A 72,089-nucleotide genomic window follows, 5' to 3' on the forward strand; every position below is an offset into this window, starting at 1 on the left:
GATGGAATAGAAGTGGCTATGAATGGAAATCGCATAAGTCAGCTTACTGATAGATTGCATGAACTACATCAAATGGACGAAACTTCACTGGAACATTTTCGTATATGTGGTATCCGAGGTATGGATTACACACATTGTACCGCTGGACTTGCCAAAGCTCCGACAGTTACATTTAATTCGAGTTTTCTGGCGAATTCCGAGTTCGTCAAAGGTCGTGTTTGGGTTTCGAGTTTTCCGCTGATTCTTGGTTTTGGTTTGTAATCTCGTTATTTCGGTCCGAGGATTGTTGCTTTGTTTAGCTCGATTGATTTGCAATTTTCCACATTGTTCACCAATAAAGGTCCATTTCTCAATTTTCATTCTCATTTCATTGTTTTATGATAGCTTGGTGCGCGTGTTGGTTGATTTATGATTCTACATTGTTTGAGTAGCATGTTTTAGTTTTTCATTTAATTATTTGAATTAGTGTTTATTTCGACTGTGATGTGTGTAGTCTGGGTTCTTTAATAAATACTTTTAATCGGGTAGATGAAAAAATTGGAGTTGTTTCTTTCTTGGCAAGGAATAAGAATGGGCCATAAGATGAGTTTTGGGCCATAACGAATCTGGCCAAGTAATAGATCATGTTAGCTAGCATATTTGCTCCCTAATAAATGTCTTGTTCGTAAATTTGGTATCACAACAATCTCAAAGATTAGGAAAATAGTTAAAATGCGTAGTTGCTTTACGCGCGCTATTTAATAATTTACCTTCCTAAACTCGGGTACGTATTTATGTGGCCCAAATCCAAATCTCAACAATGTTATATAGAATATGTCGAGAGCCACGAGTGCATTTATGTGATGTGGTTCAAGACGTATTTTAAATGACGTTCTAATTTTTCCTTAAAATTAAATAAAAGCGGTTATAAAGTTAAAATTGCACCATAGGTTAAAACATGTATTAAAATCAAGTATAGGCCAATTATAACAGTTGAGCGACCGTGCTAGAACCACGGAACTCAGGAATGCCTAACACCTTCTCCCGGGTTAACAGAATTCCTTACCCGAATTTCTGTGTTTGCTGACTATAATGCAGAGTCATCTTTTCCTCGATTCGGGATCTGAACCGGTGACTTGGGACACCATAAAATTATCCCAAGTGGCGACTCTGAATTTTTAAATAAATAAATCCTGTTTCGATTATCCTTTAATTGAAAAACACTCCCTTCTATACCCCTTCCAGGGGTGTAGTGCAGAAGGGAGGTGTGACACTACTCGCAACCTATCTTCAACTTGCCTGCACTATAGATTTCTTTATGTTATTCTGGGACATCAAAAGAGACATCACATCGTCTATAACTCTTCGTTACTCTCTTAATCAGGAATTTCGATACCTAGAAACCATAGGCTAGAAGACATGTCGCTGACGATGCCGCTATAATTCCTGGATATTGAATCCCAGCGCTTTTAACTTTCTATCCGAAGTATGGACTATCCACCACCTTCTATATTTGAGTATTTTGTACGTTGTTCACCTTTACCTTACTACCTTAAAATCTTGCATTGTATATTCTATTTCTTTCATGACCCCCCTTCCACATAGGTATAATTTACGTCCATAACTTGAAATTCTATTAGAATACTTGCACCTCTAGTGAATACACAATCTGGTCAGAGCTTCATACTAACTTCTTATGAGGCTTGTACTCTTCTAACTGGCTTTATCGTAGAGCCGTTATAGAATATGGCTATTGTACTATCTCTCTTGTACCTCTGATATTTAAGAGTGATGTTGCAATGTTCTTAATCATAAGTTCTATAATTTTCTGGGTCCAATAATCAGATTCCTGATTTACTTAGTTGATGTAACTCTTTAGTTTCCTCTTCCCTCTGGTCAACCTTTATGTAGGCTTAAGCTATCTTCCGATCTGCGGCTCCTGGTATTAGTTATTACTTTAGACTTTCATGGGTGTTATGGAATATATATGATACAATCTTCTAACAACTCAATCCTTTATCTATGCCCTGGGCTCAATAGTTTCTTTTAACTTATACCGGAGTCTTCTATGTCTGTATGATTGTCAACATATATGTTGCATGTATAAAACTCCAAACTCTTAAGTGCGTTCATGACGTACTTTGGGTCATTATTCGAATAATTATTTTTGTTCCTTCTCAACTTTTTTTTAAATGTATGTAATAACTTTTCCTGGTCTTTCTGCCCCATTGTTGCGAGCATACTTAGCTTACCGTAGTGCCCACACACATTGGAATTTCATACAACTCATATGATCTTGAATATCACTTTTGATTTTACTTCCCGTTCGTTAGCCGCGGTAGGTGCCATTTTCTTATGGAGTGCATACAATGTTGTTGGCGAGACTGTTGTTATAAGACCATTTCTTCCTTAGGTTACTGAGCTTAGGTTGAAGCCTTCTTCCTTACTTACTCAGCTAGTCTTTCCATGTAGTATTTAGGGAGGATCATCTAACTTTTGTAAAGCTGTGAGCTTATTACATTGTATATTCGATGGACCTTTTGATGCCCTTGTGCTTGTAGGGTTGCTTCTGAACTGATATTTTGACTATCTTCCTAGTGACACTCTCTTTGATTCACATAATACTCATATGGTACCTTTAACTACCCCAACTCCTATCTAAATATTTCTCAAGTATTACAATGTCATAGTTGTGGGGCTGAATTCACTATATTGGGTTTTAGTATATTTATCTTGCACGACCTGCTAATTTGTATGTATCCTCTTGACTAGCTGTAACTAGGCTCTTCCTGAATCAACTACTAACTACTCGTTGGACCATTCTCATATCAATATTCCGTGTAATCTTTCTTGGGTTATTTCCTTTGTCTTAACTTACATCTTGTGCTGGCACTTTATTTTATCAAGAATATCCCGGGCCGGAACCCTTACTTCCTCTCCTAGGCATCGCGTTTGCATAATGTTCTGGAATTGTAGTATATCTATGGGATTTGAATAAGTGCAATCTCGTCCCTTTTATTTTTATCGCATTCTTCCTTTACCATTCCATAGTTACTAGAACCACTTAATTCTGGCTTAATGTCACATCCCTCTATATTCCCCCTTTTAGGGGAGTACTAACATTTAGAGCTACGACAATCTACCAATAGATATTTCACCTCTTTATCTTTGTCGTATTTTTCACATCATTGATGATCTTTACTCGCCTTGCGGTAATCTTTCTACACTAAGGATAACAAAATTCCTTACTCACGAGGATGACACTTAGTGCAACTGGCACATATAATCTCTTAAGCTTAACTTTGCTCGCATTGATTGATTTAGGGAAGCATCTTCCTGAATGACCTTTAAAGATTATTATTCTGTCGTCCATTCTATTATTGCTGGAACGCAACCTCTCAAATTCTCATGATGCTGACTATTATCAAATCACTCAATCCCTAATTCATGTTTAGTTTATCTTATTCACTAGCCCATACTGATTTCCATTACTCTGGGGTGTAACTTTTTCTTCTGATAATCACGTTAGCGTCACAAACTTATTTCTCGAAATAAGGATACGACTTTATAGACTATACTCTCTTATTGTCTCAAGGTCTATCACCTCTCGTCTCTTCCTTTACTTGACTATAGACTCTGTAATACTATCATTTTTTTATCTACTGTTGTCATCCATGTATCACATCTTACTCATAATGCTTCATTATCTCTCTTCTTAATTCCCTGCTAACATTTCTGTCTATTACTTTATTCTGAAAACTTTAACAAGACGCTCTTTTACTTTTAGCTTCCCTTGCTCCATCCACTAGCTCTTCGGATTGCTTAACGTTCTCGCTCTACTAGGGACGGGAGCCACACTTAGGTAATATTTATCCCTTCAAGGCTTCCAGTGCCTATCTTTATAGTACTCATATCTAGTTGTACTATTTTAGAGTGCGCCATCTCGGTGTCTCACAAGGAGATTTTGTTAGCACATTTACAATATCCTTCAGAAATGTTAACTAACACAAACAATCCATTCACCATTTTGGGTTACTCTAACCCCAGCCGGATCCTGATATATCGTCCTTCTCTTAAACTATATTTGTTGGCTCCCATGGAGCATAATTGAAATGGATGTGACTAACTATATATACCTCTATTACAATTAAAGGTATATCAGAATGCTTATATTTCTCTGCTCGAATTGTAAATACTGTCAATCTTCATTAATTGGGTCCCTCGTACCCTTCTTCACCTTGCTTCTTTTACTTGCTGAAACTTGTGTCTACCTTCCGATTCTCTTATTTCTTTTTACCGTAAGAGTGGATAGTCATTCTTGCCATATCCTTATCAAGAAACTTACACATCTTAGTACACAGATGATCTGTTGAATACCTCATATTTATCCATCATAAGCATGATGCAAAAATTGAGTTTCTTTTGACTCAACTCTTCCACAACTATATCTCTTACCAACCGCCTTTCTGGATGTAGGCATCATCGTATTATGAGCAAGATAGAGTTAGACATTTGAGTTCTACCACACGATCTAGAGTAAGAAGAAAGAGTGACAGTCCCAAATGCCCTATAGCCTCCTGATTATAAGTGTGGTGCACGACACACCCATAAAAAGACTCTACTAGACACAACCTGTAGACGCCCTACGACAGAACTGCTCTGATACCACTTTTGTCACAAACCTATGGGCTGCGACGGGCACCCGGTACCTTACTCAACCGAGTACCAATATAACATATCATTCTTATCGTACTTTCATTGGCAAATGGGACAAACGGGCCATCATGGGCTAACCAGAATAAATATAAGGGAATACTCAATATAAGACGAGCCAACTGGATATAAAAACTTACACATGTGACATATTGCCTATAAGGCCAACATGATCATTTATAAACTCAAAACATAGGACGACAAGGCCATACAAGTATTCGTATACATGAAATTTTTCAACAAGCCTCTAAGAGTACATAAGTATCATAAAGGTCGGGACTGAGCCCCACTAGACCAATCAATACATGTCCTAATTATACTAACCATATAAGCAACTCCGGAGCAAATGGAGCGCACTAACATCTTCCACTGAGCTGATAGCCTACTTGGAATACTCTCGACCTGTCTATGGGGACCTGCAGGCATGAAACGCAGTGTCCCCAGAAAAAGGGACGTCAGTACAAATAATGTACCGAGTATGTAAGGAATGAAAATCTGTAAATGATAGACATGAGGGAAACATGGAGTAAAATACTAGACATGTAAGTTTGAATAGCTTTGTGAATCATTTATTATTTAAAAGTCCATGCATATGTGTATAAACTTATCAGGTGGTGGTGCGTATATAACGCTGTAACCTTTTGCTATATATATATATATGCGTATATATATATATATGCGTATATATATATATATATATATGCGTATATAACACCATCTGGTCATAAGTCAATGTAAATAAATATCTCTCAGAATGTTGTAGGACCATTATGCCGTTGATTACTATCATGAAATAAACTTTATCAACTTACGTATTTTCTTGGACCCACGAACAAATGATAGAATAATATGACACATGGGAAATCAAGAACATAAGTATCTCTAGTATTTCTATGAATAGAGTCATTTAAGAAAATTGTGCATTTGCTCGTTTCGTTTGTGTCGTATAAATCATGCCAAAAGAAAGAAGGGATAGCCATAAAATACCAGAGCCGATTATCTTGATAATCCCTCCAATACACGTCAATTGAAACAACATGTAACGACGGGTCTAGGTAGGAGAAAATCTATATGATAATCTTGAGAAATATTGTACCGTACTCCCTTACAATCACAAAATCTCGGTGCTATTATGCTAAGAAGTCTCATTTGAATTTTTGTCTCAAGAAAACCACGTTACTACCATATAAATCCTCATATGAATTGGCTGAAACCTTCATTCTTCATATTGTAGAGATATTAAATCTCCTTAAGTGAATTAGAGAGAATTTTAAACCTTGGTGGGTATGGGCCCCACTTAGGTAATGACCTAGCCTCCAAACTCCCCTAACACATGCCACATAGTCTTATAATTTAAGACTCATCATCAAGGTCTCCTAGGGCTGCCACATTTGGGGGGAAGGGGTTACACATATCCAAAAATTGAAATTAATTAGCTAATCACCTACCAAAAATTACTAATTACCCAATTATTCACATAATTAAGAATTATCTCAAATTACTTGAAATACTAGTCACTTTTAACACACCTTATACACCTTACTATATTGGTCATGTGGTACCTTGTATGACACTAGTACATAAATACCAGGTATTTAGCTCGGGCCGTATTTTGTCCCAACATGTCAAACTTTGATGAAAATTCATTTTTTTATTTGCTTAGCCTTTCACCTTCACGAATTTACTCATTACTTGTTTGAAATATCATAATGCTTATAATCTAAAAATACTCTCATTCCCGAACTTACATCGATTAGCTTATGACGAAAAGTTAACGTACAGAAATGTGGAATGTATAATCTCATTTCCGAATTTATATCAATTTACTTATGGCGTACTTCCATGTACGAAAATATGGGGTGTAACATATCGACTTTTGACATTTTGGGGAAAAGTGTGGGAATTCTAAATTTATGCATTGTAATTGATTCCTTTAGCAATATTTGATATTATTGAGTCAATTGTGGCTAGATACGAGTGGTTTGGAGGAGGATTCTAGGGAAAAGGCCCGGGTAAAGCTCTAAGTTGATTTCGGCGTGAGGTAAGTGTTGAGTTTAACCTTGATTTGAGGGAATTATAAACCCTCAGACTATGTGCTATATGAATTTCATGTCTTGCGGTGCATATGCGAGGTGACGAGTGCTTATACGCCGCCGAATTACTTGTTTCCCTGATTTTCCGTTTTTCCTTAATTATCTGCTTCCATGCCTTGACTGTTATATGCTTTAAATGCCTTCCATGCTTTATTTTCTACTTGTTAATTATTGTTTCTCCTGTTAAAATGTTGGATCTTTTCCTGCTGTCATAACTCGCTGCTATTTGCGTTAATTGACTTACTTGCACCTTCTAATTGTTATTCACGGGACTTGTCTTGCCATGTAGCATGACATATATGAATTCCCAAGTTGATACAAGGTTTCTTTTTTGATTCATCTTTATATTCATCAATCATAGAGGTTCTTGTGGTTTGAATTATGGATTTAATTGTACTCAATGTATATTTGTGCTGATATGGTGGGATCGGGTTGCACGCCTCAATAGGTAAAATAAGGGTGAATTGATATAGAGGAATAAAGGTGAATTTGTACAGATATGGTAGGATCGGGTTGCACGCTACAACAGGTGGAATAAGGGTGGATTGATATGGTGGAATAAGGTTATGATACTGATTTTATCATATGGTGGGATCGGGTTGCGCGGCGCAATATGTATTTATTTGTTTATGATTATTGACATTACTACAGTGGAATAAAGGATAATTGTGATGTATGGTGGGATCGGGTTGCGCGCTACAACAACCTATGTGTTTCTATTTCCCTGTACTGTGTTGGTTCTTGGTATTTTTCATATGGAACTCTTAAGGATTGGTAATTCTGATCGAAATTGTTTTTCTTTGAGGATTTAGCTATTTTCTTCAGCTAACTATCTTATTTCGTTCTGTATTTTCTTCTCCTGTCCTTATTATATATTGCATACATGTTGTAGTCTAAGTGACATGCCTTAGCCTCGTCAGTACTTCATCGAGTTTAGGCTCAACACTTACAGAGTACATGGGGTCGGTTGTACTCATACTACACTCTGCACTTCTTATGCAGATTTTGGAGTTGTTCCCAGTGGCAGCTATTAGCGTGCACAGATTGGCCAGAAGTGTGGAGACTAGAGGTATAGCTACTTGGCATCCGCAGCTCCTAGAGTCCCTTTTCCTTTTATTTAGCTGTGTATTTTCCTTCAGACAACTTGATGTTTTATTCAGACCCTTATTTGTACTATTCTAGTAGCTCGTGCACTTGTGACACCGTGTCTAGGGTTGTATCAGATATTTTAGTTGCTATAGCTTTCGATCTTTACTTTGGATTATTACAATTATTTCAACTCTTTTTTATAATTTTACTATTGAAAATGGATAAATTATTCTAACGTTGGCTTGCTTAGCAAGTTAAATATTAGGTGTTATCACGGTCCCGAAGGTGGCAATTTCGGGTCATGACAAGTTGGCATCAGAGCACTAGATTACATAGGTCTCATGAGTCACGAGTAAGCTTACTAGAGTCTAGAGAATCCGTACAAAGGTGTATGTACTTATCTTCCAGAGGTTATGTAGTTTAGGAATAATTTCATTCTATTCTTCTCTGTCTTATGATTTAATTCTACCATTAATGATTGAACTCTTCTATTCTTGATCCCTTGCAGATGGCGAGAATACACACTGCATCTTTAGCAGGACAGTAGCCGGAGCCCCCAGCAGCAACTCCTATGAGGGGTAGAGGTCGAGGTAGAGGCAAAGCTCAACCTAAAGCTCGAATAGCAGCACCAACAGTAGAGCCTCAGGTAGATTTTGATGAGGAGGTTCCAGCTCAAATTGTACCTGTTAGACCAGCTCCGATCCCGGAGGGGTTCATCGCCACCCTAGTGGTTCAGGACGCTCTAGTCTGTTTGGCGGGACTTGTGGAGCATGTGGCCCAGGCCGGTACATTTCCTGTGGCACCAACCGTCTCTCAAGATAGGGGGAGCACATACTCCTGCTACTCACACTCTGGAGCAGATGGCTCTCTAGTATCAGACAGCAGTTGCCCCATCAGTTGGGGTAGTTCAGCCAGTTATTGCAGCACAGGCCAGTGATTGGCCCGCCATGTTTTCTGAGAGCTTATTGAGATTGGAAAAGTTTACCAAACTCTTCCTAGTTCACTTTAGTGGTGCACCTTCTGAGGACCCATAGGATTATTGTTACGGCCAAACGCACACACAAGTATATGCGGTCATCAAGTAATAAAGTGACTAAAAGTCGGACGCCGATCCCACGAGGACTTGTGATTAACTATTAACTAAATTAGACTATCCTAATTATCTAAACAAGAATTAAACGTAGAAGTATTTTATTCTAAACTAATTAATAAAGAAATATAAATAATGAACTTTGAAGAGAGGAAGAGCAGATTTTTATGTTATCAATATGATGAAAATGATCTAGGGTCATGGGATATCTAACAATCCTATTGTATTCACAATAGAATTGACTAACTAGTTTATCTAGTTTATTGGTTAATAGGGTTAATACTGCTCATAAGAATCTATCGAGTTTTTACTCGCCTATTCATACTAACCTAACGCCTATATGTCTGTGGAGTTAGAATTAACAAGAACGCATTTATATTTCCTATAAATCAAACAAGAAAGCAATTAGATATATGTCTATTCTAACCGAGAATCCGTTCCCCGATGCACATGTTCAAGAACTTGCTCTACTCAATCCTATATGCAATCTAGAATTTCCACTTTCGAGCTCAATTCTAGATTCGTAGATAGTATTCAATTGGTGATCAAGGAATAAAATAATTAAGTGCAGGATTGAATAAATAAACCAATATGATAAACTAAGAAATCAAATCAAGATTAGAATAACAATATTCATGAAAGAACCACAACCCTAGAACGTGAAGTTTAGCTCCACATAGACATGGTAGCCAACAACATATCATACAAAGAAACATAAAAATTACTAAGTTTGGCGGAAGAAAAGATAAAACTCGACCTCCACTGTGGCTCTGTGCTCTCCCTAGGTCGAATTCCTTTCATGTGTTAGATGACCTAAAAGGGGCATTTTTGGCCTATATATTGCATACAAAAGTCGTGGGCCAAAGTTCTCCTATTCCCAGTTCAACCCAGCTTCAGGGATTGATGCTGGGGTGGATGCTTCACATCCACCCTTTGTTCCTCCATCTCAGCTTTGCCAAGGTGTGGATGTTATGGGTCGACTTCACTGCTAAGGATGCACCAAGTAACCTTCTTTCGAAGCTTGGATGCAATGCATCCACCGTCTTCTCCTCTAGTTGGAGCATATTTTCTTCATCTTTTTGCACTCCAAACAACATAAATTATCACACACAACTTAATTAGTCATAAAACCAATAATTAAACAATGTTGGGCATCTTAAAGACCAAATAGCACCAAAAAGCGGTTAAAATATGGGTAAAGTAACATCAAAACATATAGAAATATTCCCAACATCAATTATCTTGACCGCTGCCATGAAGTGTTGCAGAACATGGGTATAGTTAAGACCAATGGTGTCGATTTTGTTGTATTTCAAATGACGGGTTATGCCAAGAGATGGTTGAAGGATTATGTATCTACTAGACCATCTAGATCACGTGTTGTTACTTGGGACCAGTTCTCTCAGCTATTTCTAGAGAAGTTCATTCCTATCACACTGAGGGAGGATTACTACAAGCAGTTTGAGCATATCCAATAGGCCAGTATGTCAGTCACTCAGTACGAGACTCGTTTTGTAGATCTAGCTCGTCATGCCCTTATATTTCTTCATACTGATAGGGATAGGGTGAGGAGGTTTATTGATAGACTCATTCATCCTATCAGGCTACAGATGGTCAAGGAGACCGGGGTTGAGATTTCCTTTAAGACAACTACTAATGTTGCTAGATGGATAAAGATAGTTCTTACACGGGAGAGAGAGAAGGGGTCTGATAATAGGCCTCATCATTCTGGTGGTTTTAGTGGTGCCTCATCTAGAGGCAGGAGTACTTTTGGTAGGGGACATCCTCTCAGGCCATTTTGGTTGACGCTTCAGGCATCCCATAGTGCTTTAAGGAGTCGTGGTCCTTATGTGCCTTATTTTGAGCATCCAGCCTACAGTGCACCATCAGCTCCTATTGGTATGGCTCTAATTCAGAGTTATCACTGTGGTTATCCAGCCCGTCCGGGTCAGTTTTAGTTTCAGCAGCCACGACATTAGGATGGATGTTTTGAGTGTGATAGTTTTGGGCATATCAGGAGGACTTCTCCAATATTATTGGGTGGCATGCCAAGCAGAGTTCGTGTGCCATGGTTCAGGCACCGGTTGTACCACATCCCGCTCAGCCAACTAGAAGTAGGGGTCAGGCAGCAAGAGGTGGAGGTCAGGCTGTTAGGGGTGGAGGTCAGTCCACTAGAGGTGAAGGTCAGGTAGCTAGAGGTGGAGGCCAGCCAGCTATAGGTCGTCCTAGGGATGTAGTACGAAGTGGTGGAGCCCAACCCCGATGTTATGCTTTCCCAGCCAGGCCTGAGGCTGAGTCATCTGACGCTATTATCACATATATATTGTTCCAGTTTGCCATAGAGATGCTTCAGTTTTATTTGATCAGGGCTCTACTTATTCCTACGTGTCATCCTATTTTGTTTCATATCTGGTTGTACCTCGTGATTCTTTGAGTGCTCCTTTGTATGTGTCCACACCTGTGGGAGATTTTATTATTGCAGATCGTGCCTATCATTCGTATGTGTTTACTATTGTGAGTCTCGAGACTAGCGTAGATCTCATACTTATCGATATGGTAGATTTTAATGTCATCCTCGGTATGGATTGGCTGTCACCTTATCATGCTATATTAGATTATCACGCCAAGACAGTGACCTTAGCCTTGCCGGGGTTGCCTCGATTAGAATGGATGGGGACTCCTGGCCATTTTACCACCAGGGTTATCTTTTATGTAAAGGCTCGGCATATGGTCGAGAAGGGTGTCTAGCGTATTTGGCTTATGTCTGCGATTCTGGTATGGAGGTTCCTTCCATGGATTCAGTACCAGTTATTCATGAGTTTCCAGAGGTATTTCCTACAGATCTACTAGGAATTCCACCTGATAGATATATTGACTTTTGTATTTATTTGGCTCCGGGCACTCAGCCTATTTCTATTCCGCCATACCATATGGCCCTATAAAAGTTGAAAGAATTAAAGGAGCAGTTGGAAGATTCACTTGATAAGGGCTTCATTATCCCTAGTGTCTCTCCATGGGGTGCGCCTGTGTTGTTTGTGAAGAAGAAAGATGGATTTATGAGGATGTGCCTAGATTACCAATAATTGAACAAAGACACCATAAAGAACAAGTATCCATTGTTGATGATTGATGACTTATTTGATTAGATTCAGGGTGCCAAGGTGTTTTGGAAGATAGATTTGAGGTCCGACTACCATCAGTTGTGGATCAGGGCATCTGATGTCCCTAAGACAGCTTTTCGGACTTGGTATGGGCATTATATTTTCTAGTGATGTCACTTGGGCTGACAAATGCCCTAGCAACATTTATGGATTTGATGAACTGGGTGTTCAATCCATATTTAGATTACTTTGTGATTGTGTTTATTGATGATATCTTGATGTACTATCGCAGTCGAGAGGAGCACGAGCATCATCTCCGGATTATACTTCAGACTTTGAGAGACAACCAGTTATATGCTAAGTTTTCAAAGTGCGAGTTTTGGTTGGACTCAATCTCTTTCTTGGGGCACATCGTATCGTTAGAGGGCATTCAAGTGGATCCTAAGAAGATTGAGGCTGTTCAAAACTCGCCTAGACTTACTTTAGTTACGGAGATCCGGAGTTTCTTGGGTTTGGCGGGTTATTATCGTCGGTTTGTGGAGGGGTTTTTATCTATAGTAGCCATATTGACCAGGTTGACCCGGAAAGGTTCCCCGTTCAGATGGTCAGATGAGTGTGTGGCTAGCCTTCAAAAGCTTAAGTCTGCCTTGACTACGGTGCCACTGTTGGTATTGCTCACGTGTTCTGGATCTTACACGGTGTATTATGATGCATCTTGTATTGGGTTTGGTGCAGTATTGATGTAGGATGGCAAGGTGATTGCATGTATGCTGCGGGAGTTGAAGGTTCATGAGAAGAATTACCATGTTCATGACTTAGAGTTGACATTCATTGTTCATGCACTGAAGATTTGGAGGCACTATCTTTACGGTGTGTTGTGTGAGGTATTCACAGATCATCGAAGCTTGTAGTATTTGTCCAATCAGATGTATCTCAATTTGAGGCTGAGATGGTGGCTGGAGTTATTGAAAGACTATGATGTCACCATCTTGTATCATCCCATGAAGGCCAATGTGGTGGCCCATGCCTTGCGTAGAAAGTCAATGAGTATGGGTAGCCTTGCGTACATTCCAGTCGGTGAGAGACCGCTTGAATCAGATATTCAGGCTTTGGCCAATCAATTCATGAGGTTGGATGTTTCAAAGCCCAGTCGTGTCCTAGCTTGTACAATCGCTCGGCCTTCCTTGTTTGAGCAGATCAGGGAGCGGCAGTATGATGACCCTCATTCGTTTGTCCTTAGGGACACAGTGCGGCATGGTGGTGCCAAGAAGGTTACTGTTGGAGATGAAGAAATTTTTAGGATACTACAGGATCGTATTTGTGTGCCTAATGTAGATGGACTTCGTGAGTTGATTCTTGAGGAGGCCCACAGTTCCCAGTATTCTATTCATTCGAGTGCCACCAAGATGTATCAGGACTTGCAGCAGCATTATTCGTGGAGAAGGATGAAGAAGAATATAGTGGCATATGTAGCTCGGTGTATAAATTATCAGCAAGTAAAGTATGAGTATCAGAGGCCTGGTGGTTTATTTCAAAAGTTATAGATTCTTGAGTGGAAGTAGGAGTGTATCACTATGGATTTTGTTGTCGGACTCCCATGGACTCAGAGGAAGTTCGACATAGTATGGTTCATTGTGGACAGGCTGACCAAGTGAGCGTACTTCATTTATGTGGCAGTTACCTATTCTTTAGAGCGGTTGGTTGAGATCTACATCTCTGAGTTCATCCGTCTTCACGGTGTGCCCGTGTCTATCATTTCTAATCGAGGTATGCAGTTCACCTTGCACTTTTGGAGGGCAGTACAACGTGAGTTGCGCACTCAGGTTGAGTTAAGCACAACATTTCCTCCTTAGATGGAAGGATAGTCCGAACGCACCATTCAGATAATGGAGTATATGCTTCGCGCTTATATTATAGATGGCTCCCTATGAGGCATTATACGGGAGGCGGTGCCGATTGCCAGTTGGATGGTTTAAGCTAGGGGAGGCTCAGTTGTTGGGTACAGATTTGGTACAGGATGCCTTGGATAAGGTCAAGATTATTTAGGATCAACTCCGCAAAGCTCAGTCTAGGCGGAAGAGTTATGTTGATAGTAGAGTTCGTGATGTTGCATTCATGGTCGGAGAGAGGGTATTGCTCCGGGTTTCACTCATGAAAGGAGTAATGAGGTTTGAAAATAAGGGCAAGTTGAGCCCTAGGAATATCGGACCTTTTGAGATTCTTCAGAGAATGGGAAAGGTGGCTTACAGGCTCGCATTGCCACCTAGTTTATCAGCAGTCCATCCGGTATTCCATGTTTCCATGCTCTAGAAGTATCACAATGATCCATCCCACGTGTTAGATTTCAGATCAATCCAGTTGGACAAGGATTTGACATATGAAGAGGAGCCAGTGGCTATTCTAGCCCGGCAGGTTTGACAGTTGAGTTCAAAGTGTTATCCTTCAGTTCGAGTGTAGTGGAGAGGTCAGTCGGTCGAGGCAGCTACTTGGAATTTCTAGGAATAAGTGATTTATTGTCCGATTCGTAGTTCTAGGAGTTATTTTGGTGTTTTGGTCGCGAGAGCTCATTCTAATAAGGTTTTTGGACCTGTGTGCATATTTGGTTTGGATCCCCGAGGGCTCGGGTGATATTCGGATAGGCTACGGTTGTTTGTACCTAGAAAATCTAGATTTTCTTAGCTTCAGCTATCATCTGGCTTCCTTCTTCACGATCGCGAAGAGTGAACTCGGCTGGGTGGGATTTCCTTCATCGCGAATGTGACAGCCCCTTCGCGAACGTGTCGAAGGCCTGACGCCCGGACCTTAAAATATTTCAAAATCGGGATTTCTCACATTTTTCATAACCCTTCCATTAGAGCTTGTCCTAGAGGCAATTTTGAAGAGAAAACTAAACATTAATTCATACGTTTGTAAAATTTTAACTCATCTTCTTCCATTTTTAACATCACCCATTAATTCTAGCCCTAATTTTTGTTCTTCTATGGTAGAAAACTAGGGATTTAGGAAGAATTGGGGATTTTTGAAAAATAGGAATTTGGACCTCAAATTGAGGTCAGATTCCGAAACTAATTACATAACCAGTCATGGGGGAGAATGGGTAATCAGGTTTTGGTCCGCATTTCGGGCCTGGACCAAGCAGGCCCGGGGTCGACTTTTGACTTTTTGAAGAAAAGTGTGGAAATTCTATATTTATGCATTGTAATTTATTCCTTTAGCAATATTTTATATTATTGAGTTAATTATGGTTAGATACGAGTGATTTGGAGGCGAATTCTATGAAAAAGGCCCCGGTAGAGCTCTAAGTTGACTGCAGAGTGAGGTAGTGTTAAGTTTAACCTTGATTTGAGGGAATTAGGAACCCTCAAACTATGCGTTGTGTGAATTTTATGTTTTGCAGCATATATGCAAGGTGGCGAGGTGGCAAGTGCTTATACACCACCGAATTACTTATTTCCCCAATTTTTCATTTTTCCTTAATTATCTCCTTCCCTGCGTTAATTGTTATATGCTCTAAATGCCTTCCATGCTTTATTTACTACTTGTTAATCATTGTTTCTCCTATTAAAAATGTTAGATCTTTTCTTGCCTTCATGACTTGTTGTTGTTTGCCTTAATTGACTTAATTGCACCTTCTAATTGTCATTTAATGGACTTGTCTTGCCATGTAGTATTACATATGTGAATTCCTAAGTTGGTATAAGGTTTGTTTTCTGATTTAGCTTTATATTCATCAATCATAGAGGTTCTTATGATTTGAATTATAGATTTAATTGTACTCAGTGAATATTTGTATTGATATGGTGGGATCGGGTTGCACGCCGCAACAGATAAAATAAGGGTGGATTGATATGGTGGAATAAGGGTGAATTTGTACTGATATGGTGGGATCAGGTTGCACGCCGCAACATATATTTATTTGTTTATGATTGTTAACGTTATGACGGTGTAATAAGGGAGAATTGTGATGTATGATGGGATCGGGTTGCACGTCGTAACAACCTATGTGTTTCTATTTCCCTGTACTGTGTTGGTTCTCGGTATTTTTCATACGGAACTCTAAGGATTGGTAATTTTTATCGGCATTGGTTTTCTTTGAGGATTTAGCTATTTTCTTCAGTTAATTGTCTTATTTCGTTCTGTATTATCTTCTCCAGTCTTTATTATATATTGTGTATAGGTTGTAGTGTAAGTTACCTGCCTTAGCCTCGTCATTACTTCATCGAGGTTAGGCTCGGCACTTATAGAGTATTTGGGGTCGGTTGTACTCACACTACACGGTGCACTTTTTGTGTAGATTTTGGAGTCAGTCTCAGTAGCGGCTATTAGCGTGCTCGGATTGGCCAGCTTTGCGAAGACTAAAGGTACAGTTGCTCGGCGTCCGCTGCACATAGAATCCCATTTCCTTTTATTTAGCTATGTATTTTCCTTCAGATGACTTTATATTTTATTAAGACGCTTATTTGTACTATTCTAGTAGCTCGTGCACTCGTGACACTTGGTATAGGGTTGTATCATATATTTTAGTTGTTATAGCTTCCGCACTTTACTTTGGATTATTACAGCTACTTTAGCTCTTTCTTATAATTTAATTTGAACTGTTGAAAATGGATAAATTATTCTAACATTGGCTTACCTTGAAAGTGAAATGTTAGGCGCCATCACGATCCCGACGGTGGAAATTTTGGATCGTGACAAGTTTGGACTTCAGCATAGTAAATTCATGGCCAAGAGAGTCACATTCTGTAACGGCCGAGGCAAGTTTTGGTTGTAGCTCCTCATTCAGCCGAGACCATTTGTCGGACTTTTCTTTCATCACTCACAGCTGCACTTTGGTCGATGTTAGGTCCTCTTTGGTGGCATCCCGCTCCGATTGTAGGAGATTCATTTTGCCCTTTTACTCATCTGTTGAAGCCTTGACCTCGTCCATTTCGGACCTAAGCTAGTCGATCAAGGTTATTTTATTATGGACCTGCGAGGTTGCAGCGTTAGCATTTGCATTTAACATCTCATTATTGACCTCAAGCACTCTTAGCTTTTCAACCAGGAGGGCATGGTCCTATTTTGCTTTTGAAGCCTCTATTTGGGCATTCTCTAATTCGGCTTGGAGGGAGAAGCGGTCAACCATGTCCCTAAGGACTTTATCCTTCTACTCACTGAGAGCTTTGTACATCTCTTTTTGTTGGACCTGCTCTTTGAGCTCGAACTCGAGGTGACTGACCTCCATCCTAGACCGTGAGAGCTTTCATGATAAAGCACCAAGTCCTGAGATTTAAAAAGACAATTGTTAGGAAATAATTAAGGCAACATTAACTCGTTAAGATGAAAAGGGAAAAGGATATATCCAATCCAGCTCCTGCTGAGCTTCGTTGAAGAAAGTTGGCCCATCTACGTCGTTCAAATTCACTTGGTCTTCCTTTATTACCAAGCAATGGAGATAGCTAGCCTCTCCGACTGGCCCAGACAACATGCTGGCATCCATTAGCACCGTGAATATGACCATCTTCTTTTTCTCAGGGTCCACACTCGGGGGCTAGAAACTGCTTCTCAAGCTTCGAGCTCGACCCATCTACTACCGGTTGCACGACCTTTTTTAGGATCTCCAGGTGGCCAAAGCAATCCTCTAGCATGATGAAGTCCACACCCTCGAAAAATGAGTTGAGGGCTTCAACTACAGCCAGAGATGTGCTAGTTGGTTTCTTTTCAGCACCCCAAGTTTTATTTAAAGTGGCCTCTACCCAGGGCGGCAATTCTTGAATATGGATAATGGCGTCATCTTCAAGAACGTCTGTTCTCGGGAACGGAGGGGCTTCTTCAGAAGCAGTAGCCATATGTTCCTCCTTGAGCTCCCGAGATGGGGAGGATTTAGCCTTACAAGTGCCCCCCTCTATGAAGCCACCAACTCTTGGGGTGGCGTCGATCGGTTCATGAATGACGAATTCCATGTCCTCATCATCCTCGAGGAAGTTCTTGAGCCAATGAAGAGCTTCAGAATCCGGGACCTAGACACTCGAAGCCTTTTGGTGCTCTTTCGGAACCTGAGCACGATCCTTTTCTTCTTCTAAGCCTCGGCAGGAGCGTCCTGGGAGTCGGGAGATCTTTTCTTTTCTTCTTAGGCAGACATGTGAAAAAAGAACTTACTCGTAGCCATTGTAGAATAAAAAATTCAACCAAAAAGGAAGGGATCACTAACTGTGAGAACGAGCCTCCTTTTTGACTTTAGAGATCTTGCGCCACTCACGCTCGGAATAAGTGAGTTGCTTGCATATGCCCATGACCCACTCCCTAAAATGCAGGACCGCATTGGGGACTCGGGCGACACCTACATGTCAGATTAAAACAAATAATGATAAAGAACAGTAGATGCAAAAAAAGGCACATTTACGACCAAAGAGTAAGTAAACTTACATTTTGGGTTCCATTTCTCAGGGAACAGCATGAACTCGGAAGGGATAAGGTCCTCGGTCTTTATCTAAACAAAGTTGCTCTGCCAACCTTGGTCACTGTCCTTGTCTATGCAGGAGAAGGGAGCTTTCTTTTCCCGATGGGAAAGCTTGATTAACCCCCCTCAGAAGATTCAGGGATTGTAGACTCAGAGCAGGTTGTCGACTGTGAACCGAGGCTCCTCCGTGTTGTTCGCAATGTGATGGAGAAGGGTCACAATCCTCCAAACGGATAGATGAACCTGCCCGAGGCAAATTTTATACCTCTTGCAAAACTCTAGGGATACCATATCAATTTAACCAAACGTGAAAGGATATGTGTAAACACTTAAGTACCCTTCCACGTGCATCGTAATGTCCTCTTCAGGATTGGGAACGACTATGTCCTTGCCTTCCTATTTAAATTCCTCTTGGACAGCTTCGAGCATCTCCTCGGTAATGGAGCAAACATATCTCCACGCCTCCTAACTCTGATCCCCTTGTGTGGAGGCTTTTTCGACTTCAAAGTCATTATCTATGGAGTAGCCATCAGGGACAAAATCGGTAATAGAAGGTCCTAGGCTACTACTGGAGGTGCTGCCTCGATGCCGCTAGCAAGGAAGAAGTCACTGGAGCGGTATTTTGGGGTACTAATTTCGAAGTCTTAGCCATCTCTATATGAGAATATGAAGGTCTGAACATTTGGTATGAAGATTTGAAGGTAAGGTATGAAGGTTTGAAGGTAAAATATGAAGATATGAAGGTATGAACAACAAGTTATGAAGATTTGAAGGATTGATGAACAAATGAAAAACTCGAGGGTAACTCAAGAAAGTTCAAAATCAGAAAGTAAAAAAACTAAACATAAGAAACCGGTACTTTATAGGGAAAGAGTAATGGGTGTGTGACATTTCGGATTCGGTAACTACCGGGGTTGATCAACCGATGGTTGAGGCATGTCCAAAATCATAGCAACGTGACTGATGGGACATTTCGGTTTGTCAACTTGCTAATGGTGTGAGAGGGAAGGAACTGAGGTCGATTAGTCACTTCTCATCGCTCTTATAATTTACTCTCCGAGAAGTGAGGGGACTATTTATGTACAGGTGAAATTAGGGATAGAGTTACCCCCGATTTTCCGTCAAATAAATGATGAACAATGTTATTCGTTACTAGCTCAAATGAGATCGAAGATGCCCACGGATTGGAATCAGGGGCAGACAAATGATACATCGCGAACCTAGCATGGCCGAACCTGGAAAGAATCAAGCTTGAACGAAATAAAGAATCGAGGGTAAAGGAAAGACTGTTAAAGAGGGTAAACAGAGAGTCGATATATTCGCCATCAGCCGAATATTACGGCACGAATCACGCCCGGTATTAACTAAGGATCATGTTTTCTTGGGAAAAAGGGAAGGGAAGGATTTTTACCTTATTTAGACTTGTAATAAGGTTAAAACTCCTCTACTATATAAAGAGGGAATCCTTTGCATTTTCTACTCATTGTTGGTATGCATATCAAAGCAATAAAGTTTATTTTTGGCGTATAGCAATTGTTCAAGTGTTCTTCAGTTGTTTATCTACTTGGTTGCAACCGAGCTCTACCTCGAGGGCACGATTAGAACCGGTCTTTAGCATTCAAACTTAACACTAGCCTTAGTTACTTCGTCATGTTTGGTTTGATCGTTTTATCTCCTTTTAATGCAATTATTTACTGTTCTTTGATTGTTCGTATTAAATTAAATCACTTATCCTTCAAACTGCGTGCAACTTTAATTATTTTTTATTTTAAGGGTAAATACCTTTGTTTTTGAAAACCTTAGTAACCATTATCCTCAGAGTTTAGCTTGTATACATGTATACTGTAAAATAATAATTTTTGCACTCACCATCAAGGTTTCTTCATTCTCAAGATTCAAATTTGAGACTACTAGTTAATGTTGGAGGTTTCCATCCATCCCGCCACATCTTATGATGGTACTATATGAAAGAACTTTTACACTATCTAATCATCTAAAAGAAAGAATAAGTATCTATTGATACTGTAAACAATAAATTGTGTCGAGAAAATAAAATCAAGACTGAAAATATTGCAGCAATCGTAGTATTTGATTTTAAATAAATTGAGTGTACAATCTCTATGAATCCTCTCATTCTTCTTTCCAATAGTAAATAAATTCAAGGGCTTTTGAGCTTGATCTTGAATACGTAATTGTTGCCATGAACGATGTTCTTGTTCTTGAGCTTAAGCTTGATTGCTTGAACTTGACCTTGATTTGTTCTTCGTTCTTGAACTTGAATTTGATTGCTTGAAGCTTGAAACGTTTTAAGGAATTTGCAGCGTTTGATCCACGACATCTTTCTTGCTTCTTATTATAACTTCTGGTGTCTTTTCTGAGTTATGAAGACCCTTATTTATCGTTGTGGAAGGGAGGACTTGTGATAAGAACAAACTCTTTCCGACCAATCAAATTGAAGTGTGACATGACCGCATTTGAGTGGCCAGAACATCTCAGTTGCACACGTGGCACAGTTTCATTGGCCTTCTAATGTGACTTGGCATGCCTTGTTATTTTGACACGTGGCATGATCCTATTGGCTCTTTTGTCACGTGTGGAACCAAACTAGGCCTCTAGGAAGATGATATCTTAGGCCTAATGAAATTGGCTCATTATTTGTAGCCCAATTATATTGGACTTATGTAATTAAACAAATTATACTAGCTCATAATATTTGTTGATTAGTATATTTAAAATATAGTCCAAATTATTTATTGAATTTAAATTCAATAAATTTTACATGCTTACAGACACATCTTATGATGGTATAGTATAATCTTTTTTTATACTATCAACTTATATAAATTAAATCCTTATTTTTAAACCTCAATGGGCGTCCGAAGGTGGAGTAACTACAATAATGTATTGGATGAACAAAGCAATAACTTCTCCTATTCCTTTTCAAACATGTCAAATGTGGTTGAAATCAATACATACACTTTCCCAATTTCTTTCGAAACATCTCAAATGTACTTAATCAATATGATCACAATCAATTTTTCCATTTCTTTTGAAACATATCCAATGTGTTAGACGTGAACGCATCCCTATTCCCTGGCATGAATGGATAAAGGAAGTGCCGCCTTTAAATTAAAGAATATGGCCAATAAGGTCTACAGGAAGTTGTTCCTTTCCATCTATTTAAATTTTAATGGGTAAAATTATTTAAATATTTGTTATGCTTGCGAGAAATAATAGAAATGTCATTATATGGTTAAGATAACAAGTTTTAAAAATAATTTTGATATGTATAAACAATATCCTTTCTTGCTTAGACCCTGTGTCAATCAATGATGATCATATAAAATGAATGATGGAGCACTAAAAGGATCTATAAGTATTCATAACACGCAGCGGAAGAGAAAATAAATCTTAGGTAGATTTATTGATGTTAAAATTTATTTCTCATATATCAAATATCATACTTAAGATAAACCTAGTTCAAAGTAGTCTTTGAAAAACTCTTTCAATAATATGAAGTTTGTGTATCCACACTGAAATCGAGCTCTACTATCAACATTTCATAAATGGACATCGCGAATAAAATATGGTGCTGAATTTTTATAAAAATATTTCAGCCCAAAATATACGAGTTTCACGACCTCAATCTCCCACCTATGATATCGTGATGACACCTGCTCTCTAAGACTAGGTAAGCCTAATATACATGAAGAAATAACAAAAATAATATTATAACTTCAAATTTAAACCAACCAGCTATCATAAAAGAACTCCAGAATATAGCTGACAATAACTCCTAAAATCTGGTGAGACTGAGTCATAAGCTCTACACGAGTATACTGAACATCCCTAATACATCACTATCTAAATAAAGAGTATGCAATGGAGAACAAGGATAGGTGCGACTCCGAGACCTGCAGAGGCCAGCAGTCGGCAAGTATACCTTGAAGTCTCTGATCTGGAAGCTTCACTCGTTAGTGCCTAGCCTGGTATGAGGTACCTGGATCTGCACAAAAAGATGTGTAGATGCGTAGTATGAGTATACCATAACGGTACCCAATAACTATCAAGCCTAACCTCGGTAGAGTAGTGACGAGGTCAGGTCAAGACACCTACTAGGATAAGAATAAGAAACTAAATAAGTATAACACAGTCTAGCTAAGAATGTAACAAGGAAAATGAGGCAATAAGGAAATAGAACAAGATAGGTTGCAACTGAATTTAAAGCAATAAATGCAATTAGGAAGGAACACATAATAAGAACATCGAGAAAATAATGCGGACAAATACAAGTAAGGTAAATGAGAGATAACAACAAGAATCACAATCGAGGTACCGCCTCATAATCTCATTTCACAATCGCAATCATAGTCTTTCCTTATATCACCGTGAGAGCCTTATATTTAGTTTTAAATATTATTTTTTCCAAAGTAGCTATCCACGTTTTAGTTCCCCTACTAGCAACACGCGTATCAAGCCCACTTTATCTCACTGCAGGGATATCAACCCTATCTTATACCACCGCATGCGTATCAATATAGCAACATATCACAACTCGCACCTCAAGTGCCCAAATACCACCACTTGCCCAAAGAATCAACAATATAAATATTTCACAACAAACAGCCCATGGCTCAACTAATATGTATACAAGAGTCTCAATAATAGCAAACTGAAATTGAGTAGCTCAACAAGAATGGTATTTTAACAATTAACAACTTTTCCTCAATGCGATCACGAGTTTTACAACTTCAACAACATTAACTCAATAAGAAGCTATCCCATGCAAATAACAACATCAAGTAACCAATTCAACAATTAAGGAAGTGACAGACAATGAGAAAAATAATGACTTTAACTAAAGCATATAAGAGAAATTAACAAGTAAAAGGTGGAACAAGTGTTAACATTGTCAAATAATGCATGAGAGGGTAGACTAACAATAAAATTATAACCTGCTTTGACATTTCAATTAAAGTCATGAAAGAGTCCAATAGTCTAAATCCGTCAAATACCACATACAACCCATGTACCCACTCGTCACCTTGCATACAGAGCTTTCACATATCAAAAATAGCACAATCAACCCTACTCGTAAGGGGTGATTCTCCCACACAAAGTTAGACAAGATACTTACCTCAAACGAGCTAACTCAATCCACTAGAAAGCATTTTCCGCAAATATTCAACTTCGAACATGTCACGACCCCAATTACCCGGTCGTGATGGCGCCTATCGCATTAATAGGAAAGTCAACCCAAATATTAATCACAATAAATTTCTTTTATAAAACCATTTTCTAACACGTGTTTAAATCTCAATTTTCAAAAGAAATGTATAAAATAGCTATAATGTGCGGAAATTAATAAAACGTTAAACCAACACAACCCAAACATCTGGTGTCACAAGTTTAGAGCCTCTAAATATACAAATCTGACTGTTTGATACAAAATAAGTCTAAAATACGGAAAACAAGGATAGAGGAAAAAGCAAGGATGCTGACGCCATGCAGCTACCTTGCAATCTCCGGCAAACTCTGATAATGCTGAGGACCCTCACTCTGCCACTCGGGCACCTGGATCTGCACACACGGTGCAGGGAGTAACGTGAGTGCGCCAACTCAGTAAGTAACTAAAGTAAATAAGGTCTGAAAGCAGTGACGAGCAGTTAGAATCATATAAAGGAGTAAAGAACAGAATAACAAGTCAAACTCCACAGTTTAAAACTAGTTTCGTCATAAAATCTTCAGTTTCAATTGGAATACTTGATATCATTTAATTACCAATTTTTTAGCAGAGGCTTATTTTAAAGATGAGTGAAAGCAGTAAAAATATCATAAATGGTCTCCTCGGGCAAGGTATTACTCAGAATATAGCCTCTCGGGCAGCCTCTCAGTCACTCGCGACGCAGCTCTCGTCACTCAGTACTCACACTCAGCACTCAGTCTCATTAATATCTCATAATAGTAATATTCATAGTAACCGCTGCGACGTGCAGCCCGATCCATAGTTTATATTCGACTACACTCACTGGGGTGTACAGACTTCGGAGGGGCTCCTACAGCCCAAGCGTCATATCGTTGCGGCGCGCAACCCGATCCAATATATATCACTGCGGCGTGCAGCCCGATCCATATAAGTATCGCTGTGGCATTCAACCTGATCCATAATATATACATATAATATCGCTGCGACGTGCAGCCCGATCCGTATATTTATAATCCTCACATTGGGTCCTCAACCTCTCTCAGTTATTAACCTCACAGGCACTCGGGCATAACAGTGAAAATCAAGGAACTTAGTCCAAACAGTTCTCACATTTAAGAAGTAGAGTAATAATACCAGTTTTAAGTAATAAACATGTAAAACATGACTGAGGATCTGCTTACAAACAAATAGAGTGAGGAAAAATAGTAAAATGCCCCTAAGGATCTCAACAGGTCGGCACAAGGCCCCAAACATGGCATACAACCCATAATACAGTATAAAGGTCTAAAATATGAGATAACATAAGGTTTCAAATCAAATATGCGGCTTAATAGTCGCTACGGGGCGGACCAAGTCACAATATCTACCGGTGCACGCCCACACGCTCATCACCTAGCATGTGTGTCACCTCATTTATCAAAACAATTCGAAATACCAGGGTTTTGTACCCTCGGTTCCAGATTTACAATGGTTACTTACCTCAAACCAGGTGAATTTCTACTCCGCGACGCCTTTGCCTCTCGCCTAGGCCTCAACTCGCGCCGAATCTACCCAAAGTCAGAATCATGACATTAAAATAGGCTAAAAGGACGAAGCCCATGCGAAATAAATTAAATTATAGCACAATTCCCGAAATTGACCAAAACCTGAGCCCCAGGCCCACGTCTCAAAACTCGATACAAATCACACCAACAGAATCCTTATCCTCCCACGAGTCCATACATACCAAGAACATTGAAATCGGAGTCCAAATGACCCCCTCAAATCCCGATTTTAAGGTGTCTTAATCTCAAGCTCTAATTCCCAATTTTTAGCCCTTCATTCCCTTAATTACACCTCTAATCCGTCAAATAAAACCATATAAATGAGTTTTAGGTCCAAAATCCTTACCTTAATCAAGTCTCCTTGAATTCACTCTTAAAAATCGCCCAAAACTCCAGAATTCGCGTTTAATAATGGTGAAACCCTCTAAAAATCGCGAAGGAAGAAATATATACATTCTGACCCAGGCTTTTTCGCACCTGCGGTCAATCCATTGCATCTGCGGTACCGCTTCTACGGTCACAAGCATCGCATTTGCGGTTTCCACTTACTCGACTAGTTTCGGCTTCTACGGTTAAAATACCGCACCTACGCCATCGCAGGTGCGCCTGCTTGACCGCTTCTGCGGTTTCAACTAGCCTTCAACCTAGCCGCATCTGCGGCTTCCTTTTTCGCTTCAACGAGACCGCACCTGCGGTCCCCTAGCCGCAGGTGCGGTTATGACAACAAAGGGGAAACTTCAACTGTCACAACCAACTCCAAATCTTTTCGCCAACCATCCGAAATCCTCCCGAGGCCCCCGGGAGCTCAACCAAAAGCACAAACATATCCCATAACCTTATTCAAACTCGTTCCAACCTTCGTAATGTTCAAAACAACATTAAAACACAAAAATCACAAAAAATTCAAGCCTAAGATTCCAAAATCTTCCCAATTTCGCTTTTGATCAAAAAGTCTATCAAACCACGTCCAAATGACCTGAAATTTTGCACTTACGTCCCAAATGACACAACAGACCTATTGCAACTCTCGGAATTCCATTCTGACTCCTATATCAAAATTTCACCTATTAACCGGAAAACGCCAAAACTCCAACTTTGCCAATTCAAGCCTAAATCTACTCCGGACCTCCAAAACCCATTCCGATCACGCTCCTAAGTCGCAAATCATCTCCCAAAGCTATCCGAACCATCAGAATTCACATCCGAGCCTATTTCACAGAAGTCAACATCCGGTTGGCTTTTCTAACGTAAACTCACTCAAAAGAGACTAAGTGTCTCAAACCTCACCAAAACCTTTCCTAACCCGAGCCAACAAATTCGATAACACATAATATCGATAATCAAAGAAATAAGAAGTAGAAATGGGAGAACCGGAGCGGAAACTCATGAGACGACTGGCGGGGTCGTCACATCCTCCCCCTCTTAAACAAACGTTCATCCTCGAACGAGTCAAGAATTATACCTGAAGTCTCAAATAGGTGAGGATATCTGCTCTGCATCTTGTGCTCGGTCTCTCAGGTAGCCTCCTCCATGGACCGACCTCTCCACTGCTCTTTCACTGAAGTTATATCCTTTGATCTCAACTTTCGAACTTGACGCTCCAAAATAGCTGTTGGCTCCAGAACATGAGACGGATCCCCAATATACCTCCGGAGCATAGAAACATGAAATACCGGATGCACACTCGACAAGCTGGGTGGCAAAGCAAGCTCATAAGCCACCTCCCCAATCCTCCGAAGTACCTCAAAAGGCCCAATGAACCGAGGACTGAATTTCCCTTTTTTCCCAAATCTCATAACACCCTTCATAGGTGAAACCGTCAACAAGACCTTCTCACCAGCCATATAGGACACATCCCGAACCTTTCTATCAGCATAACTCTTTTATCTCGATTGCGCTATACGAAGCCTCTCCTGAATCACCTTCATCTTGTCTAAAGCATCCTACACCAAGTCTGTACCCAATAGTCTAGCCTCACTTGGCTCAAACTAACCAACTGGAGATCTACACAGCCTCCCACACAAAGCCTTATACGGAGCCATCTGAATACTCGACTGGTAGCTATTGTTATAAGCAAACTCTGCAAGCTATAGAAACGCATCCCATGACCCTCCGAAATCAATGACACAATCACGCAACATGTCCTCCAATATCTGAATAGTGCGCTCGGACTGCCCGTCCGTCTGAGGGTGAAAAGTTGTGCTCAACTCAACCTGAGTACCCAACTCTCTCTACACGGCCCTCCAAAACCACAAATTAAACTGAGTACCTCTATCTAAAATAATGGAAACCGGAACACCATGCAAATGAACAATCTCTCTAATATAGATTCCTGCCAACCGCTTTAAAGAATAGGTATAACACACAGGAATAAAGTGCCCAGACTTGGTCAGCCATTCCACAATCACCCAAATAGCATTGAACTTCTTCAACGTCCATGGGAGTCCAACTACAAAATCCATAGTGATCCACTCCCACTAGAACTCTGGAATATCCATCTGCTAAAGCAAGCCACCCGGTCTCTGATGCTCATATTTCACATGCTGGCAATTGAGACACCGAGCCACAAATCCCACAATGTCTTTCTTCATTCTCCTCCACCAATAATGCTGTCTCAAATCATGATACATCTTCGCGGCACCCAGATGAATGGAATATCGCGAGCTATGGGCCTCCTCCAAAATCAACTCCCGAAGCCCGTCCATATTGGGCACATATATCCGTCCATGCATCCTCAACACCCCGTCATCACCAATAGTCATATCTCTGGCATCATCGTCCTGAACTCTGTTCTTAAGGACAAGCAAATGAGGATCATCATACTAGCGCTCTCTAATGCGATCAAATAAAGAAGACTACGAAATAACACAAGCCAATACCCAACTAGGCTCCGAAATATCCAACCTCACAAACCGATTGGCCAAGGCCTGAACATCAACTGCAAGAGGTCTCTCCCCAACTGGAATATATGCCAAACTCCCCAAACTCACCGCCTTTCGGTTCAAAGCATCGGCCACCACATTGGCCTTCTTTGGATGGTACAAGATAGTTATATCATAATCCTTTAGCAACTCTAACCATCTCCGCTGCCTCAAATTGAGATCATTCTGCTTGAACAAGTGTTGGAGGCTACGATGATCAGTAAACAACTCACAAGACATACCATACATGTAATGCCTCCAAATCTTCAACGCGTGAACTATGGCAGCCAACTCTAAATCATGAACAGGGTAGTTCTTCTCATAGGGCTTCAACTGACGAGAAGGATAAGCAATAACTCTACCCTCATGCATCAACACGCACCCAATACCAACTCTTGAAGCATCACAATACACTGTATATGAACCTGAAGCTGATGGCAAAACGAACACTGGAGTCGTGGTCAAAGCTATCTTGAGCTTCTAAAAGCTCTCCCCACACTCATCCGACCAAACAAATGAAGCACCCTTCTAAGTCAACTTGGTCAAGGGTGATACAATAGATGAAAATCCCTGAACAAACCGGTGATAATAACCCGCCAAACCAAGAAAGCTGCAAATCTCTATGGCTGAGGACAGTCTGGGCCAACTCTGAACCGCCTCTATCTTCTTCAGATCAACTTGAATACCATCGCTGGACACCACATGCCCCAAGAAAGCCACTGAACTGAGCCAGAACTCATACTTGGAGAACTTCGCATAAAGCCTCTCCTCCCTCAATCTCTGCAACACCACTCTCAAATGCTCTGCGTGCTCCTCCTGACTACGTGAGTACACCAGAATATCATCAATGAATGCAATCACAAACGAATCAAGATAAGTCTGAAACACGTTGTTCATCAGATGCATGAACGTTGCTGGGGCATTGGTCAGTCCGAAAGACATAACAAGGAACTCATAATGATTGTATCTGGTCCTGAAGGCTGTCTTGAGAATATCCGAGTCCCTAATATTCAACTGGTGATAACCTGAACTGAGATCAATCTTGGAGAACATTCTTACTCCTAAAATCTAGTCAAATAAATCATCAATGCGAGGCAAGGGATACTTGTTCTTCATTGTTACTTTGTTCAATTGCCTATAATCAATGCACATCCTCAGAGTGCCATCTTTCTTCTTCACAAATAGAACCGGCGCGCCCCAAGACGACACGCTAGGACGAATGAATCCCTTATCAAGGAGTTCCTGAAGCTTCTCCTTTAACTCCTTCAACTTCGCTGGTGCCATATAATATGGTGGAATAGAGATGGGCTGGGTGCCTGGCACCAGGTCAATACCAAAGTCAATATCCCTATCCGGTGGCATGCCCGACAGGTCTGCAGGAAACACATCGGGAAAATATTGCACAACTGGGATAGAATCAATACCGGGAGTCTTTGCACCGACATCCCTCACAAAGGCTAGATACGAAAGACAACCCTTCCCAACTATACGTTAGGCCTTTAAGAATGAGATTACCCTACTAGGAACATAATCAATCACACCTCGCCACTCGATCCGTGGCACACTCGGTATAGCCAATGTGATTGTCTTATCATGATATTCCAGAATGGCACGAGACGGAGATAGCCAATCCATGCCCATAATAATGTCAAAATCCACCATACACAATAATAAAAGATCCACTCGGGTCTCCAGATCACCAATAGTCACCACACATGACCGGTATACACGGTTTACAACAACAGTATAGTCCATCGGAGTAGATACATGAACTGGTGAAACAAGAGACTTACGGGGCATATCCAAATAACAGGCAAAGTATGAGGACACATAAGAAAAGGTAGAACCGAGATCAAATAATACAAAGGCATCTCAGTGGCAGACTGAAACAATACCTAAGATCATGGCATCTGAAGCAGCAGCATCTGGTCTACTTGGGAGGGCATAGAAACGAGCCTGACCACCACCTGATCGACCTCCCTCTCTAAGATGATTCCTAACTGACTGACCCCACCCCTAGCTGCCTGGGCGGGTGGTGAAGTAATTGGAGCTGAAGTCGAGGGCTGACCCCTCTGCTGGGACAGACCCTCAAGAAGACGAGGACACTGCCTCCTCATATGCCCAAACTCTTCACAGTCATAACAACTCCCCGGTTTTGGAGATGAGGACTGAAGGGAGCCCCTAGCACCAGAATGACCAGTAGAAGGACCTGACTTAGAAGAACCCTGAACTGATGGAGCACGTGGCGAACTCTGGGCTGGAAGGGCACTGAGTGATGAATGGCCCTGGTGAGAACTGTGAGAACCATGACCTGATGATGCCCCACAATAACCTGGGCGAGCTGACTGAGCCTGCCTGAATGGATGGCCTCTACCGTGCTAAAACTAACCCCTCGAAGGAGAACTACCAAAGCTACCAGATCCCACAGGCCTCTTGGCCTCCCTCTCCTCTCGCTCCTAGCAACGAACAACCTCAATCTCGTGGGCGATATTAACAACCTCCTCAAAAGTAGCACCTGTCACCCTCTTCATAGTCATGAGAATCCGTAGCTGATATTTGAGGCCATCAACGAACATCATGATCCTCTCTCGGTCTGTGGGAACCAATCAGGCCGCATGACGAGCTAACTCAGAGAACCGCATCTCATACTGTGTCACAGTCATATCTCCCTAACATAACTGCTCGAACTGCCTATGCAGCTCCTCTCCGCAAGACTGTGGCACATACCTCTTCAGAAAGAGAACAGAGAATTGTTGCCAGGTAGGGGGCGCTACTCCAACAGGCCTACGCCTCTCATAATCCTCCCACCAAGTAAAGGAAGCTCTAGAAAACTGAAAGGTAGTAAATGCTACACTACTAGTCTCTAGAATCCCCAATGTACGAAGCATCCCCTGGCAGTTATCCAAGAAACCCTTGGCATCCTCTCCCTCTGAACCGCTGAAAGTCGGAGGTTGAAGTTTACCAAACCTCTCTAATCGACGCTGCTCATTGTCCAGCATAACTGGTACCACATACTCCTGAGCTGGTGCAACCTCTCTGAAGTCCCTGCACAACCTGATCAGGTGTGCGAGCAACGGGAGTCTGGGTGACTCTCATGGCCTGAGAAGTAGTTGCGGCCGTAGTAACTAAGATCGCCTGAGCCAAACCGGTACATACTGATAAAATCTGAGCTAAAGCCTCTTGAAGGCTTGGAATCACAATAGGCATAGTTGGTGTCTGGTCTAGCGCTGTTGTAGCGTCTGCAAATGGGACCTTATCCTGAACTGGGGTAGCTGGTGGATCTGTAGGTACTGCCCTAACTGCTTTGCCCGTACCGCGGCCTTGACCGCTTCCTCGGCCTTTGGTGGCCCTAGCTGGTGGTACTAGTGGTCGTCTATCCTGCCCGGTAGCATGTGTCCTCACCATCTGTGAGATAATGGAATAACAGATGTTTAGTACTCGGATCAACAGATTTGCATGACAAGAATTTCAAGAATGTGAAGTTTTTTCCTAAAGGTTATGCAGCCTCCCGAGGATAAATACAGACGTCCCTGTACTGATCCGCAAGAATCTACTAAACCGGCTCATGACTCGCGAGACATATGTAACCTAGGGTCTTATACCAACTTGTCACGACCCCAATTACCCGGTCGTGATAGCGCCTATCACATTACTAGTCAAGCCAACCCAAACATTAATCACAGTGAATTTCATTTATAAAACCATTTTCTAACACGGATTTAAATCTCAATTTTTCATAAGAAATGTATAAAACAGCTATAATGTGCAAAAATCAATAAAACATTAAACCAACACAGTCCAAACATCTGGTGTCACGAGTCTAGAGCCACAAAACAGGTCTAAAAGGCGGAAAACAAGAATAGGGGAAGAAAGCAGGGTTGCGGACGCCATGCATCTACCTTGCAATCTCCGGCAAACTCTGATAATGCTGAGAACCCTCACTCTACCACTCGGGCACCTGGATCTGCACACATAGTGCACGGAGTAACGTGAGTACGCCAACTCAGTAAGTAACTAAAGTAAATAATGTGTAAAAGCAGTGACGAGCAGTTAGAATTATATAAAGGAGTAAACAACAAAATAACAAATCAAACTCCACAATTTAAAACCAGTTTCGTCAGAAAATCTTCAGTTTCAATTGGAATACTTGAAATCATTTAATAAGCAATTTTTCAGCAGAGACTTATTTTAAAGATGACTGAAAGCAGTAAAAATATCATAAATGGGCCCATCTAGCAAGGTATCACTCAGAATATAGCCTCTCGGGCAGCCTCTCAGTCACTCGTGACTCAGTTCTCGTCACTCAGTACTCACACTCAGCACTCAGTCTCATAAATATCTCATAATAGTAATATTCATAGTAACCGCTATAGCGTGCAGCCCAATCCATAGTTTATAGTCGACTACGCTCACTGGGGTGTAAAGACTCCGGAGGGGCTCCTACAGCCCAAGCATCATATCACTGCGGCGCACAACCCGATCCATAATATATATATAATATGGCTGCGACATGCAGCCCGATCCGTATATTTATAGTCCTCACATTGGGTCCTCAACCTCTCTCCATCATTAACCTCACAGCCACTCGGGCATAACAGTGGAAATCAGATAACTTACTCCAAACAGTTCTCACATTTAAGAAGTAGAGTAATAAAACCAATTTTAAGCAATAAACAGATAAAACATGACTGAGGATATGTTTTCAAACAAATAGAGCGAGGAAAAATTGTAAAATGCCCCTAAGGGTCTCAACAGGTCGGCACAATGCCCCAAACATGGCATACAACCCATAATACAGTATAATGTCTAAAATATGAGATAACATAAGGTTTCAAATCAAGTACGCAGCTTAATAGTCGGTACGGGACAGACCAAGTCACAATCACTACCGGTGCATGCTCATACGCTCGTCACCTAGCATGTGCGTCGCCTTATTTATCAAAACAATTCAAAATACCATGGTTTTGTACCCTCAGTTCCATATTTACAATAGTTACTTACCTCAAAACGGGTAAATTTCTACTCCGTTATGCCTTTGCCACTCGCCTCGGCCTCAACTCGTGCCGAATCTACCCAAAATCCGAATCATGAAATTATAATAGACTAAAGGGATGAAGCCCATGCAAAATAAATTAAATTATAGCATAATTCCCGAAATTGACCAAAACCCGACCCCCGGGCCCACATCTCGAAATTTGATAAAAATCGCACCAACAGAATCCTTATCCTCCCACGATTTCATACATACCAAGAACACTAAAATTGGATTTCAAATGACCCCTCAAATCCCCATTTTAAGGTCTCTTAATCTCAAGCCCTAATTCCCTATTTTTAGCCCTTCATTCCATTAATTACAGCTCTAATCCGTGAAATAATACCATAAAAATGAGTTTTAGGTCCAAAATCCTCACCTTAATTAAACCCTATGAAAATCGCGAAGGAAGAAATATATATATTCTGACCCAGGCTTTTTTGCACCTGCGGTTAATCCATCGCATCTACAGTACCGCTTCTGTGGTCCCAAGCGCCGCATCTGCGGTTTCCACTTACTCGACCAGTTTCCGCTTCTACGGTTAAAATACTGCACCTGCGCCATCGCAGGTGCCTCCTCGACCGCTTCTACCGTTTCAGCTAGCCTTCAACCTGACCGCATCTGTGGCTTCCTTTTTCGCTTCTGCGAGACCGCACCTGCGGTGCCCTAGCCGCAGGTGCGGTTATGACAGCAAATAGGAAACTTCAGTTGTTACAACCAACTCCAAATCTTTCTGTCAACCATCCGAAATCACCCCGAGGCCCCCAGACCTCAACCGAAAGCACAAACATATCCCATAACCTTATTGAAACTCGTTCCAACCTTCGGAACGCTCAAAACAACATTAAAACACCAAAATCACATCAAATTCAAGCCTAAGATTCCAAAATCTTCTGAATTCCGCTTTTGATCAAAAAATCTATAAAACCACGTCCCAATGACCTGAAATTTTGCACACATGTCCCAAATGACACGATGGACCTATTGCAACTCTTGGAATTCCATTCCTACCCTTATATCAATATTTCACCTATTAACCGGAAAACGCCAAAACTCCAACTTTGTCAATTCAAGCCTAAATCTACTCTGGACCTCCAAAACCTATTCTGATCACGCTCCTAAGTCCCAAATCATCTCCCGAAGCTATCTGACCCATCAGAATTCACATCCAAACCCTATTTCTTAGAAGTCAACATTCGGTTGACTTTTCCAACTTAAACTCACTCAAAAGAGACTAAGTGTCTCAAGTCTCACCAAAACCTTTCCGAACCCGAGCTAGCCAATCTGATAACACATAATATCGATAATCAAAGCAATAAGAAGCATAAATGGGGGAAACGAAGCGGTAAATTATGAGACGCTTGGCTGTGTCGTCACAGAATGGCTCAAATCTAGCCAAAATAATTTTATACCACAAATACAAACCATAGAAAACTATTCTGGATAATAAAGTTGCAATCTTTGAAGAAAATTAAAAAGTCAACCCCGGGATTGCATATCGGAACCCAACAAAACTTACAAAGTCTGAACACTTATTCAATAACGAGTCCAACCATACTAAAATTATTCAATTCTGACCTCAACTCGACCTTCAAATCCTCAAAATACAGCTTAGGAAGTTTTCATAAAATTTTCCAATTTTTCCAACTCAAAACACTAATTAAATATAAAAACAATGATTAAATCATATGTAATAATCAAGTCTGAGTAAAAATAACTTACCCCCGATCAACTCCTTGAAAATCACTTCAAAAATCGCTCAAAATCGAGGTCTCTAGTTCAAAAGATGGAAAAATGAAACAAAACCCTCGATTTGGAATTAAATATCTGCTGCCCAGTTATTACCTTACGCGATCGCGGAAAAACAAATGTGATCGCAGAAAACAAATTACTCCAGCTCACAAAATCCTCATACGTGATCGTGAGAATCTAGTCATAAACATGATGACACGTTATTTCCAGTCTACACGATCGCGCTCAAGGCCACGCGAACGCAATAAATAATGCGTGCCTTCCACAACCTCTCCTTCTTTCTATGCGATCGTGATTTCTTAACCATGTTCGCAGTGCACAACATTCCAACCTTCCGCGAATGCGTCCTCGTTTATGCGATCAAAAAAAGAAAATTCCCATCTGCCAACTAGGACCCTACGCGATCGCGAGTGAACCTTCACAAATGTAGTGAAGGAAACTAGAAACACAGAAAACCAGCAATCTCAATACAAGAACAAATTGTTTGAACTCAATTCGAAACACACCCGGGGACCCCGTATGAATATACCAACAAGTCCTAAAATATAAAACAAACTCGCTCGAAGCCTCAATTCATATCCAACAACACCAAAACCACAAATCACACATCGATTAAAGCCTATGAACTTATGAACTTCTAACTTCTTAAACTAATGTCGAAATATACTAAACCAACTCCAAATGACCTCAAATTTTACACACAAGTCACAAATGACACAACGGACCTATTCCAACTTCCGAAATTGAAATCCGAGCGCAATATCAATAAATTCAGCTCTCAGTCCAACTTCTCAATCTTCCAAACCTTCAATTTTCTACTTTTACAAATTCAAGCCAAAATGACCTACGGACCTCCAAATCAATATCCAAACATACACCGAAACCCAAAATCACCATACAAAGCTACCAGAACCATCAAAACTCCATTACGAAGTCGTCTACACAAAAGTCAAACTCCAGTCAACTCTTTCAACTTAAGCTTCGGTGTCCTAATTCACTCCGTAACTCACCCGAAACGAAACCAACCATCCGGCAAGTCACATAACTACAATATAATATAGAGGATGCAATAAATAGAGGAACGGGAATAAAAAAATCAAAACGACCGGCCAGGTTTTTACAAGGAGAAAGAAAAATTTATTTTTTAATTTAAGAAACTTTTTCTATCTTGGTATTTTGTTGTTATCAGATTCACACCTATCACGATCCAAGTTCTCCCTCCATGAACTGTTGTGACGGCACCTAGTCTCTATGACTAGGTAAGCCTAACAGGTTGCTGAAAATGAATTTAAGATACAAAACTAGCCAACTAACAGGTAAATATAATTAAAACATTTAAAATGTCGTTTGGCATATACAATAATAACACTCTCGAATGGAACATAGCACTCCCAAAACCCGGAATCTCATGAATCACAAGCTAAAGAAATACATAGTGTGCTAACTCCAGAAGTCTAATCGAAGAAAAATACAAGAAGTCTAAAACTGAAGGGAGAATAGAGAGGGACTTCTAGGTCTGCGAACGCGGCAGATATACCTCGAAGTCTCTGGATCGCCTCGCCTCAAGGATAGTATGGCTAAGCAGAAGAAGTACCTGGATCTACACATGAAAAAATGTGCAATAAAGGGCATGAGTACACCACAACGGTACCCAGTAAGTTCCAAGCCTAGCCTCGGTCGAGTAGTAACGAGATCAGGTCAGGGCCCTACTGGTTTTAATATGATAAAATTTAACAAAAAGGAATATTCAGTAAAGAAGTAAATACTGAGGTTTAAAACAGGAATTAAGCACAGAAAAATAATAGTTCAACACACAGTACTAGCAACAGGGATCTCCCAGGATACCATCCCGTAGACCTAAACGTAAACATGCAGGGGGAATCTCCTGGAATATCGATCTGTTGTCCTAAAGTAAATATGTAGTGCTGGGGGATCTCTCGGAATACCAATCCGTAGTCCCAGAGTAAATATGCAGTACAGGGGATCTCCCGCAATACCGATTCGTCGTTCCAAAGTAAATATGCAGCACATCCAATACAACCAACAGGTATATCAAGTAATTTGCAGTTTAAACCAAGTTTGCATTAAAGAAAAACAAGAAATTTCATTAGAACATGCTGCACAGAGTTCAAGTAGACAGTTTAACAAGTAAGCATGCTTTTTCTAACCTAAATAAGGTAAACACATATGCTCATGTAGTTCAACAAGGAAAAACCAGTTAAAATTAGTGGAATAATGGAGTTTTACAACAAGTAGCTCGTATACGCACTCGTCACCTCACGTACACGATGCTCATATATCAACAATATCAAAATCATAAGCGGATATCCCCCACACAAGGTTAGGTAAGCCACTTACCTCGAACCATGCTCAAAATCAATCTGAAATCACGCTCATGCCACGAGTATCCAACTCCGAGTGTCCCAAATATAATCAAATCAATTACATAACGTAAATATAACTACAAACAACTAATTTAACTAATGAAATCGAAGCTAAGGCAAGGAAATAGAAAAACGCCCAAAAATCCTCCCCGGGCCCACATCTCAGAATCGGGTGAAAATCACAAATTATGAACACTCATTCACTCACGAGACTAACCATACTAGTTTTTTTCACTCAAATCCGATTTCTATTCGGCATTCAAAACTCAAAAATCCATTTTATGAAGTTTCTACTATTTTGGACCAAATCACGGGATCGAATTCCAAACTATGGACCTATGGACCTATTCCAACTTCCGGAATCGAATTCCGACCCCGATATCAAAACTTTCACTCGGCCTGAAACTCCAAAAATTCGGCTTTTTGCCATTTCAAGCCTAAATAAGCTACGGACCTCCAAAACACAATCCGGTTACGCCCCTAAGCCCGAAATCTTCCAAAGGAGCTAACGAAATCGACGTTATGCCATTCCGGACCCATCTTAACACTGCTCCGAGTACAGTCTAATTTCTAAGACTTAAACTCTCCTATAGGGACTAAGTGTCCCAGAACACTCCGAAAATCACGATGAACCATCCCGGAAAATTACAATAACAGAAATAGACACAGAAAAAGTAGTTAATAGGGAATCGAGGCGTAAATTCTCAAAACGACTGGCCAAGTCGTTACAACACCTATACACACAAAGTTGCACCTCTTTTTATAGTTGTCAATGTGACTTTACACATGTCATCCATAACTCCCATTTCTCCACTAAATGGTGGAGTTACATATAACCTTCCACTAAACAGGAAATACAAAATAGGTGTAACTTATCGATCTTGTTACCCTTCTTCAGTTTTCTGAGTTGTGAAGATTATATTGCGTTAGCACTGATATAAAGGCTGAGTTTTTGACATTTTCATTACAACAAGATACATAATATTGACCTCAAATTGGTCCACTACAATATAAAAAGTAACGAATTTTAATTTATTTGTCTATATTAGGTTTGGGAAAAACTAATCACAAAACTAGAAAATTTTGAAAACCAAAAAATCTTGTACACTCATCACACGACACGACATGTTCCTGCATCAAACACCATCGTGTAAAGGTGAGACAATCATCATGGTGTAAATAAATTAATTGACTTTCACCACTTTTGAAATTCTAGGAAATTTTTAGTTTCTACAATGAAAAGGTTCACTTCTGATCATAAGGAATTTCTGTCTTGTTTTATCATTAATATTACAAAATGATTAAATATTTCTCTTCCTTAAATTTGTACTACACTTCAAATGGCTCCTCGGAGGCAAGACTCAATATGTTTAGTCCAAACTCTATATTTATATTAAAAATTTATTAATGTGTATAAAATTTAAACGAAGAATCCGATTACTATCACCTGTGGCATTATCTTAGTATTTACAATCCATAGAATTTAAATTCTGGCTCCATCTCTGCTTGGAGGTCGTTTGAAACAAATCATATATTGAATTTGCCCTTATAAAACAAATCATTGGGCCATTTTAGCCAACAACTGTTATCAGAGCTCAGCTTCAGCTGGATGAGTCTAGCGATGAAAGAACGATGTTGCGGGACTCGGTTTGCTTATCTTACGAGCTTGGAAGCGCGCACACTAAAAAGAAACTAGTTGTGGGTCAGTTTCCATAAGTACTCTAACGATGTGGGTGGCACGGTGAATCTCGAAAATTGACAAGTGAATCGTGGTAATAGACCATGTGGAACTGGATCGAGAGGTTGTTGGATGTGCGAACAAAGTTTCACATTGATAATTGAAATATTAGGAGTCTTCATATCTGGTATAAGGATCTCTTAATGGTGTGATGCCTTTTGGGAAAAACAGTGCGGCTTTGACCCAAAGTGGATAATATCACACCATGTTAAGAGAATTATTGGGCCCTTTTGGCCCAACACAACTTAACGTATAACTTTAGTCCAAATCATGTATTTGTATTAAGAAATTCATTAATATTGTACAAAATTAAATTCAGATTTGATTACTAACACATGTGTCACTTTCTTAGTATTTAGGGTGTGTTTGGTATGAAGGAAAATATTTTCAGGAAAATGTTTCTCAATTTTCTCATGTTTGGTTGGTTTAAATATTTTGTAAAATATTTTCCTTATGATATCATTTTCATCCAATTGGACGAAAATGTTTTCCTTATCCAGAGAAGTGAAAATATTTTCCAAAACTTCATCTTAATCTTCCCTACCCTATTCCACACCCTCACTAACCTACCCCACACCCTCACCAACCTAACCCACACCCACCCACCTAACCCCACCCCATGCCTTCTCTCCAAAAATATTTTTTTCGTCACCACCCACCCTACTACCCCCACCCCATAATTTTTTTTTTTTTGTATTTTTAAATTTTTGTTTTTCGTTTTTCTACACCACCCATCCCTGACACCGCCAACCTGCCTCCTCCCCTGCCCCCACACACACACACACAAAATTGTTTTTACTTTTTTTGTAATTTTCAAATTTCTATTTTTTTTTTCTACCCCCACCCCCCAAATAACTTTTTTATATATATTTTCAATTTAATTTTTTTATCTTTCGATTTACAGATTCAAAATTTTCCGAGTTTCAAAGTTATGGCTTCGGAGGTTTATGTGTTTGGAAGTTTAGGTGTTCAAAATTTTGCGGTTTTAACAGTTTAGCGGTTCGGAAGTTTATGAAATTTATGGGTTCGGAAGGTTGTTGGTTCGAAAGTTTATGGCTTCACTGTTTATTGTATCTAAATTATTTATGAATACTCTTGAGAAAATATTTTTCTTAATTTGCGTACCAAACATCGGAAAATGAATAAGATTAATAAAATATTTTTTTGAAAAACTTTTTCTGTTATACCAAACACACCCTTAGAATCCATAAAAATCAAATTCTGACTAAGGGTGTTTAACGGGTGGGCCGGGCCAGGCTAGGTTGGGATTTTTTGTACCCGTACGGGTTATCGTCCCGGCCGATTACGGTTTGGGGCTTATCGGATTTAACGGGTTCGGATTTATCCGGGTAAAAATTGAACTGTATGGGTTACGGGTTGAGGAGGTCGGGCCGGTTTAGTGTATTTTTTAATTGTTTTTTATATTTTGTATAACTATTGTAAGTTATATTAATATAAAGAATACAAGTAAGATGGAAAAAATTGCACTTATAAATTTCAAGTGCTACATTTATTTCAAAATTCAAAGTTACAAATTGAAAGGTTTACATTTAACAAGTAAATTAACCAAAAAAGAGTAAATTCAAAGGTTTTGCATTGCCTTAGTAAGTTCTTCATAATCAATATGAACTGAGTGACCTTCTTTTGGAGTGTTAAATTCGGATGGGTTACCATGTGTTAATATATCTCCAAGTTCCTCGTCTTCTGGGCTATCAACATCTTCACGTCCTTGATTTCTTCGTTCCGATCTAATCCAATCTCTGAAACATACTAAAACTTCCAAAGCATTGCTTCCCAATGAGTGACGGGTGTCTCCAAGTTGTTGTCTTGCTTGGCTAAATGCACTCTCTGATGCAACAGTTGAAATTGGCACATTCAGCACGTTCCGAGCCATAGTGATGCTTTCCATTCTCATGCCACCATCCCAACGGTGAAAATTTCTTTGTGCGAGACTCTTTTTGCTTCTGCAAGTAGAATTGAAGTTCATCAATGTTCCTGCTACTGGTTTGAGTGTTAGAAAATGTAGAAAAAATATTAAAACTATAAAGGCCTTCTTCATCATCCACAGTAGCAGAAGTGGTACAATGGATAGTGGGATTAATATTGCCTACATTAAGAGCATCATCATCAATTACATTTGCATAATAATTGTATAATTGTTGTAAATATTCATTTAGCTTGTTCATACAAGTATATAAATCTAGGATTTCAGTTGGTCCAATCTCCATATAAGTATATAAAGCATTCATTAATTGGTGACAATCATGCATCTTAATAGAATGATTTAAAATAGCACCAATTAAGTAAATTGGAAGAATTGGAAAGAAATATTTTTTGAATTTTTTTTGCATTTTTTCAACAACATCCCTATATTTTTCTTTCTTCTTAAATTCAAAGAGTAGAAAAGAAATTTCAGCTATATGTACTAAAGCCATAGTAACAGTAGGGTAATATGCTCCAGAAAACTCAACAGTAGTTGTATAAAATTTATGTAAAAATTTAACAACATCATTAATGACCTACCAAGTAGTAGTTGTTAACATACGGTTTGGATCAGTACAATGTGCATTAGCAACTTCAGCTATTGGGAATCTATATTTGTAGCAACATTTTAAAAAATATATATGTATAATTTCATCTAGTAACAATTTCGTCTGGCATGAATCTGGGTTTAAGATTATACCGGACATACTTATTCTTAAATTCCTTTATTCTAGATTGTCTATTATTTCCTTAAATAACACAAACTGCTCTTCTAACATGAGTAATCTCAGTTGAAAATAAATCAAGGCCACTTTTAACAATTAAATTATAAACATGACATGCACACCTAACATGAAAAATTTCATCAAGAGGTGGTTGCAAATGCAGTTTTAATATTGAAATTGCGGCATTATTGTTAGAAGCATTATCAAAAGATATATACAATACTTTTTGCTTGAGATTATAAAATTCAACAACTTCACAAATAGCACTACTTATAAACGCAACAGTATGACCCTGATCTTCGTCATATCTAAAAGCGATATACGTTTTTGCATACAAATAGTATCATCTATCCAATGACATGTAATTGTCAAATAATCATTTTCATTTACAGCATGACCAATATCAGAAGTTAGACAAACTCTACAAGGAAGGTGGCTAAACAAATAATGTATGTATGTTTCATATTGTCCATGAAGTCTAAAGATATCAGCTCTACAAGTACTTCTAGGGATACCTTTAAATAAAGGATTGTAAATCCTTTGAATATACATAATAAAATATGATGAAGAAGCAAAAGAAAAAGGTAGACAACCAAAAGCAATCATTTTTGCTAACTCATCACGGTCCTTCATTTTATCATATTTCACAAGACCACCAGTAGTAGGGTTTAGAGTTGATTGATTTCCATCTCCATCAGATCCCCATTCTATAGGATGCTCAATTCTCATATGTCTACTAAGTATCCCAGTCCCCCCTAATTGACCCCCAGTCTTATGTTTAAAAGTATCATTACAAAGTTTACATTTAACTCTATCAGTACCTTCTATTTCCTCAAAGAATTTCCAAACCTTACTTCTTTTTCTACGATTACTAGTCGGGGCCACATGTGGTCTACTACTAGCAACACAACTACCACCCCCTGCTAGCAGCTCCAACACTACTAGGTGTAAGTGATATCTCATCTTCCATTTCTAATTCATTATCATCTCTACCAAAATCTTCTTGCAATTGTTCATAATCTATATTATTATCAGGTAATGTTTCAGAAATATTTGGAGAGGTATTTAAATTACTACCAGATGCTGAACTTGAAGTACTACCTCTTTTTTTATTTTTCCGATTAGTAACCTTGTTACAAACTCTTTTTGCAGCATTAAACATATTGTAAAAATTTAACTACTAGCAACAAAATAAATAAATATGCAAATAAAATATTAAATAAGAGAAAGAGTTGGAGGGAGTGCACCGAATTCGGCAATAAATTGAGCACTTGATGATTTCACAACTCCAATATTACCACGAAGAAACGTCAATTGTTCCAATTTTGAAGTTCAATTGTTCAAACTTCAAAAAATAAATACTTTGATAAATTAAATTCTAAAAAAAATAGTCAAATAGTTGATTGCACTTTAATAGGTGAAGAATGAAGATTGAAGAATGAGAGAATATGAGAATTGAGAGATGAGTGAAAAAATGAGGAAGGAGGGTGGGGGGGTATTTATAGATTTTGAAAGGGGGGTTAATTTAAAAAAAAAAAACCAAAATTGGGCTATTTGTGCAATTCACCCCTGGGGCAACGGCCATTTTCTGAAATGGACCGTTGCCAACGGTCAGATCTGGCCCAAATTTTTTTTAATTTTTTTTTTACCGTTAAATCGTGCCGGTTAACCGCTTTACGAACACTCACCTAACGGGTTGGACCGGTCCGGATAACCGGTATCCCAAACGTAAATGGAGCAACTCGCGCGTCACCACTAACCCAGCCCAACCCAGCCCCCTTTAACCGGTCCGGGCCGGTTCTGGTTTTAACAGTCTGGGCCGGTCCGGAACCGGGCTGATCTGGCCCGTTTAACACCCTTAATTCTGACTCCATATCAGCTCGGAGTTCGTTTGAAACAAATCATATATTGAATCTGCCCTTATAAAAGTAGTTCAGTTCCCTCTTAGATATCACTCAAAATTCTTCGCCAGAGATAACATATTCCTCAGTCCTTTCTCTGCTTCTTAATTTGTTCAGTAAGCAAAATTCACTTCTCAATTCTCATGGCGGCAATATATAGGCAGTACTGTTTGGTAATCTGGTCTTGTTTAAATCACTCCTATTAGATTAAATTAAATACCATTATTTGTTGATATATAAAAAATGAACAATTAATATCCAATTTCTTAACATACAGTTCTCAATCTTTTTTTTTTTTTTTGGGTCAATAGTTTGTGTGTTGAGTCTTTGCCGAACAGAAGCACTCCAAACACTCCTTGTCAATCTCGCCATTCTTGAAAGTGCTGTGGAAAAAGGAGCAGGTGAAAATTATAACTTTCTTAACTTTGAAATATCTTGTAATTATATTAATTAGATAAATTAAATTTTCTTATATTATGTTATTTAAAAATTAGGTTTCTTAAGTTATCGTAGGATTTATATATATAAAAAAATACTAATTATACTTTTTATGTTACTCAAATACGTCAGTTTGCTTGGATGGAAATGCACCAGCATTCCTTTTTCACAAGGGAACTGGCGTTCAGTATTGGCTTATTCACCTTGAGGTTAATTATTGTACTAGTAATATTTTTATTTTCCAATTTTTCTACTTTAATTTTTCTCATCTCAAACTGTAAATTTTTGTTAGGGAGGTAGATGGTGTTCTACTGTTTCAGAATGCCTTGAGGTGTTCTAATGACTCAAATTGGATCTTCAAAACACATGCCTACTCAAGGTTCTTTAACTGAAGTTCTAAGCAACGACCCTGAATTGAAGCCATTGTATTGCCTCGGGGGGCGGCCTAAGGGTAAGACAAATGAAGTCATTGCCTTAGGCACCCAAAACATTAAGGGGTCGTTTGGTAGGGTGCATAAGAATAATGTTGAATATGGTGTATTAGTAATGCTGATATTAGTTATGCTTGCATTACTTATGCTGGTATTAGTTATGCTGACATATTTCTTATCCATTGTTTGGTTTGATGTATTAAAGTATTGCACAATTTCTAAAAGAATTATTTGTTTACAAAAATGCCCTCAAATCTAGTCCACACTCTAACTTTTTAAAAGAAAAATATGTCGAGAAATATTTTTATATGAAAAAGTTTTAAAAAAATTATTTTATTTGTCTACCTATGTTGTAAAATAAAATTAAATTGTTATTTATAAAAAGGAAATATGCTAAGTATTTATTTATTTACTAGGGATATAATTTTATTTCTCACTATTTGGATTATTTTGAACTTGCATTAATATACTAACTAGTATATTTTAATAAAACATAAATTTTGAAGGACAATTTTGTCTTTTCACTAAGCTAATGCATGCATTAAAATCCATTGCATTGCTAACATCATTGTTTTCTATGCATTAGTTATGCATAGGATAATACCAAATAGGATGTATAACTAATGTCTGCATAACTAATGCATAGGTTCAAAATGTCTACCAAACAATGTATTATTAATACACAAAGCTAATGCATGCATTACTTTATCTAATGCATCCTACCAAACGACCCCTAAGAGCCATAAATGTAGTGGGGCACAAGTTTCAAAAGTTGACATATAATCACTGTGCCGCCTCTATCTTCTTCCACTTAATTAATGTCATATTATTATTTATGATAGATTTTCAAACCATGACGTGTACCTAATTCATACATCACGCGTTGTACATTTACCACTAGGCCAAAGTCCTAAAGTTTGCTCTGTATCTAATTATTATATGAATTTTACAATAAAAATTTAAAGGCCTTTTAATATGTTTTGGCTTTAGGCCACAAAATCCGTTAAGCGCCCCCTGATTGCCGTTTAGAAAAATAAACAAAAATCCGACCGACTATTTATATAAAAATCTTCTTTTGTAATTTACCAATTTATTATGAAACATGCAGAAATTCTATTGCTGGTAAACCGGAGATTAAAGATCTGTACGAGAGAGTTATTGCATTGCATGTAAGAATAATCATTTAAGTAGTTTTAATTTTCAATTATTAAAATTCCATTATAGGACCTTAATTCTTGATTCTTTTGAAATTTAGGGGTCTACTAAGAACCTGCCATCATATCTTGCACCTCCAATTCCGAGTCAAGTTTGGTAAGATATTTTTTTTAATGTCTTTTGGTAAGAAAATTGGCCATTTTATCACATGATATTTTTCATATAGCAAACTCTTTGATAATAAATGTGCAGTGCTTCTTCCCTCAGTATGTAGCACGATATATTCAAACACCACTTTTCATTATTAATTCCGCCTATGATTCCTGGCAGATAATAAAAATAATATTATGTTATAAGATTTCCAACTTTAATATATACTGCTTGTTTGTCGCCCCCCCCCCCCCCACACAACCCCCAAACTTTTTTAACGCTATAAAGCATTATTAATTGTTTTATCTTTTGATTCTTGAAACTTAGGTGAATAATAGTTTTGTTCCCAAGGATGCTGACCCTCAAGGAATTTGGGATAATTGCAAGAAAAATATAACTAAATGCTCACCTAGTCAACTCAATATTATTCATGGTGAGGGGGTTCTCTTTTTAATATTTCTGATACATATAGAATATGTATTTAAAAGTTATCTATTTATTTATTTCAGATTTTAGGTTGAAGTTTTTGATGGCACTAAAGGAATTAGGAGGGAGTTCATCTATAGGATATTTTATAATCTCCTGCCATTCCCACAATATCATAGAAAGACAAGCCTATTGGTTCTACAATAACTCTCCAACATTATGTAACAAGGTCTTTTTCTATTTTATTTTATTTTCTTCCAATTTTTTCTATTTACAGTACTGTTTATATATCACTTATGAGACTAACTAACTCATTGTTGCAGCGAATTGCCACAGCTGTTGGAGAATGGTTCTTTGAGGAGAGTGTATTTCAGAACACAGATTGCCCTTACCCTTGTGGCCAAAAATTCTGCCACTAATTAGGTTGTTCTATTATATAAATTACCTTAATTTGTTGTTCAACATAAAATTTACCATATATGTTATATGAATATTATAAGTCTACTTCTCTCTTTCAGAATGCATTTCTTTTTGTAAAATACCTCTTTGCCTAGTATCACACGGTTGGTTAGACAATTCTATTGATTTCTTTTCGGTGGAAAACGTAGGGGTCTTACCCTAGGATAATCTGTAGTTGAGTGCAAAATACACCTAACTATATCACTCCGTTTTAATTTAGATGACATATCTTGCTTATCGGGAGTCAAACTGTGTGAATTTTGACCATCATTTTAATTTATTTTTTTTATCACATTAACATGAGAAAAGCTGCAACTTATAGTACTATCGTTTTGAATATCTAAAAATTAATTTTAAAATACTGAATTGAACTAATCCTGTTTAGCTTCAAAGTCTAATCAAATTGACTCTCGATAAGCGAAACCGTCATCTAAATTAAAACAGAGGGAACAGTGGGTGGATGCATATTGGAGTAAAATCTTAAAGGAAACAGTACAGAATGTATCAATACCAGTATGTAATTTTACATATTAGGAGGCTGAATTTTTTATTTTTTTTGTTAAATTGAAATACTAAGCATCAGGATCTGGTGAGCATGGATACAAAAATTCACCTCTTTTACATTTCTCCTCAATAATGCTTTGATTAAGTGTCTCTGCGTCGTAGAAATTCATAATAGTTGTCCACGCATTCTAGATAACAAGCTAATTCCCTTATTGCTTTAGGAGTTTTACAATTTATCAACTCTTTAGGAAATAATACAGAGACCAAAACGAATATTTGCAATAGCACCGTAATTCGCTTGCGACACATCTTTCTGAGTGTATTTCCTGTGGGGAAAAAAGAAGTTGCATTTAACATAAAAAGCAATTCTCAAAAGTAAACAAAAAGAATGACGTAAAAAGTATTTAATTTGAAGATGATGATGATGATGATACACAGAAGAAGATTTTCATTTACTAGCATTTGTCTCCTAAAATAAATAAAAACATTTACACATGTTGAAAAAAAATAGGGAACCTACAGAGGCAGAGCTGGTCTGTTAGATGTGGGTTCGGCTGAACTTGTCACTTTTATTTAAATATATATAAATATTTAATTCCTAACCTGATATTTAAGACGAGTAATAGGTTATATGGCAAATTCAAAACCCATAAACTTCAAATCCTGGCCATGTCTTTGAGAACCTATTAAATAGACACAGCGAGAAACTTACGAACACTTTAAAGGAAAAAGAATTTGGAAGAAAGTTTACAGTATAGTACTACGATTGACTAAAATTGACCTATGCAATGGATAGGCTCTAGTTTGTAAAGTTTAATCATATTTATGTGAAATAATTAAAGGGTTATTAAATAGATGTTAGAAATATGTAACGCATAGTCCCAGTGTATTTAACTTTTTCAGGGGTTATGTAAAGTTTGTGTTTGACTTTAATAAGTCATTTACAAAAAGAATCTAGCGGTGCGTGCGTTGAATTACCAGTGTACCATTATATTTTCTTTCTTATTTATGTACAAAAAGTCTAGTTAATTTAAGTTACTTTATTTAATTAATCTGATTTATTTAGTTTGGATGAGCATATGTGATATTCAAGGGCGGAGCTATGTGTGATCAACTGAACACGCTTCGCTGTAAAATTATACTGTGTATAGGATCGAATATAACTTGTTATTAATAATTAAAAAAAGACTTTGAACACCCTTGCATAGTCCACTAGCAAAGGTTGTTCAAAATTTTAATACCTTTATTAAATTTTCTGGCTTTACCACTGATAGTATTTCATACTTGAGTGCAGTGAAAATATTACTTTTTCAGTAGTAATTAATGGCGTTATATTAAAAAACTAAATATTTTAATCAATGCTAAGATGACTTGTACTCCTATTAGAAATGAATATTTGTTAAGAAATGTAGCTCAAAGTAACAATATAAAACAAGAAGATAAGTAATAGAATAAGAGATAACTACTTTCTTATTTATCAAGTGTTCAAGTGTGTCCTATATATCACATTTCATGACTCGATTTATACTATTACATAGAAGGTTATAAAAGGATTATCTTAAACAGGACATTAATAATTGAGATCATGGGGAAGATCATGAGGAGGAGTTAGGGAGGAGTGAGAGTTACAATCATAATAGTGATGAGTAGTGGGAGGTTATTTACATCATAGGTTAAAGTAGTGGGAGCAGTGGACATCTACATTTACTAATAGTTTTACAACACTCCCAAAAATAGATAATATATCTCATTAAAATCATTGCTATATTTTTTGCAAATAATTTTTAAAATATTTTGAATTGCTAACTATTATGACTTATACAATCAAACCTCTCTATAACACCATTCAATATAAAAGCCAAGGTTTTCTTAGAACAGATTTTTAAGTTATATTTTCTATAACAGTTTTTTACCTATAACAACATCAACCATATTTATAGTGCAACGCTCTTTGTAAAATTATCCCTCTATAACAGCTATATAAAATCTTTAAGATTACTAATAACAATTCTAAAAATATGCACACAATTTTTTCCATTGAACAAAGTTTCTATCTTGCATAAGACACAAAATTTGAAGATCTGCACATGATATATTTTTCATTGGATACCTTTTTGCTGAAAATTTCGACATGAATCTTCGTCAATTCAAGCGTTATGCCGGTAGTAAGAGAATGAAATCTACGAAACAGCTACAATTACAAAGTTCTTCCATCAATCTTGAAAGAAGTTATTTTACTAGTTGCGTTAATTTAAAATGTGTGTCTTAGAGTTTAAATCTTTGTATTTTTAGTTAATGAATTTATTATTTATTAGCTTACTTCAATATATACCTAGTGAAATATGCTTATCTTTTGAGATTTTTAAAATGGAAGAATTTTCTTATATTTTATATGTAACATTAAAAAAGAAAAATAGTTGAGTTTTGGATAAGTTTTGTCTATAATAGCAAAAAATATTTAAACGTCAAATATTGTTATAGGTATATAACAGCCATTTGTTATAAAAGTCAAAAAATCTCGAAACAAATGGCGCTGTTATAGAGAGGTTTGACTGTAGTACTTTATAGAGAGGTTTGACTGTAGTACTTTTTAGGTAATTTTTAAATATGTAACTTTTATTTCAAAATATTTAGAGAAGCTTTGTCTGAATTCACACAAAAAATTAGTCAATTATTAACTTTCCAAAAATGTTCAAACAAATTGAAACTGGAAAAGTACATTATTATACTTCATAGGATTCATTTATTCCTGAGATTATCAAGCTAACAAAACCAGAACAAAATCGTCTTTAAAGCAGTGAATCCATTATCCATATACTTCTTTCCTCAAGCATCTTTAAAATGGATTATGTTTAATCCAAAAAATTAAAGCAGTGATTTGTATGCTGATAAACAAGGTTGTATTCTTACATTTCAAAAGCATCCATACAGCTAAACTTTCTTTTTCCTGTTTCTGCAAGTCTGACTCATTAGTCGTCAAGGGACAAATACAAATTAAATTTCAACGCACCTATTAGTTTAGTCATCAAGAAATTTCAAAATTTTCACATAATTAAATTAAACTTGAAGAAAAAAAAAACAATTGCATATACAAGAAGAGAAGACTCAAGAGTAATGGGCACCATATTGGGAGAGTATGATAAACGACATTAATCCCGACACATCAAAATCATAGTCAAATAGTCAAGATCATTAAGACATACAAGATTTCAAGATAATCGTTATGCTTTTATAATAATCTGATCTTCATAAATTATATATATATTGTTCACTAAATTCAATGTTGAAATTTATGTAAAATTGGGTTAGATAGTACTTTTGAGGGAAACCTTATTTTAAGTATTTTTAATACTTTCTCAAATCTGACGACGTTGGGAGAAACAAAGAGTCACATGCATGGCCATAAATTTCTTTGGCATGCAAAGCTTAAATCTGCTCCAAAATTAGAAAGAGAGGGTCACATAGGCAAACATATTTTTAGTAACCGAGTTATGACGATTTGTCCTAAAATACCAGAAATCTGCTCCAAAGTTGTCTATTATAAGCCTATATAACTTATAAGGAAAACTCCATTAAATTATATCTGTATTAATTTGCATGCTTTACGTTCTATTATGGGGAAAAAGGGGATCAAAATGCTGCTAGAAGTTTTATCTTAAGGTATATATAGAATTAACATGCAAAACATAACGGTACCAATTTAATTTTCTGCTTCAAAATTAGAAAGCAAGGGTCACATATAAAAAACATTTTTAGTAACCAAGTTAAAGAAGATTTGCCCTATATTTCGTTTATAATTAAGCAGTTCAAATATAAAGAATGTGGGGACCAATTTAATTAATTGGCTGTGAATTTATAATTGTACTCACATGCAGCGACTAACCTAATATAGGATACCATTTAATAAAAGCTGGCAGCTAAATTTAGTTCTATTACAAAGACTTACTGGTTGATGTTATGCTCACAGTGCCTATAAAAATGCTCTAAATCTTACGCTCAAAATCATTAACAGTTCCTTTCTTCTTCATTACAACTTTTGAAGCTCTAATATATTGTTCAACTTTTTCTGCTATTGAGAGAGACAAAAACAAATATCCACATAGAGAAACTTCTTTTTTCTGTTTTTTCAAGTTTAACTCAGCGATGGCAGCCGTATATGTGGTGCTTGGTAATCTTGCTTTTTTTTTTTCCCGCACTATTTGGCTGAAAAATGCCAGTTTTTCCACTGATGTATAATATATTAATTAGTCTTTTCTTTTTTGTTATTAAAGTTCCATAGAAATTTTAAGAATGGAAAACTTGTCCTACCAAAACTTTCAAATGGACATGGCTATTACGCAAAAGATAAATGGAATTCAACGTATATATTTTAAGTATATTGACACCTTTTATAATTTTAATTTATTACTAACATTTAGACATTATCTGTGTTTTAGTTTCTTTACTGTTTATTTGGACGACAACTGAAGCGAACCTCATTGTCTATACAACGTTCCTAGAGAGTGCAATTGCAAAAGGAGCAGGTGATGAGTTTTTTTATAGAACAACTCCCTCATTTATATTTATCAATTTTCTTAACTTTTGTAGTCTGGAAGAATTATCTTAATTTGGTTAATGTTGTTTGTTTCATATAGTATGCTTAGATGGAAGTGCTCCCGCATTCAACTTTCATCCAGGAACTGGCTCGGGGGTTTATAACTGGCTTATTCAACTTCAAGTAATAAATTTATATTTTTCTATTTTGGTTAATGTTTGTATTTTTGTTAAAAAAATTTACTCATCTTCAACTTTGAATTTCTAAGGGCGGAGGGTGGTGTGACTCTGCTTCTGACTGCCAAGATCGTGCTACTAATGGGTATGGAACTTCGAAAAATATATCTAAGATTGGTTATTTTATGGGAGTTCTAAGCAACGATTCTCAACTTAACCCAGGTAGTTATATGCATAATGTAGTTACCATTTCTTTTTTACTCTTTACTTCTGTATGATATTGCGGTATTCATAACTCTTTAAGTCAACAAATATTTAGACTTCTACAACTGGAATCGGATCAAGGTTAGATATTGTGATGGGTCATCATATACCGGAGATATTGAAGAAGTTGACCCCGTAAGTTAGCTATCTTCTTATAGTACTTTGGAATTTGTATTGATGTAATTTTTCTAATTAGAAGTACCAAAAAATTTCAGGCTACTAATCTTCACTTCAGAGGTGCAAGAATATTCAAAGCAATCATGGATGAATTATTATATCATAAAGGGATGATATATGCTGAAAATGTACGTCCCATTTCCCCCTCATATATAGTCCTCTTAATTAAGTTTATGGCAAAAAATATAAGAAATTTTTAAACTTTGATGACAGGCGATTCTTAGTGGAACTTCAGCAGGAGGGTTGGGTGCAATCCTACATTGTGATAAATTCAGACTTTTTTTCTCCTTGACTGCTAGAGTCAAATGCATCTCTGATGCTGGTTTCTTTATTAATGCGTAAGTTCATGAATCAGAGAAAAATTTCAAAAGTGTGTTTCTCTTTTTGACAAATTATTGTATTGCAGAAAAACTATAACTGATGAGCCCCACATTAAAGAGTATTTCAAGAGAGTTGTTGCTTTGCATGTAAGAACCATCATTTAGTAAATTGTTTCTCTTTTATTAATATTCTTTATTGCTTTTTATAAAACATTATTGACTCTCTTTTGGGGTGTACTTTAGGGATCTGCCAAGAACCTACCACTCTCTTGCACATTCTTGAGCTTAGACCCAAGTTTGGTAAGATCAATTTTATTTATTTATTTATGGACCAACATGATCATTCTAACTAATAAGTATACAATCCAATGATGTGGCAGTGCTTCTTCCCTCAGTATGCAGCACAACATATTTGCACACCACTTTTCATCATCAATTCGGCCTATGATTCTTGGCAGGTTTGAAAATCAATTTCTATGATTAATTAATTGCTTTCATGTATGCTACTATTACTTTATTTCTTTAGCTTCCCTTCAAATTCTAAATGGTTTTGCATTTTGATTCTTGAAAATTAGATAAACAACAGTTTGGTTCCTCAAGAAGCCGACCCTCGACATGTTTGGGATTTTTGCAAGGGAAATATAAATAATTGCTCATTAAGTCAAATCCAAACTCTCCAAGGTATGTATACTGGCCAGTTTTTATTTTATTTTTTATTTTTTATTTTTTATTTTTTTAAATCCGATTCATGTGACACTCCTCTCTCTAACTTGCTTTTGAGTATTTTGTTTCAGATTTTAGGCTGACATTTTTGGAGGCATTAAACGAACTAGGACCAAGTACGTCAAGAGGATATTTCATTTCCTCTTGTCATTCCCACAAAGGCATTGAAGCACAAGCCTATTGGTCCTACAACAACTCTCCAACATTAGCTAACAAGGTCACTTTTGTTTTTCTTTTTTCTTTTTTTCCATTGTATAATTTTCAGTTTTATTTCCTGTGTTGTTATTTGACGATAACTCATTGTTACACAGACAATTGCTGAAGCTGTTGGAGACTGGTTTTTTGATAGGAGTGGGTTTCAAGAGGTTTATTGCCCTTATCCTTGTGGCAAATCTTGCCATTAGAGTTGCTCTTGCATGTTGTAATACGTAGTACTATTTCAGTATCTTAGTTGTTGTTAGCCAACTTACTCCTGTAATTGCTTAAGATTGGTCGTCCAACTTAATATATCATCTCAGTTTAGAATTAATGTTTATTTTGTTTTCACTTCAACAGATTTTAAGCCCTTATATGAATGATGAAAACGTCGAATAAAAGCCATCTCGGGCAAGAATCTGATTATGACTCAAGGAGAAATGCGAGTTAAATTCTTACGTCTGGCCACGGATGAGATTGACTCCAACTCTTGACTCTTGCAATCAACTATAAATTTGATTATGATATTTAGTGTAAGCAATTAATGTAACAAAATATTGACCCCGTTCACTTTTACTTGTTCACTTTTGACTTTGAATTCCCATTAAAAAAAGATAAATGAAGTAATTATTTTACAATTTTACCCATAATAATGATAGCATTTTTAAAAGTTTTGGAAAATGAGTAGTTATAAGGATAAAACAGAAAATTGTCTTTCTCTTAATTTAGCATAGTGGACAAGTAAAAGTGGAAATATAATTTTAGTATAGTGAAAGAACCAAACGTGATTGAACCGAGAGAATAACTCAGATAATTAAATGGGCATTGGATTACCTATACTCCCTCCGGTCCAAAATAAGTGGTTTTTTGATTTTTTTTTTTCTTATGGTCCAAAATAAGTAATTTTTTCAGATTTCAAGAATGAATTAATTATTTTTTCCCTACATTGTCCTTGAAGTAATTAATATTGGAGCATGTGTTAAGTGTATTTATGTGAATACACAATAAAGGTTAATATGGTCAATTTCATTGCTAATTAATGTTAAAGATGAATTTCTTAATATGTGTGAAAACAACCAAAAAAATCACTTATTTTGGAATGGAGGGAGTACTATACAAGCAAACTTAGGATAATACAATATTGATGAACACATTCAATGTAAGTTTGATTATTAAATGCATGTGATGAATGTTTCCACTTAGGGGTGCTCATAAAAATCCGAAAATCCGAACCAAATCGAAAACCAAACCAAACCGACCAAAAAAATCGATATTTTTTGGTTTGGTTTGGTTTTGGTTTTAATTAAAAAAATCGAACCAAACCGAATATAGGAGTAGCTATTTTAAATTTATTATTACACCTATATATATGTATACTTTTATACAAAGTTTTAATTTTTTATAGTAAATATTAATCGTTTGCACTTTTAGTACAGTTTTTTACCTTTACATTCTAATTTAATTGATAGTTTTCTTTTGTTAAGTGTAAGAATCTATTTCGTGTTAAAAATAATATATTTTTAATTGAGTCCTTAAATTATTCTTCTCTATTTGATTCAATTATCATCAATATATCTTGGTAAATAATAGATTTCTCAAAGGTCAATTGATTTGATAGTGTTACGTTGAAAATGTGGTCGCCGAAATGTGTGTTGGCAGTGTATGTCTTATATTTAAGAAAAAACCGACAAATAACCGGAAAACCCGAAAAACCGACATAAAATCGAGAAAAAAACCGACTTAATTGGTTTGGTTCTAATTTTTGAAAAACCGACTTACTTGATTTGGTTTCTCTTTAGAGAAAAACCGATCCAAACCGAACCATGAACACCCCTATTTCCACCCCTTTTCCTAATTATATTGATTGACTCGATGAAACATAGTACTAATTCTGAAACTCCCAAAAAAGAGTAAATGCATTAATTTTGACCATACGTTACAATATCAATACTTATTTATGAACATTATCAAGCAGCTTGAGCCAAGCGTACGTTGTCAAAATCGCGTAAGCAAACTTAACTATATAATTTTCTTCAAAGTGTTCCTGTACTTGTTGCTAATCTACTTATTGAGTTCTTTGTATTTAGTACATTTAACGATTTACCCTCTAAACCTTTCAATTTATTTTCACCATCTTAGCATAATACATTTATTGATGGGTAAACTGGAATTTAAAAAGAATAAAGTGAATTTCAATGAAGGACAAGGAGGAGAAAGAAATTCATCAAACTTCTTTCTTATTTTTATGATTTTATCCTGTTCCCAATAAAGACACTATCAAATTTTAAAACCTTATAGCAAGCACTTACCAAGTTACCATTGGTTTTCAATTCCTTTTCACATCCCTATGAAAAGATGGTTATCAAGAATATTTATTGATACTAACAAAAACATTATTTTGCAGGAAATATAATCCCAAAAAAAAATGTGTTCTAGACAAATTGTGGCGGTGTTGCAAATTTTTATTTTTGTCTTGGTTTTATTTCCTTTGACATTGATAAACTGTATGACTCCCGAAGAAGACAAGAAGTTATTTTGCTATCTGCAATGCCGGGATGATTATGTGGAATATGGATGGGACTTATTTAAGGATTTTACTCAAGAACAAATTAATGAAAAATGCGAAAAGGGTGAAAGTATGTTTCCATGTGAGTATGACCTAATCCACAATTTGTCCAATCGTAAATCCTCCAGCTTTCCATAGGTAGATTGGATTATGTAATATAAATTATATTAATGATGCTGAAATGTATGTACGTGCTAATTTAAAACATTTTAGTTATAACAATTTGAGATGGATTCTGGTATTGTATTCTGGGGCAGTCTGCAGATGCAATAATGAGTTTTGTAAATTTAGTAGAACGTAGTGGTTTGAGATCGAACTTCATATACGTGGAAAAAAATAAGTATATATATATGTTACGCTCCAAAACTGGGGTAGGACGTGACGGCGCGCAATCTACCTTACTCGTTTAGCAATTCATGTTCTATCTAAATGTACATGCTCGTAAGATTATTTAAACAACCCAAATATGAATAAGTCTTATATTGTCATGATCCAAAATTTATTGTGATGACACCTAACCTAACCCGTTAGGCCAGTCAATTAACCGTTAACATAATTCTGATAAGGTAAAGGCGTAGAGCCCCAATATTTTAAATAAGGACATATTGGACATTTAGCAAATAAAATATAAAATAAACCAAAAAAAAAGGATGGGAAACAAAAGGGCCGAAGCCCATTAGAAAGTAATTAACCTACCAAGGTTAAGGGTTTAGAAAGCAAAGAAGCTTTGGCTTCCGAAGGAAACCAAAAACAGCAAAGAAAAAAAAAATTACAAAAGCAGAGAAAGAAAGAAAGAAAGAGAAAAAAAAAAAAGAAGAATAAGGAAAAAAACTTTGGTCAAAGGCTTTAAGAAGAATTGGGAGTTAAAATTAAAAGTATTAAAGTTCTCCTTAGACTCAAGAGGTTAACCTTGTTCTTCACATTCATTGAATTATTTCACTATATCTATGCAATTTTATGTCGTACAAAAGAATTCCATATCAATTTTTTCTTTATAAATAAATAAATAGTTACTATAGACAATAAGGCTATAAAAGTTTGGTTTAAATACTGATAGATCTAATTTTGGAGAAATAAAGTATACAAAATAGTTTGAAATTTATAGATTTTGGACTAGTTTTATGAGTAAATATATATTCACAAATTAAAACTCAAACATGAACCCCGATGATTGGGTATTCTAAATTAGGTATGAATTAGTCTAAACAAGAAAGTTAACATAAGATCAATATTATGTAATTATAGATTGATTGGAGGAAATGAGTACTGTGAGTAGTAATTTTATCGCAATTTGTGTTTTCATAACTTGCATGATTTACACATGATTTTTAATATGAAAATATTAGCGATTATTTTGAGTTGCATCTTGGACAAGTCTTTTACTCGAGATGATACCGAAATAGTTATATGAGATGATTACCGTTGTTATAAATATTCTGTTGTCACTAGATATGTTTTACCGTTACTTGAATTTACTGTTATCGAAATGAAATTACATGATTTGATATGAATCAAAATGCCCTATATTGTTTTAAAATATTTTCCTATGAGTATATGGATTACAGAGACAAGTATAAATGGGAGTAGACTTTGAAGGATCCCGTAGCTAACGGCGGGTTCGTTAGACCTGGTGCACCTTGTAATTATCGATTATCGTTATAGCTCTCGCTAGTGGGAAGGTAGAACTAGCATAACGTTACCGATTTCCCTCGAGTAGGGACTACCGTTATATTTGACTTCTTGTGAATAAATCCACAGTTATACCAATTATATGAGTCGTTCATTGAAACCTCCCAAATGTGAATATTGATATTATACAGTGGTTACCGAGCTTATTACTGAATTGTTAATTGTATTATACTACAAGAAAAACATGATTAGACTAAAAATTATTTATTGTTTCTGAAAGGGTATTTTTACGTTATTTTCTGTTTGATATATTAACATATTTTTTTTGACTTGTCCCCAATAAAATTGGTTGTGGTCAAGTGTTATTACTCACTGAGCTAGCGACTCATTCCCAACTAATTTTATTTCCAGAGATAGCAGTTGACGAGGGCGAGGATTTCGTTAATTAGAGCGCACATGTTAATAGTTCTTGGTGAGCCTCGCACTTGTTCGCATGGGCAGAAATTTTATTTACTATTATGGTCTTTTCTTTGATTTCATAGAGTCTCTCCATAGTCATTCTTTTAGTGTCATGAGTATTATTTTATTATTATAGTCTTATGCTGAGTATCGTTCTTTATTATCAAAGGTTGAGATAAATTAGTAGTTCTGGTTGTTAGTGGGTTGATTCGTAATGGTGGAGACTCGTTTTGGTTGACTGATAAGTTGTCAATTGTTTTTTTATGATATTAGGATGTTTGGTTGTTGATTTAAGACAAGGAAATTTTTGGGATGGTCCAAAAACAGGGAAAACTCTGTCCGATTTTCTGTAAAATAACTGATGAGGCTTACTTGGGAGCACTTGCACCTAAGTGCCTGTCACGATCCTAAATTGGGTCGTGACAAAGTTGGTATCAAAACTTAGGCTTTAAGTCCCAAGTCATGGAGCAATGTTTAGTAGAGTCTTGTTCATGGGTGTGTGGGCGGCCATACTTATGATCTTGAGGCTATTGAACATCTAGGAATGTTTTTCCTTCTTTCATTCTTTGATCGTACATTGAGAAAACTTGAGATTGACTTGGGAATATTTCTTTCACGGATGGCTAGGACACACACACCCTCATCTGCTGGACATGGTACTACTCGGGGTGGCGGCAAAGTTGGGGTTCACCAAACTAGAAGACAGACGGTTACTCAATCTGAAGTTGGGAATATGGGTTAACCCCAAGCTGTGATGCCAAATCAAGTGCAAGGGCATGGAGTTCAGGACGCTACACCACCAGTGGCAACTGTTGTACCTATTATTGCCTTACCTACAGATGTAGTGACAAGGTTATTGAATGTGTTAGAGGCATTGGTACCTACTCATGGTAGAAGTTCAACTCCTCAGGCTACATTACAGACACAAACACCTTCACAGACTCAGACTTTCGGGAATAAGGAAGTATCCCTACAAGAGTTCCTGAAATTGAAATTACTAAAATTTATAGGTTCTGATAATTCAGCAGATTCTCAATGTTTCTTGGATATGACACTCAAGGCATTACGTGCTATAGGATGTTCTAATGAGAGAGCTGTGGAGCTCGCAGCATACAAACTAGAAGATATGGCCAACACATGGTATGAATCTGTATTGCTAGGAAGGCTAGCAGGACAGAACCATTGACATAGGTTGAATTCACTAAGTTGTTCATGAATCATTTTCTTCCAGACAGCCTGGTGCAAAAATATGTGAGAGACTTTAAGAGATTGGTCCAGACTCCAGATATGGATGTGTCAACATATAACACCAAGTTTTGTAAGTTGGCTAGATATGCTCCTTACTTAGTGTCTACCGAAGAAGCTTGAGTTTAGAGGTTTGTGGATGGATTGGTTGGTCGTCTATACACTGCAGTAGCCTCACAGATGAAGACTTTATCCTACACGGATGCAGTCGATCTTGCTAGCAAAATTGAAAACAAAGGACGTGATGAGCATGCAACTAGTGATTTACATAAGAAGGCCAAGATAGTAGGGTCTTTCAGTGGCAGTTTTAGTAAAAATCGAATAGCAGGAAATCAAGGACAACAACCACAGGGTTCTCAGACAGGGACACACCTATCTTCACAGTCCACATACAGACCACATTACAGACGGGGTAATAGGGGACCATCATCTTCTAGAAATCATAATTTTGGCCAAATATATGCCACTACTCCCATCTGCCAGACCTGTGGTAGATCACATTTGGTCCAATGTCGTGTTCTAATTGGAGAGTGCTTTCGGTGTGGCCAGTTGGGAAATCACTTGAGGGATTGTCCTCAGCCTCCAAGAAATTTCAACCAGGCTTCTATTCAGTCAGTTGCACCTACTCAGACTACTCGTAATACTTCAGGTGCTACATGTACAGGAAATAGAGGTCGAGGTGCTAGAGACCGTGCTATTGTGAATCAAGGACAAGGGAATGCAGATAGAGGTCAGGAAAGAGTTTATGCATTTACTAGACAGGATGTTCATGCCTCGAATGTTGTGGTCTCAGGTATTCTTTCTGTCTGTTCATTTGATACATTTGCTTTGATTGATCCAGGATCTACTCACTCCTACTTTTCTTTGAGGTTTAGTAAACAACCTGAGCTATTAAACGATCATTTTCTAGTTTCTACTCCTGTTGGGGAGTCTCTATTAGCTGAATACATGTATCGTGCTTGTCAGATTCGGGTTGAGGGTAGAGATACTCTACCTGACCTCATTGTACTTGATTTTTGATTGACTTTGACATGCTGATGGGAATGGATTGGTTATCTTCTTACTATGCTATCATCGATTGTCATGCAAAGATAGTTAAATTTGAGATACCAAAGAACCCAGTTTTATTTTAAAGGGGGGGTCAGGTTCCAGAGACTTTCAAAGTTGTATCTTTTATAAAAGCTCAACGACTTCTGAAGAAAGGTTTCTTGGGTCTCTTAGCTATTGTAAATGATACAAGAAAGGAAACAATTAGTATCGAAAATGTACCAATAGTGAGAGAATTTTCTGATGTATTAACTGAGGATTTTCCAGGATTGCCTCTAGTACGAGAAATAGATTTTGGTATTGATTTGTCACCTGAGGCACAACCCATATCAATACAGCCATATCAGATGGCACCAGCATAATTGAAGGAGCTAAAACAACAATTGCAGGATTTGTTAGATAATAGTTTTATCAGACCGAGTATATCTCCATGGGGTGTACCAGTACTATTCGTAAAGAAGAAAGACGGATCCCTGAGAATGTGCATTGACTACAGGCAGTTGAATAAGATAACAATATGCAATAAATATCCTTCGCCTCGTATAGATGACATGTTTGATCAGTTACAAGTAGCTGCCCACTTTTCAAGGATTGACCTCCATTCTAGTTATCATCAACTTAGAATCAAAGATGAAGGTATTTCTAAGACTGCTTTCAGAACTCGATACGGACACTATGAGTTTCTTGTGATGCTTTTCGGACTGTTTAATGCTCTAGCTGCATTCATGGATTTAATTAATAGGGTGTTCAAGCCGTTTCTGGATAGATTTGTAATAGTATTTATTAATGATATCCTGATATATTCTCGTAGCCCAAGAGAACACGGGGATCATGTCAGGACTGTTTTGCAAACATTGCGAGAATATCGTCTTTATGCTATGTTCTCGATGTGTGAATTTTGGCTAGACTCGGTAGCAATTCTGGGGCATGATATATCTAAAGATGGAATTATGGTAGATCCTAAGAAGACAGAAGCTGTGCAGAAATAGCCCAGGCCTACTTCTCCTATAGATATTGACAACCTTTTAGGCTTAGCAGGCTATTATAGGCGTTTTGTGCAGGATTTCTCCAGAATAGCAGCGCCACCAACCAAACTAACACAAAAAGTGCAAAGTTTCAGTGGATAGAGGAATGTGAGCAGAGCTTTCAGAAACTCAAAACGTGTCTGACAACTGCACCAATATTAGACTTACCATCAGGTTCTGAAGGATTTACAGTATTCTGTGACGCCTCGAGAGTGGGATTAGGATGTGTTCTCATGCAAAATGGTCGCGTTATAGCTTATGCTTAGAGACAATTGAAAAAGCACGAGCAAAACTATCCTACACATGATTTGGAGATGGCTGCAATGGTATTTACTCTAAATATTTGGAGGCATTACCTTTATGGCAAAACTTGTGAGATTTATACTGACTATAAAAGCATGAAGTATATCTTTCAACAAAGAGATCTGAATTTTCGGCGGCGGCGGTAGATGGAACTACTCAAAGACTATGATTTTTCTATTTTATATCATCTTGGAAATGCCAATGTGATGGCTGATGCATTGAGCAGAAAATATATGGGGAGTTTGGCACATATAGCTCATGCAAAGATATTTTTAGCCAAAGTATTCAGAGACTAGAAGATACAGGTATCAGATTTGGTGTCGGAAATTTAGAGGCATTGTTGGCTTTTGCTCAGGCTAAGTCTTCATTAGTTGAGCTCATTAAGGTTACCCAATATAAGGATGAATGATTATGCAAATATAGAGATGAGGCATTAGCTGGTAAAAGAAAGGATGTGATTGTTGAAAGTGATGGCGTTCTTCGAATGGGCGGCAGGCTATATGTAGCAGACGTAGATGGGTTGAGATAAGCTATTCTTGAAGAAGCCCACAATTCTAAATACACTATACATCCTGGATCCACAAAAATATACCATGACCTGAAGCAATTTTATTGGTGGGAAGGTATCAAGAAAGATGTTGCTAACTTTGTTTCTGTTTGTCTGACTTGTCAGCAAGTCAAGGCTGAGCATCAGCGACCCACGGGATTACTACAACAAATTGAAATTCCAGAGTAGAAATGGGAAAGAATTACTATGGATTTTATCATCGGGCTACCACGAACCTTTATAGATTATGACTCTGTATGAGTGATTGTAGATCGAGTGACTAAATCAGCACACTTTTTGCCAGTAAAGACTACATATGGCGGAGTGAGGTATGCACAGATATTTATGAACGAAATTGTCCAACTTCACGGAGTTCCAATATCCATCATCTCTGATAGAGGATCACAATTTACCTCATGCTTTTCCAAATCTTTTCAAGAAGCATTGGGTATACAAGTATATCTTAGTACTGCATTTCATCCACAGATAGATGGGCAGTCTGAACGTACTATACAGATCTTGGAGGGATATGTTGAGAGCTTGCATTCTTGAGTTTGGAGGTAGATAGGATACTTATCTACCATTAACTGAATTTGCTTACAACAATAGCTTCTAGTATAGTATTCAAATGACACCATATGAAGCATTGTATGGTAGAAGATGCTGTTATCCTATCAGATGGTTTGAAGCTGGTGAGACTAACTAATTGGGACCTGACTTTGTACAAGAAGCTATGGACAAAGTCCAGTTGATCAGACAGAGATTGCTTACTGCTCAAAGTAGACAAAAATATTATGTGGATAAGAGAAGAAGAGACTTAGTATGCGCAATTGGAAACAAAGTGTTCCTATGAGTCTCTCCTATGAAAGGTGTGTAACGGTTTGGGAAAAGAGGCAAGTTGAGCCCTAGGTTTATAGGACCGTTGTAAAGACTCGACCGGTTGTTTCATGAGTTACTGCTCCATTTCTCCTATTTCTACTTCTTATTGTCTTGTTCAGCTGTATTATGTGCTATCAGATTGGTCGGTTCGGGTTCGGAGAGGTTTTGGAAAGGAATGAGACATTTTGTCTCTTTTGAGTAAGCTTAGGTTGGAAAAGTCAATCGGATATTGACTTGTGTGAAAAGGGGATCAGATATGAATTTTGATGGTTCGTATAGCTTTGGGAGGTGATTTGGGACTTAGGAGCGTGATCGGAATGGGTTTTGGCGGTCTAAAGTAGATTTAGGCTTGAATTGGCAAAATTGGAATTTTGGCATTTTCGGTTGGTAGGTGAGATTTTGATATAGGGGTCGGAATGGAATTCTGGAAGTTGGAGTAGGTCCGTTTTGTCATTTGTGATGTGTGTGGAAAATTTCAGGTTATTCGGACAAGGTTTGATAGACTTTTTTATTGAAACAGGAATTTGGATGTTTTTGGAATTATTAGGCTTGAATCCGATGTCAATTTGGTGTTTTGATGTTATCTTGAGCGCTCCGAGGGTTGGAACAAGTTTGAATGAGGTTATGGGATATGTTAGCATGTTTGGTTGAGGTACTGAGGGGCTTGGGTGAGTTTCAGGTGGTTGAACGGATCATTACATATTGGAAAAAGTTGTAGAAAATCTTTTGTTGGTGTTGCAGGCATTTGGCCTTCGCGTTCGCGAGTGGGATCTCGCGTTCGCAAAGGGTTAGGATGTGAGGCAGGAGGGTTGGCCTTCGCATTCGCGAAGGGGGTCCTATGTTTGCGAAGTGCTGAGGTATGTGTTCATCGCATTCGCGATGGTTTTGTCACGTTCGCGTAGAGTAAAGGTGTGCAGCTGGGGTCCTGGAGAATTGTTCTTCGCGTTCGCGAGATGGTCGTCGTGTTCGCAATGCATTGATGAGCTAAAGATTCGCATTTATGCACAGGGTGTCGCATTCGCGATGAAGGATTAAGTGGTCAACAGGATTTTATGCTTCGCGAACGCGAGGCGTTGACCGCGTTTGCGAAGAAGGAATGCGAATAGCTGGGCAGAATGTTTAAAAGACCACTTCCGCGATTTTGGGTCTAAATTTCACCATTATTGAGTGATTTTGGAGCTTCTTGAGGGAGATTGAAGAGGGAATCAAGGGGAAACACTTGGAGGTAAGATGTATGGACTTAATACTCAATCCTATTGTCATTTCTACCTAATTTAACATGGAATTTGTGGAATCTAAAGCCTAAAATTGGAGAGTTAGGGCTTGGAATTTTAGACCTTGATTTGAGGATTTGAGGGTCATTTGTGGTCCGATTTTGATGTATTTGATATGTATGAACTCGTGAGAGTGTAAGGATTCTAGTTTTGTGATTTTTATCAGAATCCGAGATGTGGGCCCGGGGGTCGGGTTTGGGTAATTTCTGAATTTTTTATGTAAATTAGTTATTGTCGAGTGTGCTTTGTTCACTTAGCATATTTTGATGGTATAAATCTATTTTGGATAGATTTTGAGTATCTGGAGGCCGATTCGAGGGGCAAAGGCATCATGGCTAGAGTTTGGACCGGATAGAGGTAAGTAATGATTGTAAATGCTGTCTTGAGGGTATGAAACCCCGGACTTCACATCGTTGTGCTACTTTGAGGTGACGCACATGCTAGATGACGAGCGTGGGGTCATGGACCGTTGGGGATTGTGACTTAGTCCGTCCCGTATAACTGTTAAATCGCGTATTTGATTGAAAACTGTTTGTTATCATTGTGATTTGAAAAGTATCATTATGTTTTGGGTTGAATGCCATATTTGGGCCTCGTGCCAACTGTTTAGACCCTTAGGGGATTTTTACTACTATTCCTCATTGTTTTGACTTCATATTCGTACTCAGTCATGTTGCATTCTACTAAATTCATAACTCAGCCATATTTACTCTGTTTTGACATTTTAAATGATATTTCGGGCTGAGCATCATATTTTACTATGCCCGAGTGGCTTGAGAGATTTCTGACTTAGTGAGGCCGAGGGCCTGTGTTGTGAGGATATTATGGGATCGGGATACACGTTGTAGTAGTGTTGTACTGATTCATGATTATACGGTCGATGGCCTAATTTGTGACGCCATGAGGTGGCTTGTTATAAGGCCGAGGGCCAGTTTGATTATGCCACGAGATGGCTTGATACAACGCTTGGGCTGTAGGAGCCCCTCCGGAGTCTGCACACCCTCAGTGAGAGCAGGTACCCAGTGTGAGATGTGATATTGCCCGAGGGGCTGTTGTTGTTTCATGTTATTGCCCGAGAGGCTGATACGAGTGATTGTGAGATAGCCCGAGGGGCTAGTTCTATTGGTATTTTGCCTGAGGGGCTGATTTATGTTTTTATCCTTTTCTCCCTGTTTTCATCACTCGTTTGAATTATTGAAAGATGTTTTAAAGAGGTTGTTACTGAACTAAGGTGTTTTTACGAGTTTTTACTATTTTATTGCATTGTTCTTGTTTTATACTATTTTGTTGTAGCATTAAGTTGTGTTCTACGTGTTTTCTTATCGCTCAACCGCCTTTACTTTTATTACTTACTGAATTGGCATACTCACATTACTCCCTGCACCCTGTGTGCAGATCCAGGAGTCTCGGGTCATGCTAGCGAGTGCTGATTTGTTTTCCAGCATGCTTGTTCGGAGTTGACTAGGTAGTTGTTCGGTGTTCGCAGCCCAGTGCTTCTCCTTCCTATCTTCATTTCACTTTGTACTAGCTTTGTATTAGACTATGTTGCCTTTTCATACTCTTAGATGGATTTTATATGCTCATGACTGGTGACACCCGGAGGTCGGGCTGTGTTTGTTTCCGCATTGTTCTATTCTACTCTTTATTTTTGGGATTTTTAGCTTATTAATGACTTTAAATGATGTATTATAACTGTTTAGTTGATTTGGGGGTTTTTGTCGGCTGGCCTAGTTTCATGATAGGCGTCATCACAATCGGGTCTGGTTTAGGGTCGTGACAATTGTATGAGATACTAGACCGAATGGGAGATGTAGCTTATCGTTTGGCACTTCCTCTGGAGTTGTCCTTTATTCATCCAGTGTTTCATGTCTCAGTGCTAAGAAAATGTATATAAGACTCATCTCAGGTTCTTGAAGCACTGACTATACCGATCGATGAGAAGTTGTTTTGCAAGGAGGAGCTGATGACTATTGTTGATACACAAGTAAGAAAACTACGGTCAAAAGAAATATTGTTTGTGAAAGTCTTATGGAGAAATCATACAGTTGAATAAGCTACGTGGGAAGTGGAAGATGCTATGAAAGTCAAGTATCCTCACTTATTTCAGTCTACAGGTACGTACTTGAGTTAAATTCGGGGACGAATTTCATAAGGTGGGGAGAATGTAGCGCCCTAATATTTTAAATAAGGACATATTGGACATTTAGCAAATAAAAAATAAAACAAACAAACAAAAAAGGAAAGGATGGAAAACAAAAGGGTTGAAGCCCATTAGAAAGTAATTAACCTGCCAAGGTTAAGGGTTTAGAAAGCAAAGAAGCTTTGGCTTCTGAAGGAAACGAGAAACAGCAGAAAAAAACTAAAGCAAAGAAAGAAAAAAAGAGAAAAAAAAAGAAGGAAGAAAAAAGCTTTGGTTAAAGGCTTTAACAAGAATTGGGAGTTGAAATTGAAAGAGAAAAAAAAGAAGAAGGAAAAAGCTTTGGTAAGGCTTTAAGAAGAATTAGGAGTTGAAATTGAAAGTATTAAAGTTCTCCTTCGACTCAAGAGGTTAACCTTCTTCTTCTCATCCGTTGAATTATTTCACTACATCTATGCAATTTCATGTAGTACAAAAGAATTCCATATCAATATTTTTTATAAATAAATAAATAGTTACTATGGACAGTAAGGCTATAAAAGTTTGGTTTAAGTACTGATAGATCTAATTTTGGAGAAATAAAGTATACTAAATAGCTTAAAATTTATAAATTTTGGACTAGTTTTATGAGTAAATATAAATTCACAAATTAAGACTCAAACATGAACCCCGATGATTGGGTATTCTAAATTAGCTATGAATTAGTCTACATAAGGAAATTAACATGAGATCGATATTATGTAATTGTAAATTGATTGGAGGAAAATTATACGAATTGTTCGAGGTGATACATTTGATATCTCGACACGAGTACTGTGAGTAGTAATTTTACCGCAATTTGTATTTTCATAACTTGCATGATTTACACATTATTTTTAATATGAAAATATTACCGATTATTTTGAGTTTCAAGTGGGACAAGTCTTTTACTCGAGATGATACCGAAATAGTTATATGAGATGATTATCATTGTTTTAAAAAATCTTGTTGTCACTAGATATGTTTTACCGTTACTTGAATTTACTATTATCGAAACGAAATTACACTATTTGATAAGAACCGAAATGCCCTATATTGTTTTAAATATTTTCCAATGAGTATATACGGATTATAGAGACAAGTATAAATGGGAGTAGACTTTGAAGAATCCCGTAGCTAACGGCGGGTTCATTAGACCTGATGCACTTTGTAATTATCGATTACCATTATAACACTCACTAGTGGGAAGGTAGAACTAGCATACCCTTACCAATTTCCCTTGAGTAGGGACTACTGTTATATTTGACTTCTTGCGAAGAAGTCCACACTTGTACTGATTACATGATCCGTTCATTGAAACCTCCCAAATATGAATATTGATATTATACACATGATGAGCCTAAAAATTATTTATTGTTTCTGAAAAAGGTATTTTTACGTCATTTTCTGTTTGATATACTAGCATGTTTTTTTTGACTTGTCCCCAATAAAATGGTTATGGTCAAGTGTTATTACTCATTTAGCTAGCGATTCATTCCCCTCTAATTTTTTTAAGAGACAGCAGTTGACGCGGGCGAGGATTTCGTTAATTAGAGCGCACAGGTTGATAATTCTTGGTGAGACTCACACTTGTTCGTGTGGGCGGAGATTTTATTTGTTTTTATGGTCTTTTCTTTAAATTCTTAGATTCTCTCCACAGTCATTTTTTTAGTGTCACAAGTATTATTTTGTTATTATAGTCTTATGTTAAGTATCGTTCTTTATTATCAAAGTTGGAGATAAATTAGTATTTCTGGTTGTTAGTTGGTTGATTAGTAATGGACGAGACTCGTTTTTGGTTGATTGATAAGTTATCGATTGTTTGGTATGATATTAGGATGTTTGGTTGTTGATTTGAGACAGGAAAATTTTTTGGATAGTCAAAAAACCGGGGAAATTCTGTCCAATATTTTGTAAAATACCGATGAGGCTTACTTGGGAGCACTTGCTCCTAAGCACCAGTCACGATCCTAAATTGGGTCGTGACAAAAGGTGACCAACAAATGATATATCTGGATTCAATACAATATCTCAAGGACTTGTAGTACAAGACATGAGCTACTAAGACTAGATTATTGTAAAAACGGATATGAAATAAGTACGACTTCTATTTGAAATGTACTTAAACATAATTTAACTCTAGAACTACGTAAGGACAAGTGGTAGCCACATCCAGAAGGCACGAACATCTTCAGAGTCAGCCCCTTCATCAACCGCAGCTCCGCTCCAAAATCTACACGCAAGATGCAGAAGTGTAGTATGAGTACAACCGACCCCATGTACTCAGTAAGTATCTTGACTAACCTCGAAAAAGTAGGGACAAGACTTTTTAGTTAAAAGATACTCATTGATATAACCTGTACAGAAGACTATCAATAGGACAATACTAGAACATAACAGAATAGAGTATAAGGAAACAAATATGAGAAGTAGTAAATGATTTCTAGAAGATCCACGATTAATATTCCTCAATATCACGACCAATCTTTTTCTTAGAGCGATAATCAGCAAATCACGGTAATAAATCCATAACTTTCATAGTGTGGGAAATATGCTCAAGACATCAAATCAAATGGTAAGGCAACACCCGTCGTGTATTTATCTCATCCTCACCAAATATACGTATAACAGTACCAACCAGGTGAAAGAAATGTCGATAACAGAAATGACAAGGTAGGAAATACAGAAATAGCAATGATGAGCAAGGCAGCACATATGGACAACAGTAATATACTAGGTAAGAAGCAAAGGAGTGATGTTATCAATTAGGAAAAAATAACATAATTTCACCTAACTAGCATGGTAAAATGCATATATGTAGATATAACAAATAAAAGGGGAAAGCAAGATCTTTATAAGCTAATAAGTAGAGGCATGAATGACTACTATGGTAGAAGGTTATGCTAAAGTGTAAAAAAAATAGATACGATATGAATGTAGATATAACAGCAGGAAGGAAGGTATAATCTTTGCAAGTTAAACAGATAGAAAGCATGGACAATACAACAACAACCGAAATAGAGGACAAAGACAGAATAATAATGATATGTCACATAGATAACATATGTGCAATAATAACAACTCTAGATAAAGTCATGAATGTATACACAAGGAAAAGATGTCACAACGTAAAGCACGTCCCTCGTCCTCGCCTGCATGGAAACACCTTTCGTGCCATGAACTCATGATATTATAAAAGCATGGTAATATAAATGAAATGGCACGTCATCACCCTTCGTGCTTTTATTCTTATCCTCACGTGATAATGTAAATGAAATCAAGATAATATAAATGAAAAGGGACGCACCACCCTTCGTGCTTTTGCTCTCAAATGAAATGGCACGACATCACCCTTCATGTTTTACACTTTTCTTCACATGATAAAATACATGAAATGGTACAACATCACCCTTAGTGCTTTACACTCCCCCTCACATGATAATATATATGAAATGGCACGACATCATCCTTCGTGCTTTACACTCTTCCTTGCCAAGAATATGTATATCAATGACAAATAAGGTAGGAAGCATAAATAACATCAAGGAGAGTGGTTAAACGAATATTCCAAATGAATTTCAATCACAACTTTCAAGCCAACGATATTTCAATAAACTCTAAAGAACTTTATTGTTCAAGTATTTCAACAATTCTCAAAATGATCTACAACTCAAGTATAGAATTTAATATATCAAGAATAACAGTCGTGGCAATGTATTACTAATTAAGCATAATAATGACCGAATTAGACACCTCAATGTTTCTCGACATTCCGTCAAATTTTAACCAACTTATAATAAACTAATTCTTGGTATTTAACATTTAATTCCATATTCTTAGTAATGTAGACATCGAGTAAGACATGAAGCACGAGGTCACGTAATTCTACAAGGCGCAATTTATAGTATAATTTACCCCCGAGCATGATTAAACCTAGTGTGAGTACCTAATTTTTGATAATATTTAATTTTTTGTCACTTCTTCTATGTAAATATTTTAGGGGTTATAACCTACAATTTTTAGCTTTGTTACACTTTTTATTATAGGGTAAAAATACAAAATTTTAAAAGGTGAATTATTACTATTACTATTATTTTATTTTTAAAATAATAAAAAAAATCCGAAAAATATTATTTATTTTTTAAATTTTCAGGTGAGATATAAAAAATAAGAAAAAGGGAAATATGGAATAAAAAAATAAAAGTAAAAGTGGGTGGAATTCTCTTTTAAAAAGTAAAAGAAAGTGAAAAATTAAAAGTAAAGTTTTGTGAAAATTTTAAAAAAATAAAAAGTAAAGAAAGTTGGAATTAAAAAATAAATATAAAGGTAGCTGAAAATTAAAGTAAAAGAAAGTAGAATTTTTATAAGAAAAACAAAAGAAAGTGGATTGTTTTTTTAAGAAAAGTAAAATAAAAGGAATCCTCTTTTAAAAGTAAAAAAAAAAAAGTGAGATTTAAAATAAGATAACAGTAATTAAAGTTGGAATTTAAAAAATAAAAGTAAATAAAGGTGGGATTTCTTTTTATAAAAAAGAAAAATAAATTGTAAGTGCGATTTCTTTTAATTAAAAAAATAATAAAATATTTTTAAAAAACAAATGCTGAAAAATTTCGAAACTTTTGCTATAAATAGAAGAGAAAATCTGAGAAGAAAAGGGAAAAAAAGGAGAGAAAAGATAGGGGAGAATTGAGAGAAACAAATTTTTTCTTCTCCTACGCTACGACAATTTCTACTCGTGTTATTCTTTCTTCCTCTTTCTTTCGAAAATTTCCAGCAATTCAACACCCCAAAACCCAACAAAAATACTTCAAAATATCCCCTTTTACACTCCAAAGAGTGGTGTTAACAGTCGAGGTCGAGGATTCCGTTGGAGCTCTGTTCACCGGCTTTGATGATCATCTTTGCTTATGCTTGTTCGACGTTCGTCTGAGTTGTTGTACATATTCTTGGAGACTCATTTAATTGAAAATCTTCCATTAAAAGGTTTATTCTTCCTTCTCTTTTTTTATCTTATTTTATGTGATTTTATTTATTTATCTTTAAACTTTAAAAATAATAATGTAAATCTATCCTTAAATGTTATATGTTTAATCATGTTTCTGAAAATATAGTATTTAAACTTGTTAAAAGTTTGGAAGATTTGGACACTAATAAGTTTAGGCTTCAATTGTTAGGATGTAGTGTATTGGTATATGATAATTTATTTATTCAAATATCTAAAATCATACACTTTTTCCACAAACAATTTCATAACTTTTGGCCTTACAATAATCTTAAATTAGTTTAGGAAAATACTTCAAGTGCGCTAGTTTATTTAG

General features: G+C 37.3%; 3 protein-coding genes and 1 long non-coding RNA gene across 6 annotated transcripts; all 4 read left to right on the top strand.

Annotated features, from left to right (window-relative positions):
- The first annotated feature begins 11,032 nt into the window (after positions 1 to 11,032).
- On the top strand, positions 11,033 to 14,111 carry LOC138882709 (uncharacterized). The gene is made up of 5 exons (XM_070163325.1): positions 11,033 to 11,152; positions 12,812 to 12,949; positions 12,992 to 13,409; positions 13,743 to 13,888; positions 13,983 to 14,111. Exons 1-5 carry the CDS (start codon positions 11,033 to 11,035, stop codon positions 14,109 to 14,111), a joined length of 951 nt encoding a protein of 316 aa, XP_070019426.1.
- A 29,653-nt stretch (positions 14,112 to 43,764) lies between these two features.
- Positions 43,765 to 46,734, top strand: LOC104226657 (uncharacterized). 2 transcript variants are annotated; one of them, XR_710890.2, is made up of 9 exons: positions 43,765 to 43,863; positions 44,002 to 44,091; positions 44,261 to 44,337; positions 44,421 to 44,579; positions 45,668 to 45,728; positions 45,815 to 45,870; positions 46,192 to 46,297; positions 46,374 to 46,519; positions 46,614 to 46,734. It is a non-coding gene; the product is annotated as an uncharacterized lncRNA (long non-coding RNA). The 2 variants fall into 2 exon arrangements; XR_011404575.1 differs by lacking the exon at positions 44,261 to 44,337.
- Positions 46,735 to 51,263: 4,529 nt separating this feature from the next.
- On the top strand, positions 51,264 to 54,212 carry LOC104226656 (pectin acetylesterase 8-like). 2 transcript variants are annotated; one of them, XM_070165265.1, is made up of 14 exons: positions 51,296 to 51,421; positions 51,690 to 51,776; positions 51,888 to 51,970; positions 52,056 to 52,185; positions 52,283 to 52,362; positions 52,443 to 52,532; positions 52,618 to 52,742; positions 52,811 to 52,871; positions 52,968 to 53,024; positions 53,105 to 53,182; positions 53,300 to 53,405; positions 53,519 to 53,664; positions 53,759 to 53,812; positions 54,003 to 54,212. In XM_070165265.1, the coding sequence occupies exons 1-14, from the start codon at positions 51,397 to 51,399 to the stop codon at positions 54,039 to 54,041; spliced, it is 1,161 nt and encodes a 386-aa protein (XP_070021366.1). In that variant the 5' UTR covers positions 51,296 to 51,396; the 3' UTR covers positions 54,042 to 54,212. The 2 variants fall into 2 exon arrangements, with proteins under 2 accessions (XP_009776988.1, XP_070021366.1); XM_009778686.2 differs by lacking the exon at positions 54,003 to 54,212 and having other exon boundaries at positions 51,264 to 51,421; positions 53,759 to 53,982.
- A 4,838-nt stretch (positions 54,213 to 59,050) lies between these two features.
- On the top strand, positions 59,051 to 61,577 carry LOC138882710 (uncharacterized). Its single transcript, XM_070163326.1, has 5 exons — positions 59,051 to 59,436; positions 59,532 to 59,614; positions 59,711 to 60,546; positions 60,687 to 60,866; positions 60,978 to 61,577. Exons 1-5 carry the CDS (start codon positions 59,051 to 59,053, stop codon positions 61,575 to 61,577), a joined length of 2,085 nt encoding a protein of 694 aa, XP_070019427.1.
- The last annotated feature ends 10,512 nt before the right edge of the window (positions 61,578 to 72,089 follow it).

This window comes from Nicotiana sylvestris, chromosome 12 (assembly GCF_000393655.2).
Source record: "Nicotiana sylvestris chromosome 12, ASM39365v2, whole genome shotgun sequence".
NCBI lineage: Eukaryota > Viridiplantae > Streptophyta > Magnoliopsida > Solanales > Solanaceae > Nicotiana > Nicotiana sylvestris.

What these genes read in the sequence shown, in the direction of transcription:
- LOC138882709 (XM_070163325.1), top strand. Translation starts at nt 11,033, where the DNA reads ATGGTTCAGGCACCGGTTGTACCACATCCCGCTCAGCCAACTAGAAGT. An exon ending in TTTACGGTGTGTTGTGTGAG is followed by an intron (nt 12,950 to 12,991) that starts GTATTCACAGAT and finishes TTGTCCAATCAG; the next exon opens with ATGTATCTCAATTTGAGGCT. An exon ending in AACGTGAGTTGCGCACTCAG is followed by an intron (nt 13,889 to 13,982) that starts GTTGAGTTAAGC and finishes CTTATATTATAG; the next exon opens with ATGGCTCCCTATGAGGCATT.
- LOC104226656 (XM_009778686.2), top strand. Translation starts at nt 51,397, where the DNA reads ATGGCAGCCGTATATGTGGTGCTTG. An exon ending in CGATTCTCAACTTAACCCAG is followed by an intron (nt 52,186 to 52,282) that starts GTAGTTATATGC and finishes ACAAATATTTAG; the next exon opens with ACTTCTACAACTGGAATCGG. An exon ending in AGAGAGTTGTTGCTTTGCAT is followed by an intron (nt 52,872 to 52,967) that starts GTAAGAACCATC and finishes GGTGTACTTTAG; the next exon opens with GGATCTGCCAAGAACCTACC.
- LOC138882710 (XM_070163326.1), top strand. Translation starts at nt 59,051, where the DNA reads ATGCCAAATCAAGTGCAAGGGCATGGAGTTCAGGACGCTACACCACCA. An exon ending in GAAGATATGGCCAACACATG is followed by an intron (nt 59,437 to 59,531) that starts GTATGAATCTGT and finishes TCTTCCAGACAG; the next exon opens with CCTGGTGCAAAAATATGTGA. An exon ending in AACATATAACACCAAGTTTT is followed by an intron (nt 59,615 to 59,710) that starts GTAAGTTGGCTA and finishes TATACACTGCAG; the next exon opens with TAGCCTCACAGATGAAGACT.